The following is a 72,089-nucleotide window of genomic DNA, read 5'->3' on the forward strand; positions in this document are numbered from 1 at the left end:
ATTATCCCACTCATGACTTGGAATTGGCGGCTATAGTTTTTGCCCTGAAGATCTGGAGGCACTATCTGTATGGTGCTCAGTTTCGAGTGTTCAGCGACCACAAGAGTTTAAAGTACTTGTTTGATCAGAAGGAGCTGAACATGAGGCAGAGGAGGTGGATGGAATTCCTCAAGGACTATGACTTTGAGCTCCTATACCATCCGGGGAAGGCAAATGTAGTGGCAGATGCTCTAAGCAGGAAGACGGTACACACTGCACACCTTATGATTAAGGAGGTGGAACTACTAGAGAAATTCAGAGACATGAGGATACATGTGGTGTTGGGGTCCGAGTCCATTAGGTGTAGTACCCTTACTATATCTAGTGACTTCTTGGGCTCGATCAGAGAGAGGCAGTTGTTGGATGCTAGTCTGAACAGAGTTAGAGAACAGCTTGGATCAGATGAGGCTAGAGACTTTGCTGTGAGTGATGATGGCATACTGAGGTTTCGAGGCAGAGTATGCATACCTGATGACGCAGAGTTGAGGAAGTTGATCCTTGAGGAAGGACACAAGAGTCGCCTTAGCTTGCATCCTGGCATGACTAAGATGTACCAGGACCTCAAGGAGACTTTCTGGTGGCAGGGGATGAAGAAGGATGTGGCTCAGTTTGTGTCCGCCTGTCTGACGTGTCAGAAGGCGAAGGTGGAGCATCAGAGACCCGGTGGCATTCTACAGTCGTTAGAGGTACCAGTGTGGAAATGGGACAGCATCTCCATGGACTTTGTGACTCATCTTCCATGGACTTTCAGGGGACATGACACCATCTGGGTGATAGTGGATCGGTTGACAAAGAGTGCTCACTTTTTGGCGATGAACTTGAGAATGTCTATGGCCAAGCTGGCTCAGTTGTACATTAGAGAGATAGTAAGACTCCATGGGGTGCCCTCGAGCATAGTTTCCGACAGAGACCCGCGGTTCACGTCCCGGTTTTGGCAGACGCTACAGAGTGCTATGGGTAGCAAGCTCACCATGAGTTCAGCTTATCACCCTCAGACCGACGGTCAGTCTAAGAGGACGATCCAGTCATTAGAGGATTTGTTGAGGACTTGCATATTGGATCATCTGGGGGCTTGGGATGAGGTGTTGCCCTTGATAGAGTTCACCTACAACAACAGCTTTCATGCGAGCATTGGCATGGCGCCATACGAGGCTCTTTATGGCAGGAGGTGTAGGACTCCTCTCTGTTGGTATCAGGATGGGGAGGCAGTATTAGTTGGACCAGAGTTATTGGAGCAAACCACCGAGAAGGTGAGGATGGTGAGAGATAGGATGCTGGCGTCTCAGAGTAGGCAGAAGGCCTATGCGGATCGCAGGAGGAGGCCTTTGGAGTTTGCAGCGGGAGATCATGTGTTCTTGAGGGTGACCCGAACCACGGGAGTGGGGAGGGCTCTCCGCTCAAGGAAGCTTTCGCCTAAATTCCTTGGCCCATATCAGATCACGAGGAGGATCGGACCAGTAGCTTATGAGATAGCTTTACCCCCGCAGTTGGCGAACCTACATCCAGTGTTTCATGTCTCGCAGCTGAGAAAGTATGTGTTTGATCCGGCTCACGTGTTGGAAGCTGAGGATATACAGATCAGGGAAGATCTCACAGTGGAAGTACCACCCATCGCTCTTGAGGATAGCAAGGTTGAGGAACGCCGTGGAAAGACCGTTAGTCTTGTTAAAGTCATCTGGGTTCGGAGGACGGGTGACTCGACGTGGGAGTTAGAGGAGGACATGAGAAAATCACATCCACACCTGTTTACCTAGTGAGTCTGATTTTCGAGGTCGAAAATTTTCTTGTTGGGGAGAATGTAAGGCCCCCTTTTTATTTCTGCCCTAACGTTAGTGGGCTGTCCTTGTAAGTGGGCCTAAGGGTTTGCCCAACGTATATAAACCCTGCTATGTTGCCCTAATCCCATCTCATACTCACTCTTTCAGAAAGCAGCCGTCAACCCTCTCACCAAAAAGAGCTCTGCTAGGGTTCGTTTCTTCATCTCGAACAAGTCCACTCAAGCTCCGTTTTTTTTATTTTCTGCTCCTTGTAAGTGATCCCCCAATCTCATGCCTTTTCCACGTAAGAGTTATTTTCTGTATTCCTTCACTTAAGGTTCCATAATAATGTTGTTCTGCTACTGTTCAGTCGTTCCGCCAGTTTTTTCCAGCCGTCTCTCGAACTGCCGTGCTCCAAGGTCCCGCGTCGAAGTTCTGTTAAGCCGCTTTCCAGGTACGGGAAGTTAGGGTTTTAGTTTCGAGTCATTATTCTGAACCGTGTATGAGTTGGTTGCTGATTTTATGGTGTGATATTTCGTTCTGATATGTAAGAGTGTATTGCATGAGTTGTTTGGATGAAGAACATGGCTGTGCAGTGAAGAACAGTGGCGAGACCTGTTAAACTCGCCCAAGCGAGTCCATCTCGCCTAGGCGAGATGAAACAGGGAGCTCGCCTAAATTTTTTGCGCGAAAAGTCGCCCAGGCGGCTCGCTCAACTTTTGAGCGAGCTGGCAACTCGCCCAAGCGAGAGGGATCTCGCTTAAGCGAGATCCCGTGTTGCCCATGCCCTTGTTTTTGGCGCTCTCGCCTAGGCGAGGGGGAGGCTCGCCTGAGCGAGCACGTCTTGCCTGAGCGAGACCCCTCAGCCTGAGCGAGATGCTGGGCGAGACAGTGTTGTGATTTGGATGTTTGATGTTTCCCGAGTGATCCATGTTGGTTGAGTATGATTGTATGATGATGAACATGTATGTAATGGGGCATGAAACATATTTTTGGCATGATTCATGAATTGTGGATGAATGGGTTGGTATGAGGCTTAGCGTGAGAAAAGAATGTGTGGTTTGAAATTAAAGGAACATGATATTGACATGAGACTAGGCCCCAGACTCATTGGGGTGGTGATGATCGAAGGTATGGATTTGAGATGTGATTGATATGAGGATTAAACTTCAAGGGTTGATATGAAATTGAAAAATATAATTCAATATTCTCTTATTGCTGAATTATAAACGTTAGTCCGTGTCAGCATGTAATTCCTTGGGGTCTCTAGGTGAGACCTCCGGGGTCGCGCTTCAGTGGTCGGGACGTAATTCCATGGCCCTGCTAGTGGGTGTTCATGGTGGTGCCCCATCTGTATAACTAGGTAAGGATTCAAGGTAAGGTTACATCCTGACGCTCCGAGGAGCCAGTTAGTCTCACTTAGAGCGGACTGACTCTTGTGGTGGGAGTAGCAGGAGGCCTGAAACTCACTAAGGGCTAACCTTGTGGTGGGAGAGATTTTGATTCATTGTAACACTGGTATCACATAGCTCAGGATCGAGCAGCTCAGGGTCGAGCAGGGGTATCCACCACAAGTGCAAGCATCCGCTGAATCCGACTGAGTTATACGTATCCGGATGAGTCGAGTCGAGTCGTAGTGTATTGAATGAAGAGTCATAACATGTTTGGTTGCTATGTGGATGAGATGATGAGAATATATTTGATTGCATGTTGAATATGTTGATTGGCTCTAGCTTACCCGTTTTGTTGCATGGTTGTGATGTATGTGGCTGTTCTTTCTTGCGATGATCATCGACTTGGTTGATGGGAGTAGATGGGCGAAGTTCTCGTGGTCAGCAGGGAAACGGTGATCCAGCAGCTTAGCCATCTGGGCTAGATCTCACGCTTCTTCTTTTCATGTTTTCTTTAGGGCTATGGCCCCTGTATTCGTAGTTGTTAGATTGTAAACTCTTAAGTAATCGGTTATCCTGCTTTTAGTTGGCATCGTGGTGTGCCTGGTTTTGTAGGGGTGACGTTATGAACCCCAAGACTGCATTATTGATTTATCTCTGTGTGACGTTTCCTTTAATTTTATGTATATAAATTAAATGGGGCGTTACAGCCACCATAGTTATTATATAGGAACTTATAGAAAACCATAAAAGGAGCAAGGTTTACGAAAACAGAGTTTGGGATCTCCTTTAAATGTTTATTTAAAAAATAAATAAAATAAGAATAAAATAAGAATAAAATAAATAAATAAATAAAGATGAAAAAACTTTTTGAAAAAAACAATTTGTTCAAAGATGTTGATATCATTCTTTTTTAATATTTGAAAATTTTGTATTTTTTTAGTAATCTTATAGAAGAGTGAAGTTATTAAATACTAAGATGACGCGGGCGGTCAAATGAGCACTTATACATTTTAAAAGTTAAAAGAGTATTTAAATTATTTATTTGTTATTACTTCCTTTAAAGGAAAAAAATTTCTGAAATAAGACATGATACCCAAAAACGTGACTATTATATGTTCATAATTTATGAAAACATTAGGAAAATAAATAAATAAAAGATTAGGAAATAACATTTAGGATTAAACATATTATTTTATTATAAAAAAGTTTTAAAACACTTAATATGAAAAATATGGCACAACATATTCATATAATGTTAAAACATGATATCTCTCACATATTCATGCAACAACGTTCACAACCCAATGCAATCAACAAACATTAATTAAAAAACTAATGAACCCAAAAAATGCATGACAGTAATGCTTTTTCCATATCAAAAGGAAATAGTGAAAACATCAAATTCAACCAAGATCATAACCAAAACTCAAGAAAGACTGCATAACACAACAAAAAATAATTCTTGTGAACCTGAACAGGAGATCGGATTTACAATAGTTGCGTCGGAACACCAAGAAGCACGTGCGGCTGGCGATCGAAGGTGAGTGGAACTTTTATATGCGAGGGTTAAAAGAAATTGTGTGCTTAGGGTGAGAGAGGTCTCCAAAATTCTGAGAGAAAAAAAATTCCCCTTATTGTTTTGCTTGATAAGTTTATATACCCAACATTATAAATCTAATGTAATCTCGTAATAAAGTCAGTCTTGATTACAAAGAAATTTAAAAGGCAAGAACTAGTCTTAATATTATCACATTATGGGAACCAAATCACAAAAAAATCAGAGCACAAAATCAAATGTGAACAGCAAAATTGATTCGAATTAGTAAAAGAGATATTGCTAATATTACTACTTTCTTTATTTCGAAAAAGAGGTGTCATAAAATTAGAGCTCAAAATTAAACGTGATTCTAAATATTAGAACATATTCTGTTTCTAATTATTAGACTAACTTTTTAATCTGGAGTAGGAAACGGCAAAGCATAGAGTGGGGGTGAGAATATAAAATTTTGGGGTGCCATTAGTTGCAAGAAAAAATGGTGTGAATGTACAAAATATTTTGGGCTAAAATAGAAACAAAGTCTCAAAAGAAAATACATAAAAGATTAAAACAATCTCTCTCTTTTTTCTTTTTATTTATTTATTATTATTATTTAGACAAAGAAAAAACCAAAGAAAAAACATATTTACTCTTTTTATTATTTTTTATTATTTTTTTATTTTCTTTAAAAAAAACAAATTATTATTATTTATTTAGCCAGACGAAATTGAGTGTTGACACCATGGAAAAGAACATGGGTTTAATCTTTTACTGATTTTTTGGTGTTTTGTCTTTATTAACCCTTAAAAGATATTGATATTGATGTATTAGAAGAAAATTTTAATATATTTTCATTTTGCATCATCATTGTAAAATCTCAATCCAAATTACGAACTCCATCTACTAATTATTAAATAATTACTAATTTCTAAACTTTATGACTAGGCTTTAGATATATATTTGTAAGGTCTCTACTCCTCACACCCATTAACATAAATTAAACACTCCAGATTTTGCAGATATTCTTTTGTCTCTAGAAATTTCGCTGGTAAGATTTCCTCTTTTCTTCCCTTGATTAATATTCTTCTATCAATGTCTATATCATAAATTCAATATTTAAATTAATTCAATTGTTTCAGTATGAACCAATTTACTTTGTTAGAGGCCTTTGTGTGGTTCAATTACGTTCCTCGATAAGGTTTTTTACACTTATAATATTTTAGGGTGTGTTCGTTTGGGGATAGATTTGGGGAAGAGTGTGAAGATGAATTTATGTGAATTTGAGTAGATGAATTTGTGTGTTTTTTTGAGTGGATTTAGAGGGTAAAGTGGGTGGATTTGGAGATAAGTTTTATGAAAGTTAGTAAGAGATTTGATTGATGTAATAGATAAAATAAATGTAAAAATAGATAGAATTAGAGTTACCAAAATACCCATGATGAAAAAAGAGAATGATTGTGTAATTTGATGTTATAAAAAGAGTTACCAAAATACCACACTTCTGTTTTTGTTGTTACAGTGAATTAACACCACCACTCACTTCAAACAAATTACACACCACAGTGGGAATGTCCAGCTCCAAAGCATCCATGAACATTTACAATCACACACTTGCACAACAACCCATTTTAAATGGCAAGGCAAAGTTCAAACTTATGCACCTTCATGTATTTAAAATAAGGGCAATCTCGTAATGTTACATAAAAATACACTAAAATCACCTTTGGTAGATGGAATAAACCCTTCATCCCGCAAATCCGCACTCATAATTCGCTCCATATCGCCTGAAAAGAACACGGACAAAAGACCAAATTCGTCCTCACAAATACACTTAAACAGTGCAATCGCATGAAAAGAACGTTGCGTTAACCTTCTTTTCCAAAAACCATAAACATTTTAAACATCTTTAGTTTTGACCTACATAAGACATATGCTTTAGATCAAGATGTACTGTTGCAAGTATATAATATTTTTTTTACTCAGATAAGAATTTTTCATTTTCATAACATTAAACATCAACTTTGCCTTGCAACAAAGGCCAAAATCAAAATTTGTAAGTTGTCCAAACCATCTAATTAAAGTCTACTTATGGCCAAATGAACCGGGTTTGTAAAGAAAATCTTGATTTAAGATGCTAAAAGAACTTTCAAGAGTTCTATATTTAGGAAGTCTAACCTTTTTTTTATATATTTATTATAATTTATTGTAATTTATTATACCATAATTAAATCGTATAAACTCAACTTGTATAGTAATATAATAAAATATTCATCTATTTTATCAAATTTTATTATAAAATAATAGTTAAAAATTAAAGTATGAATTTAAATAATTTGAAAATAAATAAATTAAACATCAAAATTACTTAAAAAAATAGTAAAAAATTATAATAAAAAACTTATGAGAAATAAAAAAAAATACACTTAATTATTAATTTAGTTTCAATTCGTTTTTTGGTTATTTTTGTCTTCCTTATTATTTTTTAGTTCAATTTAATATTTTTATTATTTTTTTAAAGGATTCAATTTTATTTTTTCCAATATTTTGAAGCAAAAGTATTAACGAAACTTGATTTGTACATGTTAAAAATATTCTTTAGAATTTATACACTAAAGAAAAAAATTATTTACTTTTTTTATTATTTTTTTATTTTCTTTAAAAAAATAAATTATTATTATTTATTATATTATTTATTTAGTCGAACGAAATTGGGTGTTGACAGATGCCCCTTTTACTTAGATTTTGCTTAATAATATGAGAATTTTACATTTTCATATTCTCAAAGAAATAATAGTAAATATAAAGACACTAATTTCGTCCGGTTTCAAAAGAAACAAAGACAAAACATGAAATCAAAGATCACAAACCAACAACCTCATTTCCAAAGTATTCAATGACCATTACCACGTAGAGGGCCTTCATTTAGAAAGACATGATCTAGAAAGACATAAACCTTTTGCAAACTAAAACTTTTTGAGAAAGATTAGACAAATCCCGAGGAGAGGGTCTATCCAAAGGATCTGACGACCATTACCATGTAGACGGCCCTGATCCAAAAATATAAACATCTTGCAGAACTGAATTCTTTTTGAGAAAGATTAGACCAATCCTGAGGATAGGGTCTACATCCAAAGGATTCGACGACCATTACCATGTAGAGGGCCCCAATCTAAAAACATATATTTTTTGCAAATATGATTTTTTTTTTTGAAAAAGATTTGACCAATCCCGCGGAGAGGGTTTACATCCAAAGGATTCGACGACCATTACCATGTAGAGGGTCCCGATCCAAAAACATATACTTTTTGCAAATATGATTTCTTTTTGAAAAAGATTAGACCAATCCCGAGGAGAGGGTCTATATCCAAAGGATTCAGCGACCATTACCATGTAGAGGACCCCCGATCCAAAAACATATACTTTTTTGCAAATGATTTCTTTTCGAAAAGATTAGACCAATCACGAGGAGAGAGCCTACATCCAAAGGATTCGGCGACCATTACCATGTAGAGGGCCCCGATCCAAAAAAAATATACTTTTTTGCAAATGATTTCTTTTTGAAAATATTAGACCAATCCCGAGGAGAGGGCCTACATCCAAAGGATTCGACGACCATTACCATGTAGAGGGCCCCGATCCAAAAACATATACTTTTTGCAAATATGATTTCTTTTTGAAAAGATTAGACAAATCCCGAGGAGAGGGTCTACATCCAAAGGAGAACTTGAATATCGATTTAAGCATAAACAAACACAATGTGAATGCCATTTAAAAAAGAAGTAGAGTGAGCCCATGTGAAAACCTGCCCCTCTGGGCTCTTAAAGTCTTGATGGTAGGATGTGATGAGGGTGCATGAATGCATGCATAAAACTCTTAATTTTCCTTCCTTTCCTTTTCTTTTCTTTTTTTTTTGCATTTGGTGAATTCATCTGTGATTTTTCTTAAAATAAATATACCTTTTTACCAATATTTTTATTATTTTTAATTACCAGCTCAGTGTGACACTTTTACAACACATTTATGAAAACCCAAATGATATATTTTTTATCGAATAAAACAAAATACAAAAAACTTGAAAACAATGTCGATATTCTTAGTTGCATCCTCTATTATGGAATCATTATGCATAAAATTTTTTAACCGCATCAGAGTTGACTAGCAACGGTAACTCCTCCCCATCCATCCTTATGAGAATTAGTGCCCCACCAGAGAATGCGTTCTTCACCACATACGGGCCTTCATAATTTGGAGTTCATTTTCCTCTATGGTCCCTTTATATAGGTAAGATTATTTTCAAAACTAGATTGCCTTCATGGAACTCTCTAGGACGCACTTTTTTGTCAAACGCTTTTTTCATTCTTCTTTGGTATAATTGTCCATGACACACCACAATTAACCTTTTTTCCTCAATGAGGTTAACCTGGTCAAGTCTGGCTTGAACCCATTCTGCCTCTTCTAATTGGGTTTCCATCAATACTCGCAAGGATGTGATCTCTACTTCAAAAGGGAGTACTGCTTCCATTCCATATACCTGAGAGAAAGGTGTTGCCCCAGTTGAAGTACGTACTGACGTACTGATGAATGCGTATTTTTGCCCTCATTTCATGTTTAATTATGGGTATTTAATTGAATTTGTGTGCTTAAAGAGTGATTTAATTGATAATTCTGATAATTAGGTTGTTTGAGCTTGTGTGATAAAAATGTCTTAAAAAATGATTTTTAGCTGCATAAATTATTTTTGGATATTTTAACGTTTGTTGATATAGTTGAAGTTAAGATTAAGCTCATTCAATGTGGGAAAATAAATGGATTGAAATTACAAACCACTTTTAAATAAGGTTGAAATTAGCAACTTCTGGAAAATCACTTCTGCACCCCCAGTTTTTACATATACACTTCCCTTTTCCAAATGGGCTGCAGAAAATCTACTTCTACACCCCTTAATATGTCTATTTACAGCCCCTCTTACCACTTAAACCCAACTCACTCAGATCTTGCCATGTGGCAATCCACAACTTTCAAATTTGTCCAACCATATGTTGACATGTGTCATGATCCAATAACTCAAAATTCGGCCAATCAAATGGTGTCACATCATCATCTTCCATCTCTCTCACAAACCAGAAACCCTAGCCTCACATTCCAACGCCGGCAGCCACTGTTCCGTCACCACCTTCACGTCGCCGAACCACCATGGGCAGCCATTGCACCTCACCGTTGCTGGAGGAGATGACCACCACGAACCTGCATTCCACCGTGAAACTTGCAACCGTGAACGGAGAAGCATCTTGCGCGAAACAACTGCAATGTTCACGCTCCACCACAGTTCAGTCTTCTTCTTCCTGCACCAACAGCCGCCGTCGATCACCATTCGCGAGCACACCAAATCGGAGTAGCAGCCACGTCGCCGGTGAAGAAGAAGGCATCACCATTCTCGCATCTGTACGCGCATCAAATTCTCCATCCACGAGAGGCCAGCGTCGTTGCGGATTTCGAGCCTCCATGCGTTAGCCACCACAGTTTCTGCATCTACACCAGAACTCGTCACAGATTTGCGAAAACGCAGCCACCACCGTCATCCATTAACCTGCACCATGGCCACTGTAGAACCTGTTCGGAACAACACCTACAACTCCACCAGCGTTCTCGAGCAGATTCACGAGCCTGCACGCGTTCCATCATCATTTCGCAATAGCAGCAACGCAGCCAGCCATGGAAACCACTCACCACAGGTCTGCATCATCGCGCCACCGTGAACGACGCACCAACTGCAATAGTTCGCACCTGCATCATTCGCGTCCACCGTTCATCGTCCTCACTACAGTTTCGTCAACCTCCATTGCTCCATCCTTCCTCACGCTCACGAGAAACCAGCAGCAGCGCAGCCTCCTCCAGCCGTGTTCACCCTTCACGCATCCACCTGCAACGCACAACAGCACCACCGCGCTGGAGTAGCCACCGTTGCCGTCAGCCGCGCAGCCAAGGGAGAAACATGGAGGTAGAACCCTAATTTTGGAAAGAGACTTTCTGCGCCACGTGTCAGCCTCTGATTACACAGTCAAATTGGTCAAATCTGGTCAACTGGTCAATGGAGTAGCAAAGCTGGTCAAATCTGGTAAAAAAGTCAATGACTGGTCAAAGGAGGGGTTTAACTGAAAATATTAATATTTTTTTATGTCTCTGCAAATTTGGACTACAGGATTGAAAATGACTTATTGAAAAAATTAATGCAAATATTATTTGTTAATAATTTATTAGATATCTTTAAATAATTTATTTATTTAATTATATCATAAATTATTAACCAAACTATATTTGTCAAATAGTTTAGATCTCTCCAAATATCTTTGAATATTTATCTTTATCTTTATTTTAAAAGATATTTGAGAGGTTTTATCAACCGAAAAGCCCAGTCCAAATTCTATATAAAGAGACCAAGGGAGAAGTAGAAAAGGACAAGCTCGGGACTTCGGAGTTTTGGAACCCTTAGGGGGACCTAATTTCTTTCTCTCTCTTTTCTTCTCTCCATTCTTCTCTCTTTATTTTGCATTCATGGAGTTCTAAACTTCTTGGGTTGATTCGATTGTAATTTCTTTATGGATTTTGAGGTTAGAATGAAATAATTTCTTTGTTCTTTTTATTATTGTTGAGGTTTTCATTCATCTATGTCTTTTATATTTGAATCACGTAAAAAAGTAATGATTTTAAATCTATATGCATGGTCATATGAGTCCAAGGGTTTTTAAATTAAATTGAGACTTTACTTTGAGTTTATTTAGAAACTTTCATATGATTAAATGAGTTTTTACCAATAATTGAGACTTTACTTTGGTTAAAGATATTTACTCTAACTACAATTAATTGAGACTTTACTTTGATTAATTAAGCTTTTTATTTGGTGAGGAGAAAAAAGAATAGACATGATTAGACATAGTAAATTTGATTGAGACTGTACTTTGGTTGAATTTACTGTGGATAATCTAAAAGTTCTCACTTTTAATTGAGACTGTACTTTGGTTAAAAGTGAGAACGCCAACAAATTAATTGAGACTTTACATTGATTAATTTGTAAATCTATAACAATAATTAATTGAGCAATAATCTTTAGATAACCGATGATGAATCTATTTTGAAAAAGTAACGGAATCAATCTATTTTCTTCACTATTGTTTTTATCTCTTTTTATCTTTTCTATTTCTTTCTTGTTTATCTTAATCCTCCCATATTTTTATTATCTTATTTGACTAACTGTTTTGTATAGATTTTATAAGAACTAACTTGTTAAAAATCAATTCTGTGTTCGTTGGGAGACGACTTTGGGTTACTTTACGCTATCTATTTTGTTGACTACTATCTTAGCAATACTGACATTGCTATAGTTTAGTAGTATTAATTTGATTGCGTCAATGACGGCGTTATCATGTACGATATCCATGCAAAGCAAAAGGAAGCATGTCATTGTTGGTATCGCACAACGGAATGTTTAAGCGTGTGGATAAAAAACCAAGAGGGGGGTGAATTGGTTTTAAGTAATAAAATTAATACTTTAAAATTTTTCCAAAATTTATCGATTAAATCAAATATTAATTTCTTTAATCACAATAACAGATGAAATAAAGAGATAAAGAAGAAGATTGAACACAAGTATTTATACTGGTTCGGATCAAAAGACCCTACGTCCAGTTGTTAATCTCTCAAAAACGAGATTAACTAAATCACTAACAAATAACAGATTTACAATCAGATAGTAAAAGAGTAAGGAAAGAAAACACCTCTCTTGAACACACAAGAGATGAACACCTTTCTCTGAATCACACAAAGAACCTTGACCTTAGCTTTCCTAGCAACAGCAGCAACACTCAATCTCCTAGAACACCTCTCAGGAAAAGTTATCGCTCTACCCACACTAGGTTTTTCAAAGCTTCTATTGAGAACACTCAGAGAACTCTCTTGTAGTCACAGCACTAGCACTCTAGCTTCTCAAAAAGGTAAGTGAGAAGTAACTCTAATGTTCCTTAAATAGGGGTTCCAGAAATTAGGTCAAAAAGCTGAATAGTCGCGCCCAACTGACCAGGATAATCGATTAGTGATAATCGATTATCCCAGTATGTTTTATGAAAAACAAATTTTTGAACAGATAATCGATTATCAGAGGTGATAGTGGATTATTCCAGTGCTTTCTTGAAAAAATTGGTTCAGCTCAGGATAATCGATTATCCTAAGTGATAATCGATTATCACTTTGATTTTTGAGAAATACTAGAATTTTCTTGTGCAATATTGATTCTAACTATTCTAATTACGCTTTACAAGATAGCTTTAAACACAACAACATATGTTCTTCATATTGCAAATAATATGAAGCGATGTCCATTTGATGCTTTTGGTTCTATGGCTCCAATAACATCTATTCCCCACATTGAAAAAGGCCATGGTGATGTAAAAACATTTAGAGTTGTGGGTGCCATGTTAATATTGTCAGCATATACTTGGAATTTCTCGCACTTCCTCACATGCCTGTAACAATCATTTTCCATGGTTAACCAATAATAACCAGCCCTCAAAATCTTTCTGGCCATTGAATGCCCACTCATATGTGTGCCAAAAGTACCTTCATGAACATCTTTCAATATCACTTCGGCTTCTTTTGCATCCACACATCTGAGGAAAACCATATCGTGATTTCTTTTGTACAAGACATCCCCATTTAAAATGAAACTAGCAGCCAGCCTCCTTAGTGCTCTCTTATCATTCTCAGTTGCCCTTTTAGGATACTCTCGAGTTTCAAGATAATGTTTGATATCAAAATACCAAGTTTTACCATCTGACTCCTCCTCGATGAAATGACAATACACTAGATCCTCATAACTCTTCATTTTGATCATTGGTAGTTCTCTGTCTAGAGCAATCTCAAACATTGATGATAGGGTAGCTAAAACATCGGCTAATTGTTTATCTTCACGAGGAATGTGTTGGAATAATATAAATCAAAATACTCTATCAACCCCTTAATGTAAGCTTGATACGGATTAATTTTTTATCTCGGGTCTCCCATTCTCCTTTCAACTGATGGATAACCACAGCTGAATCGTCGTACACCTTCAAGACTTTTGCCTTTGATTCAATTGTTGCTCGAATGCCCATGGCACATGCCTCATATTTTGCGATATTATTTGCAATTAAAACATAGTCTTGTTGTCATTGGTATGTATTGACTTTCTGGAGAAATAAGCACTGCCCCTATTCCATGCCTTAATGCCTTAGATGAACCATCAAACAACAATATCCATGCCTTTTCATCCTGGCCTCCCTTATTCTCTTCAAACAAAGCCGTGATATCTTCATCGAGAAAATTAGGCTGCATTTGTTGATAATCATCAATGGGCTGTTGAGCTAGATACTCAGCCAAAACGCTACCCTTGATGGATTTCTGAGTGACATATACAATATCGTATTCTGACAAAAGCATCTGCCACTGTGTTGTCCTCCCAGAGAGAGTAGGCTTTTCAAAAATGTACTTTATTGGGTCCATCTTGGATATCAACCATGTAGTACTCAACATATATTGTCTCAAACGATGGGCTGCCCATGCTAGTGCGCAACAAGTCTGTTCTAGCATAGAATATCTTTTCTCGCAATTTGTGAACTTCTTACTCAAATAGTATATTGCATGCTCAATCTTCCCGGTTTTGTCGTGTTAGCCCAACACACAACCCATGGACTCCTCTAATATAGTTAAGTACATAATAAGGGGTCTTCCTGATTTCGATGGGCGCAGTACCGGTGGGTCTTGTAAGTACTGTTTGATCTTATCAAAAGCGGTCTAACAATCCTCATTCCATTCTAAAGCTTGATTTTTACGCAACAATTTGAAAATCGGTTCACAGGTAGCAGTTAACTAAGAGATAAATCTAGCAATGTAATTTAGCTTGCCCATGAAACGTCGCACCTCCTTCTCTGTGCTGGGAATTGGCATTTCTATTATTGCCCTCACCTTGTCAAGATCGACCTCTATCCCTTTTTGGCTAACAATGAAACCCAATAACTTTTCCGATTTCACACCGAATGTGCATTTAGCCGGATTTAATCGGAGCTTAAACTTTTGCAACCTTTCAAACAATCTTCTTAAGTTGACGAGGTGTTCTTCTTCAGATTTAGATTTAGCGATAATATCATCCACATAAACTTCAATTTCTTTGTGCATCGCCCTTTGATAAGTTGCCCCAACATTCTTGAGACCGAAATGCATCACCTTATAGCAAAAAGTTCCCCACAATGTAATAAAAGTAGTTTTTTCCATATCCTCAACTACCATCTTGATCTGATTATAACCCGAGAAACCATTCATAAATGAAAACAGTGAGAATCTGGCTGTATTGTCCACCGACGTATCGATATGCGGTAATGGAAAATTATCCTTTGGACTGGCCCGGTTCAAGTCTCGGTAACCATCGCACATTCGAACCTTCCCGTCCTTAGGCACAGGTATAATATTTGCTACCCATTGGGGATATCTCACCACAGCCAAAAATCCAGCATCAAATTGCTTTTTTACTTCTTCTTTAATTTTCAAAGACATTTCTAGTTTCATTCTCCTCAACTTCTGCAAGACGAAAGGACACTCTAGCTTGAAAGGGATTTTATGCTGCACTATGTTAGTATCTAGTCCTGGCATGTCATTATATGACCAAGCGAAAACGTCCCTGAACTCCTTTAGTAGAGCACACAATTGTTCCCGTATTTCTTTCTTTATACTAGTGCCAATTTTCACTTCTTTTATCTCTCCTACATCTCCCAAGTTAAGCACTTCAACATTATCTTGATGGGGTTTTTCTCTTTAGCTTTTTGTTCCACTAATCTCAACATTTCAGGAGAAGGTTCCCATTCATCCTCATAATCATCTTCCATATTATCAACGAGGTGCTCAAAATTAGGAAAATCGACATTAATATTTTCAAAACATCCATCATCATATCTACATCATTTGAGTTTATAAAATAGATAAATAAATCGAAAACAAACAAAAATGCCAGTTATAAATGATTTTATTGTCACATTGAGCATAAAAAAAAGATTTAAAGATAAAAAAAAAATAATAATTTAAAAACGGTCATCTCAAAAAGTCTTGAATCCTAAAACTCCGAGTAAAGCAAAAGTATAAACTAAAACTATTACATTTTTTCCAAATTAAACATCACTGGTAAATTTGTTATCTCCCAATTGTTTAACTGCACGTCTAGAGGACAAGATCACACGAAGTTTAAGCTTTCAGATCCATTTCCATCCTCGATGGTTGATATCTGATAAGTGTTAACCCATCCAACATTGTCAAAGCTTTTCTTGATATCACAGATGTGAATCTTCCCGATATTTCGTTCTCGGCCTTCTATGCGAGCCAAGATTCGCTCCTTCTTCTCTTCTAACAGCCTCCTCTTGTCTTCTTTAGTAGGCTTGTACCCCAAAACGAATCTACCTTTGTTTTCAAAGGCCTTTAAGGGGAAAGTTAGCCCTTGGTTATTTTTACCAAGCCCTTTTTCCATATTGGTAACCCTCTTTCAGCATAACCTTGGCCATCATGAGGGAAACACAGGACATGTGTGGGAACCGAGATCGCGGCGGGACGACGAACACAATTTAAAAAAAACAGAGGAGTCGCCACCATAGTTTATTATGGGAAACTATAGAAAAAAGCTTAAAAAAGAATGGTCTTCGAAACCAAATTTGGATTCGGGAGTCGGTTACGTGTGGGGAAGGTATTAGCACCCCACGACGCCCGTCTTAAGACAGTTCTCTCTTTAATTAAGTGTGCAAAATAAAAGTCGATGTTTAAAATATTTGTTGTTCCCCAAAAATCAAACAAAATAAAAACACATATAAAATAATAAAGATTAAAAACAAAATTATCTTTTTATTTTTTTTGGCCCGACGAGGATTGCACCTCGTTCCTACGTATTTCCATTTGGAAAATTAGGGATAACGTAGTTCTTTGTAAAAAAATTGTTGTTTGATATTATTATTTTGTGTTTTTTTTTTAATTTTTCTAGAGTTTTATGTATATGTATATTTTATTAATATCAAGAGAACCTGAGATTCTACATGATGAAAATTTAGTTATCAAGCAAATCTGAGATTTGACATGATACTTAAGATGATTTTATAATTTTTATTTATTATTATTATTATTATTATTTTTAAAAAAGAATTAAAAGCCTATGAAAGAGTGTTTTGATTATCAAGCAAGTCCGAGACTTGACATGACATTCAATACTTATATAAAAGAAAAATATAATTTTTTTATTTTTTTATTTATTATTATCCTTTATTTTTAGAGAGAATTAAAGCCTACGAAAGAAACCTTTTTATTTATCAAAATAAAAATAAAGGGAAAGAGAAAGTTTGAGCACATCAATGACAAACCCAAAATCCTCTAACATGAGAATCCCAAACACATTTAATCATACAACACTTCGATCATATATATGATATTATAAGAGAATCATGAAAAGCATTAGGAGCAAAGAGAATTTACCTTAAAGTGATCCCCTTTTGCGTGTGTTGTGGTAATAAATAAGGAAAGGGGTTTTTCGAATTTTTTTTCTGTGTGTATTGGAGAAATTTTGTGCTTATATAGGTCCCTTGGGGTACCATTGAAATCCAAGTCTTTTAATTATAATAAAATATATGAGGAAGGAATTGGTCCTGATGAAACATATTATAGAAATTAAATAGTCGCATAATATCAACGGTGTTGATTATAATTATTAACGAAATATTGTCTGTAATTACTAGAATCATATTTTCCGTCACATAAAGATCGTGATCAAATCATAACATATTTTTCATACAATTGATTCTAATTATTATCAGGAATATTTTCTTTTAACTATTAAAATTGTACCATTCTCTAAAAGCATTATTATCGGGAATATTTGCTTCTATTCAAAATAATACCTTTCCAGACTGACAATGCAAAGAAACACATCATATAAGTGTAAATGCAAGATATTTATTCAAATTATTATAAAACAAAATTGCTCCTAATATTATACCCTTCTCTAAAAATAGAAATTATGAAATGTCCTTTTCTAACATGTCATGTGAAGAGTGTAAATAGCAAACAGTAAGGGTGAAAATATGTACAAAACATTTAGGCTCATGAAAAGCGTGTGATAATTAAAAATAAATTAGATTCTCACTTCTCTTGGTTTTTTCTTTTTTTTCCATGGTAGAATTAAAGTTAAAAAAAACCTACCATCAATCAAAACATATTTTTTATTTTATTTTATTATTTACTATTATTGTTATTTTATATATTATTTTTTTTTAGTAAAACAAATGCATTTACCCGGACGAAATTGGGTGTTTACACATGGTCCAAACATTTCACAGATACATGCAACGCCTTATTGTGTCCTCTACCTTCAGCAAGTATCTCATCATCAGTAAAGGTGAGGTAATTATTAGTAGTGATATTGCCAACAATTCCCTCAAACTTGTCTAAAGAAATATTTTGCTCCACATGAGCTTTGTTGAGTATCTTCATTAACATCTTTCTATGGGAAATTGAATGCATAAGTAATTCCAAAAGGGAAATCCGAGCAGGCATGCGTTTTAATTGTTCTACTACTTTGTACTCACTTTGTTGTATGAACTTAAAAACTCACAAGCCTCTGCATCAGATATTTCTCGCTTTTCCTCTTTTTTAGGTCCCTCCTGCGTTTACACGTCCTTTTCCTTCAAGAGTTCTTTAATTTCTCCTGTTGATATTCCCTCGTTGCCGACTACGTCCTTCCTTAAAATGGGTGGTGTGAAGATACAACCACTTCTTGTCATTCCTCCAATGCCTGATATATTTTCCACAACTAGCTCACCATCGGCTGATTGATTCTTTGTCTATTGTCCCTCTCCTAACACATGTATACCGTATTTCCAAGGAACCGCCTTCTCACTTTTGTATGGGAAAGGTGAGGGTGACAGGTTGACAACAAATTGCCCTTTCTAAGATGTCGGTGCAAGAGTGGATCTAGCGAAATGAACTATCAATGGCTTTGGTGGCGACATGGTAGATTTCTCACCGGTTTGTGCAAATACTTCTTCCTCCTTACTCCCACGACATACTTGTACAAAGTTCTTGTCGATCAAATTTTGCAGAAAATTCTCATACTTGCTGCACAACTCGACGAAATGCTTAGCACCTGGATGAAACCTGCATGCCTCACTCAAGTTATATTCACCTTCCAACAATCCCGCTGTTAGTAGTGCCTCAAAAATGAACCTTCGTGAACTTTGAATTTGGCCCACATTCTTTACCAACTTGTGTCCATTGAGATCAATAGTATTTATCGAAGCATTACCATACCTAGAAAAGGGATTGGCCTCGATGTTGGGTTTATCCTCTTGAAATTTCAACCACCCTAAGTCGATTAGGGCTTGCACCTTGTGTTTGAAAGACAAACATCTCTCGATAGAGTGGCCAATGGCTCCTTCGTGATAATCACATTTGGCATTTATATCAAAATTCTTAGGATATGGCGGTTGCAATGGCTTCATCAGGCAAATGGCTACTAAAGCATTACGGAGTAGATCTAGCAATAACTCTGTGTAAGTCACGGGAATAGGAGTGAAATGAACAAAATTCTTTTCTTGATTCCTTCTAGGATTAACGATTTGCCCTAAACGCTGGTTGAGATTTGTGTTAGCCTCAGTTTTCCAAGTGTTATTTGAGGTGTGTAGTAGCTGATTAAATCCTTGTTGTGGAGATTGTGGTTGGTGGGTAGCTGTTGTATAAGTCACATAAGGATGTCGATTCACCTGTCGTTGATAATTTTTAGTGTGGGCTTGATTTTCCCACCTTGGTATTGTGGACGTTGTGTGCACTTCTACTTCCTTTTTCTTCCCTGGATTTAAACCAGGCTTTTTAGGAGTTATAGTTGTGACTGGGCTATATGCAACTTTTCCATTCTTCAACCCGATCTCTATCCTTTCACCTATGATGATAATATCAGCGAAAATTGAAGACACATTCCCTACCATGTGTTCATAGAATGGTGGTTGTAACGTGCTCACAAGCATTGCCACCATTTCCTTATCATGAAGAGGAGGCTTCACCTGAGCAGCAAGCTCTCTCCATTGTTGGGCATACTCTTTAAATGATTCTACATCCCTTTTGGCCATGTTTTGATATTGCAATCGATCTGGTGTGATATCCACGTTACACTTGTACTGTTTCAAAAAAGCATCTACCAAATCCATCCAAGAGCGAATACGAGACACCTCCAAGTGGGTATACTCAACTCAATGCTACCCCAACTCAATGCTACCCCAGCCAAACTATCAAATCATAACATATTTTTCATACAATTGATTCTAATTATTACCAAGAATATTTTCTTTTAACTATTAAAATCGTACCATTCTCTAAAAGCATTATTATCGAGAATATTTACTTCTATTTAAAATAATACCTTCCCAGACTGACAACGCAAAGAAACACATCACATAAGTGTAAATGCAAGATATTTATTCAAATTATTATAAAAAAAATGCTCCTAATATTATACCCTTATCTAAAAACAGAAATTATGAAACGTCCTTTTCTGACACGTCATGTGAAGAATGTAAATAGCAAACATTGGGGGTGAAAATATTTACAAAACATTTGGGCTCATGAAAAGCGTGTGATAATTAAAAATAAATTAGATTCTCCCTTCTCTTTGTTTTTTCTTCTTTTCTTTTTTTTTTCTTTTTTTTTCCCATGGTAGAATTAAAGTTCAAAAAAACCTACCATCAATCAAAACATATTTTTTATTTTATTTTATTATTTATTATTATTGTTATTTTATATATTATTTTTTTTTTATTATTATTTTAACAAAACAAGTGCATTTACCCGGACGAAATTGGGTGTTGACAACTGTCCCTCTTTACTTAGATTTGACTAGATAATATGAAAGTGAAATTTTCATAATATCATAGTAAAAGATAAGTAAAGATAAAAGCACTAATTTTGTTCGGGTTTCAAAAATGAAAAAAAGAAACTCGACCATTGCCTCGCATAGGGCTGATATAACAAAGGAAAACCTATACTCGACCAGTGTCTCGCATAGGGCCGATATAACAAAAGAAAACCTGCACTCAACCATTGCCTCGTAGAGGGCCGATATGCCAAAAGAAAACCTACACTCGATCATTGCCTCGCAGAGGGCTGATATAACAAAAGAAAACTTGCACTCGACCATTGTCTCGCAGAGGGCCGAGATACCCAAAAGAAAACCTAAACACAACCATTGCCTCGCAGAGGGCTGATATACCAAAAGAAAATCTGAACTCGACCATTGCTTCACAGAGGACCGATATAAAAAAAGAAAACCTGACCTTGACCAATGGCTCACAGAGGGCCGATACCACAAAAGAAAACCTAAACTCGACCATTGCCTCGTAAAGGGTCGATATAACAAAAGGAAACTTGCACTCGACGATTGCCTCGCAAAGGGCCGAGATACCAAAAGAAAACCTGGACACGACCATTGCCGCGCAGAGAGTTGATACAACTGGTCTTGAAGGATAGACAAAGTTACGCTTGGGGTGGACCGATGAAACTGGGCTTGAGGGGCCAGATAAAGCTGGGCTTGAGGGGCCAATAAGAAACTGAGCTAGACAAAGCTAAATTGGGCATTAGGGGGACAGATGAAGCTGCACTTAAGGGGCCAGTGCAAATTTTAGCTTAGGGGCTAGACAAAGCTAGGCTTGAGGTGGCCAGATAAAACTGGGCTTGAGGTGCTAGTGTGAAACTGGGTATGGGCCAAACTAAACTGAGCTTGAGGGGCCAGATAAAACTGGCTTGAGAAGCCAGTGTGAAACTAGACTTGGGCCAGACTAAACTAGGCTTGAGGGGAAAGATAAATCTAGGCTTGAGGGGCCAGATAAAATTGGGCTTGTGGCCTAAACAAAGCTAGGCTAAGGGGCCAGTGCGAAACTGGGCTTGGGGGCTAGACAAAGCTAGGCTTGAGGAAGCTAGATAAAGCTGGGCTTGAGGGGCCAATGTGAAACTAGGCTTGGGCCAGACTAAACTAGGCTTGAGGTACCAGATAAAATGGGGCTTGAGAAGCTAGTGCGAAACTGCGCTTGAGAAGCCATTGTGAAACTGGGCTTGGACCAAACTAAACTGGGCTTGAGGGGACAGATAAATCTGGGCTTGAGGGGCCAGATAAAATTGGGCTTGTGGCCTAAGCAAAGCTAGGCTTAGGGGCCAGTGCGAAACTAGGTTTGGGGGCTAGACAAAGCTAGGCTTGAGGTGGGCAGATAAATCTGGGCTTGAGGGGTCAGATAAAACTTGGCTTGAGGGGCTAGTGCAAAACTAGGCTTGGGCCAGACTAAACTAGGCTTAATGGGCCATATAAGTTTGCGCTTGAGGGGCCAGATAAAACTAGGCTTATTGGCTAAACAAAGCTAGGCTTAGGGGCCAGTGCGAAACTGGGCTTGGGGGTTAGACAAAGCTAGGCTTGAGGTGGCTAGATAAAACTGGGCTTGAGGGACCAGTGCGAAACTGGGCTTGGGCCAGACTAAACTGGCTTGAGGGGCTAGATAAAACTAGGCTTGAGGGGCCAGTGCGAAACTAGGCTTGGGCCAGACTAAACTAGGCTTGAGGGGATAGATAAATCTGGGCTTAAGGGGACATATAAATCTGGGCTTGAGCGCTAGACAAAGGTAGGTTTGAGGTGGCCAAATAAAACTAGCCTTAAGGGACCAATGCGAAACTGGGCTTAAGGGCTAGATAAAGCTAGGCTTGAGATGGCCAGATAAAACTGGGCTTGAGGGGCCAGTGCGAAACTGGGCTTGGGCGAGACTATACTGGCTTGAGGGGCCAGATAAAATTGGGCTTGAGGGGCCAGTGCGAAACTTGGCTTGCGCTAGACTAAATTGGGCTTGAGGGGCTAGATAAATTTGGGCTTAAGGGGCCAGATAAAACTGGGCTCGTGGGCTAGACAAAGCTAGGCTTATGGGCCAGTGCAAAATTGGGCTTGGGGCCTAAACAAAGCTAGGCTTGTGGTGGCCAAATAAAACTGGGCTTGAGGGGCTAGTGCAAAACTAGGCTTGGACTAGACTAAACTAGGTTTGAGGGGCCAGATAAATTTAGGCTTGAGGGCTAGACAAAGGTAGGCATGAGGTGGCCAGATAAAACTGGGCTTGAGGGGCCAGTGCGAAACTGGGCTTAAAGGCTAGACAAAGCTAGGCTTGAAGTGGCCAGATAAAACATGGCTTGAGGGGCCAATGCGAAATTGGGCTGGATGGGCCAGATAAAAATGGGCTTGTGGGCTAGACAAAGCTAGGCTTAAGGGCTAGTGCGAAACTGGGCTTGGGGGCTAGACAAAACTAGGCTTGAGATGGCCAAATAAAACTGGGCTCGAGGGGCCTTGGGCTTAGGCCAGACTAAATTGGGCTTGAGGGGCCAGATAAAATTGTGCTTGAGGGGCTAGATGAAACTGGGCTTAAGGGGCCAGTGCGAAACTGGGCTTATGGGCTAGACAAAGTTAGGCTTGAGGTGGCCAAATAAAACTGGACTTTAGGGGCCAGTGCAAAACTAGGCTTGGGGTGACCAGATGAAACTGCGCTTAAAGGCTAGACAAAGCTAGGCTTGATGTGGCCAGATAAAACTGCACTTGAGGGGCCAGTGCAAAACTGGGCTTGAGGTGGTTAGATAAAACTAGGCTTGAGGGGCCAGTGCGAAACTGGACTTGAGGATGTGTAGGTCATTCATATAATGAAGAGGACCATCAATTCGAGAAATATTAAAGAAGCAAAATTTGTATCTTTCTCATTTTCTTCATTTCGAAACAGAAGGATTTGACAACCGTTCATGTGAATGAAGAGGGTTTCAGTCCCAAAAGTGAGAAGAATTTTTTTCATTTCATGAAAAAGAACTATGATGCATGCACATGATGCATGATGATTAAAACATGTTATGAATTTTTCTTTTTTGAGCATTTAGATGATTTATGCATGCATGAATATGCTAACATAGTTTGATATATGCATGAATATGCTATGATATGTGCATGAATATGCTAATATGATATATGCATGAATATGTTGCCATGTATGTGTCTCTCTTTTTTTTTTTCTTTTTGAATAAAACCTAATTTTGCTAACACATGTTTGGATATTTTTTTTGTTTGATAATTGATGTCATGTGTATGAATGCATGCAAATGCTAACACCTGGTATGAATTTTCTTTTTATGAATGCATGAGTATGTTGATGCTTATTATGATTTTTTTTAACATTTACATTATATGTGCATAAAAATGCTTACACATGCTATGTATTATTTTTAACATTGATTATGATGTGTGATGATGTTGTTATGTTTATTTCGAGCATGCATGGTGAATGATAATGTTGACATGACTTATGAATTTTCTTTTTGAACACTAACAATATTAGTGTATGATGCAAATGTTATGATTTTTTTTTACATGAACTAAGTTAAAACTTTGATGTATGAATTAATGTATGAATGCATCATGAATGCATCATGAATTTTCCTTTGTTTGTTAATTTTTTCTTTTCACAAAAGTGAATGATGTATGTATGCTTAGATATGAATCTATGCATGAAGCATGCCCTCATGTATCTTTTCACCTTTTACATTGTATGAAACTTGTTTCAATTGATTCCCAATTTGTTGTTACTTTTAGATTTATGGAATCCTTCTGTTTTGATTTTTTTTTCTTTGAAAAATATTCTTTGGTCTGATTAGTTTATTGAGAAACTCTTTTTTGTATCATTGCTTTTTGACCACTATTTAAGGGACATACATGAAATTGCCAAAGGTCTGGGAAGGGAGTAAATGAGGTAATTGACTAAGGAGTTGCCCCAATTTGATAGTTAAGAGTTAACTTCAGGACATGAGGTGTGTTTGGGCTTGATGTAGGATTATCTTGTTCCTTTTAGAAGATTAATGAATATGGTGATGATTGATTAAGGAAAACAAAGGAAATCCCCACTAGACATTAAGATAGTAAGCTATCTAGATGTGAAGGTTCCTTTCCAAGGTTCTAGAGAGGAGGAGAATGGATTGATGGAGAGTAATAAACCAAAAGGAAAAACATATAATAGAAACAATATAAACCAAGAAGAGTAAAGAAACTTAAAATGAAAAGCAAGAGAAAAGGGAGGAATGGAGGATTCACGCTACTACAAGGCTAGGCTAGAAGAAGCCATGGTAACCTTTAAGATGAGTGGTGTATGCCGCCACTTGCCAAGGCAAGATAAGGCTTGAAAGAACTCCACTCCCTAAGGAGGAATACTCTCACAAAAGGTTGAAACACAAAGTGTATAAATTCTCCAAAATGTTCAACCCCTCTACAAGTGTTAGAGGTCCCCTTAAATAGACAAGTCTAGGGGCCCCTTAGCAAAACAACTAAGTTAAAGGATTACAAAAGAAACCTAGCATGTTCTAGAAAGTAGGTCATCCTAGGGTGCACATGGGTGAATTTGCGTCCAAGCCATCTAGGTGGCAAGTCTTCATGGCCAAGGCTCCCAAAGGAAGGTTCTAGAACATTCTAGAAGACTTGGTGTCCAAGGCATGTGGACCTCCCCTTTCTAGATGCTTCTAGAAAGTCTTGTTCCTTCTCTCTCTTCCTTAGGATGCCAAGTGTCTCTTATGTGGTCCTCCTCCTTTCTTATTCCTACAAAAGCAAATTAAGGAATTTATTAGCATGTTGGTTTAAGGTTAAGCTAATCTTTTGAGTCAACAAGTCAATCCAAAGTCAAGGTCAACAAGTCAACTTAAAAATAGTTAACCAAGCCAACTTAATGGAATTTTAAACTGAAGAAAATAAAAGCAAAGGAAGGGATCAAGGAACTCCCTTTCTTCTAAACATGTGTCATTGACCATCATCCTTGGTAGGGATCAATCCTCTATCATTCTCCCCTTGTTGGAGAGAATTTGACCTCAAATTCTTGAAGTCTTTGTTGATGGATCTTGACTTGAGTTGATGAGAACTTTCTTCATCTTTAATGATTCGATCCCTAGTCTTGGAGATGCCCTTTTTCTTTTTAATGCCACTCTCCCTTTCTTGCTTGTGTTTTTTTTCATCTCTCTTTGTTTGGGAAGAGAATGAAGAGTGGTGTTGCACCTCTTGCTTTGAAAAACTCTTTTTGTCGGCAAGTAACTCCTTGGTGAAAGCTTGCCCTTTTTCTTTTTCTTTTTCATCTTTTATTTAATTTTTTTCATCATTTTCTTGTGGAGGTGGGAGAGGTAGGATTGTGAACTTCTTTCCTAGGGAGGAGAAAACATAGGTGTTTGCATGGCCATCATAAATAACTTTTCTATCAAATTGCCATGGCCTACCTAGCAAAATATGGTTGGCTTCCATAGGCACAATGTCACATAATACCTCATCCTTAAAATTTCCAGTTGAAAAGTTAATGAGGACTTGTTTAGTTACTTTTATTTCTTCTTCCTTAAGCCATGATAGCTTGTAGGGTTTCAAGCCAAACTTGTCCACCACCCTTGGGCTAGCCATATTTACACAACTAACACTATCTATGATGAAGGGACATATCTTGTCATTGATAAGGCACCCTCCATGAAAAAGGTTTTGTCTTTGAGAAGGAAGTTCTTTGGGAAATTGCCCTAGTTGGCGCCTTACCATTAACGATCCACTTTCAAGGGGTTTAGTCCTTTCAATTGAAGAAGAAGTGTGGGAAGAAGTATTTTGGGGGGAAGGGAAAGCAATGTGTTTATACCCCAAACATTTAAAACATTTAATGGAACTTGATCTTTGAGAAGTGGAATGGTGAGTGTGACCACTTGGTGACTTATTTTTACTTGATGGTGCTTGGTGAGACTTAGAAGGAGATTTATCATGTTTCTCTTTAGCTTTTCCCTTCCATGAGTGACTATAGTAGTGGTTGGGTGAGTAAATCTTCCTTGCCCTATTCTTTCTTTTCAAATGAGTTTCAATCCTAAGGGCAAGTGTGAAAACATTTTGACGAGTGGAGTACTCATACAACTCTACTTGGTCTTGTATGTCTCTCCTAAGACCATTCACAAACCTTTTTATTTTTTCTTTGTTAGTTTCTTTTATTCCAACCCTAAACATTTGAGACTCTAATTCTTTAAAGTACTCACACATAGGACCTTGGTGAAGCCTTTGGAGCTTCAAAAGAAGTTCCTTCCTATAGGAGGGAGGAACAAATCTAGCGCGCATAAGAGTTTTAATGTCCATCTGAGAAGCCGCGGGTGGCCCTCGGTCATAATTTTTATAAACTTTATGCCACCAAGTTTTGGCATACTTAAAAAATCCTAACACTACTAGATCAACTTGTGTTTGATCCTTTACATGATTTTCATTGAAAATCTGTTCCATTTGAGCTTCCTAATCAAGGTAGATTTTGGGATCACATCCACCATAGAACTTAGGAATCTTTGGAGTTTCCTTCTTTTATGATGGTTGGTGCCTAGAATGCTCTCTTTTCTTAGCCTCTCTTTGGAATGATTGCAATTGTTGTTGAATTTGTTGAATTTGTTGTTGCCTTTGTTTCATGTAAAATTGAAGGGTTCTTTCTTGTTGTTCTCTATCTTCTTGTCTCTTAAGCTCCACTTCTTGTAAGATTTTACCAATGTCTACCAATGCACCTTGATTGGCCATGGGAGTCACCATCTCACTTTCCTACAACAAAACTCAAAATTCGAGAAAAGGAGGTGTTAGTGACAATTGGTAACCAAACCCGAGACCAAGTATGGTCTAAAGAAATTCACCCAAGTGTTTAGATCACTCTCCGCCAAAGCAACAAGGCAAGGCTACACTTAAATCCACCAAAAAGGAGTGAAATGCTTTCAAAGTTTTTGGAAACCTTTTCAAGACAAGTTCAAGTGGCTTGGCCACTACACTCAAAGGAAAGCAAAGGAAGAAAACTACTAAGACAAAACAAAGAAACTAAAGACAAACAATAAAAGTACTTAAATCCAAGAAAGCTAAACTTTAAGGAAAGGATATCAAGGTGACAAAACTTTAAATCAAAACAAACAAGAAAAGCACATGAAAAGACTCTATTGGAAAAATACTTGAACTATGCATCACCAAGTCTCAAATCATGCATACACCAAGAAAGATCATAAGCATGGAACTAATTAGCCAATATCACCCAACACCCAAATATGAAAACTAGTAGCATAACACTTAGTGGAAACACAATCCTGGTTCATCAAAGAGCTATATTGCTCTCGGTAAGATTGTAAAAGTGTACCAAAATTTTTCTTCTTTCAAAAACTAGTTTCACAAAATGATGAGAAATGTGTTTTGGGTGGCTTGGACAGTTAGTCCCTCAATTTTTGTTATTTTTTATTTTTAGGCCAAAATCAATTTCAAAGAAGCATACCTTAATCAAGACATATGGTTCATGCACTTACTCAAGCACTTGGAAGACAAGAAAAGGAAAACTTCAAGTAGCATATGACATATGACTCAAGCAAAATTTAGGCATATTTAAAGACTCAAACATGTAGCTATCATGCATTTAAACTTTTGGAAATGAAGGTCAATAATTAAGCACACAAAGACATGTTATCCAACAACATTTAGGAGTAAGAAGAGTAACAAAAACAGTAGCCAAAACTGTCCAACACCTGAAAAACGTTGATTCGCGGTGATCTCGGTAGCTCTGACCTTTGCTCACTATTTCAATCATAACTCTCTCCACAAAATTCCAAATGCATTGGTTCTTTTTTTGTTAGAAACTAGACTAACAAAGATTTCTTTTGACATCAAGAACGTAATTTTTGGATCATTGAGCAGGTGCAGTTTAATCTTTTAAAATCATGAACAATTTCTGCCAGCATTGTTTTTGTGTGCAATGGAAGTGGATTTGGATCATACCAAGATAGCTACAACAAAACAAAGTTAGGACATGAAAAATACCATATTCTAGACAACCTAAGCTCTAGATACCAAATGACGTAGAATTATCTTGTTCCTTTTAGAAGATTAATGAATATGGTGATGATTGATTAAGGAAAACCAAGGAAATCCCCACTGGACATTAAGATAGCAAGCTATCTAGATGTGAAGGTTCCTTTCCAAGGTTCTAGACAGGAGGAGAATAGATTGATGGAGAGTAAGAAACCAAAAGGAAAAACATATAATAGAAACAATATAAACCAAGAAGGGTAAAGAAACTTAAAATGAAAAGCAAGGGAAAGGGGAGGAATGGAGGATTCACGCCACTACAAGGCTAGGCTAGAAGAAGCCATGACAACCTTGAAGATGCGTGGTGTATGCCGCCACTTGCCAAGGCAAGATAAGGCCTTAAAGAACTTCACTCCCTAAGGAGGAATACTCTCACAAAAGGTTGAAACACAAAGTGTATAAATTCTCCAAAATGTTCAACCCCTCTACAAGTGTTAGAGGTTCCCTTAAATAGATAAGTCTAGAGGCCCCTTAGCAAAAAAACTAAGTTAAAGGATTACAAAAGAAACCTAGCATGTTCTAGAGAGTAGGTCATCCTAGGGTGCACATGGGTGAATTTTCGTTCAAGCCATCTAGGTGGCAAGTCTTCATGGCCAAGGCTCCCAAAGGAAGGTTCTAGAACATTCTAGAAGACTTGGTGTCCAAGGCATGTGGGCCTCCCCTTTCTAGATGCTTCTAGAAAGTCTTGTTCCTTCTCTCTTTTCCTTAGGACGTCAAATGTCTCATATGTGGTCCTCCTCCTTTCTTATTCCTACAAAAGCAAATTAAGGAATTTATTAGCATGTTGGTTTAAGGTTAAGCTAATCTTTTGAGTCAACAAGTCAATCCAAAGTCAAGGTCAACAAGTTAACTTAAAAATAGTCAACCAAGCCAACTTAATGGAATTTTAAACTAAAAGAAAATAAAAGCAAAGGAAGGGATCAAGGAACTCCCTTTCTTCTAAACATGTGCCATGGGCCATCATCCTGGGTAGGGATCAATCCTTTATCAGAGCTTGTCCTAGTTATTGATAACAAAAGATGAAAACTTCAAAATTTGCCCCAATTGGAGGGTATAGATTAGTCTCAGGTGCAAAATGTGTTTGAGCTTGCCCCAGTTGTTGATAGCATGAGAATGTTGAAAATAATGGGAGACTTCATACTAGTTGCCCCAATGTAAGCCTAACAATTAAAGTCAATAATTGTCCAAATTCAAGATATCCAACTATAACGTAGGAACAACAAGTGAAACGTCTCCACAATTAATTTCAAGGTGAGAATAATGAGTAATGGTAGGAGAAATGTTGATCAAAGTTTAGGCTCAAAGCAGGAAATATGATAGGAAACACATGAAGAACAAAAGAATGAGAGGGCATGACCTTGATTTAACTTGACTATTCATGCTAATTTTGATCTCTATGGAAACATGTCAACCAAAAATAAATTGCCCAGTGTTTGAAAACAAATCTTTGAACATTTTTTCAATCCCATTTTTTTTGGACAAACCTCTTAATATGACAAAATATTTTCCTCTAAATTAAAGTTTTCGAAAAACAACAACCAATCATTGATTTATGTGGACTTTATTAGGCTTGTATTGTGGCCAAGGCTAAGGCATATAAAAAAAATTGATAGTGAAGGCTCAAAATAAATGGTATAAAGGTTATTTAAAACAAGAGTCTTTATCTAACGTTGCACCTAAAATTCATTTGACTACCTTGTTCACCACTTTTTTCACTTTCCAACTCTTGTTTCTTTTTTTCTTTTTTTTTTTGCATAACTAATTTTTTTCTTTCCAAACATTTTTTTTTATTGGTGAATTACAAGTCAAATGAAATAGATGCAAACATTATGTTAACTTCAGTGGGAATGTGACCCTTGTTCAGGATAATTAGAAAGAAAATTTTATTGTTTTATAGGCTCAAAATGGGTAACAAAGGAATATCATTTTTTTTTCTTGATAAAGAAACATGGCCACACATCATTTCAACTCATGATTGTTTTAATTTCAAAAACTTTAATCCAGAGGGAAAAAAAATTCAATCACATTAGAGGTTGCCCCTTGTTTTCCCTTACTTTTTTTTGTACTATTTTCTTTTTTTTTTGTCTTAATTTTTTCCTAGATCGCCCTCTTGGGTTTTCAGTCTAGCAGACTTTTCTTTTCTTTTTTTTTTTACTTCTTTTTCTCTATGTTTAGAGACTCCCTTCAATTTAAATTCATTCTAGGGCACATCCCCTTTATGATGATCTCCATGGAATACAAAAGAAAGACTTATGAGGGAAAGGTGATAGGAAATGGGATGAGAAAGGAAATGAATTTGAGCAATTCCATGTACACATATTAGAGCAATGTTTCTAAAGCATGCCACTTTTAATAAAAAAATTTATTTATTCAACTAACTGATTTGACCAAAGAATAATTTATTTTCTTCTCTTATTTTTTTCACCTTTCGCAAGATTCCATGAATTTATTAACAAAACATGAGAAACAATTAATTTTTAATTTATTATAGTGAAACTTTTTTTCAAGATATGGTGTTGATGCATGTTATGTGCTATGCAAAGTGACATGAAAATGCAAGATGCTACAAATTTGGAAAGTACCTATACACATGCATGTGAGTGTATGTATGGTATGTACTATGCAAGGTGGCATGAAAAAACAATGGGATGAATATTATGCATTATACATTGTGACATGAATCCAAAGTGGATCCATGATACGTGTCAAGTGAATGTAAAAATGTATTTATTTTAAAACTATGTGCATGGTACCATGAATGAAAATAAGATGTGGATGTAATGCATGTATGTGCCTCGAGAGACCCTTATTTATACGTTGATGCAAATAAGACACAGTTGAAAATTAACTACTTAATTTTATAAAAAAATAATATTAAAAAAAATAATGCACGCTCCCTTTGTGTCCTAGAAGGTGTAGAGAAAGTCTATTTTCTAATCTATGGGCTTTTACATGATTATGCTCACAGACTCTCTCTTTTTTCTTTTTATTTATTTATTTATTATTATTATTTAGACAAAGAAAAAACCAAAGAAAAAACTTATTTACTTTTTTATTTTTTTTTCTTTCAAAAAACAAATTATTATTATTTATTCTATTATTTATTTAGCCGGACGAAATCGGGTGTTGACACCATAAAAAAGAACATTGGTTTAATCTTTTACTGATTTTTTGGTGTTTTGTCTTTATTAACCCTTAAAAGATATTGATATTGATGTATTAGAAGAAAATTTTAATATATTTTCAAATATCAATATCATTTTGCATCATCAATGTAAAATCTCAATCCAAATTACGAACTCCATCTACTAATTATTAAATAATTACTAATTTCTAAACTTTATGACTAGGCTTTAGATATATATTTGTAAGGTCTCTACTCCTCACACCCATTAACATAAATTAAACACTACAGATTTTGCAGATATTCTTTTGTCTCTAGAAATTTCACTGTTAGGATTTCCTCTTTTCTTCCCTTGATTAATATTCTTCTATCAATGTCTATATCATAAATTCAATATATAAACAAATTCAATTGTTGTCGGTATGAACCAATTTACTTTGTTAAAGGCCTTTGTGTGGTTCAATTACGTTCCTCGATAAGGTTTTTTACACTTATAATCCCTTAGGGTGTGTTCGTTTGGGGAAGAGTGTGAAGATGAATTTATGTGAATTTGAGTAGATGAATTTGTGTTTTTTTGAGTAGATTTAGAGGGTAAAATGAGTGAATTTGGAGATAAGTTTTATGAAAGTTAGTAAGAGATTTGATTGATGTAATAGATAAAGTAATGTAAAAATAGATAGAATTAGAGAGTTACCAAAATACCCTTGATGAAAAAAGAGAATGGTTTTGTAATTTGATGTTATAAAAAGAGAGTTGCCAAAATACCACACTTCTGTTTTTGTTGTTACAGTGAATTAACACCACCACTCACTTCGAACAAATTACACACCACAATGGGAATGTTCATCTCCAAAGCATCCATGAACATTTACAATCACACACTCGCACAACAACCCTATTTAAATGGCAGGGCAAAGTTCAAACCGATGCACCTTCATGTATTTAAAATAAGGGCAATCTCGTAATGTTACATAAAATACACTAAAATCACCTTAGTTTTTGGTAGATGGAATAAACCCTTCATCCCGCAAATCTGCACTTGTAATTCGCTCCATATCGCCTGAAAAGAACACAGACAAAAGACCAAATTTGTCCTCACAAATACACTTAAACAGGGCAATCACATGAAAAGAACGTTGCATTAACCTTCTTTTCCAAAAACCATAAACATTTTAAACATCTTTAGTTTTGACCTACATAAATTCTATCTTGTAAGATAGATAAGACATTTGCTTTTGATCAAGATGTACTGTTGCAAGTATGTAATATTTTTTTACTCATATCAGAATTTTTCATTTTCATAACACTAAACATCAACTTTGCCTTGCAACAAAGGCCAAAATCAAAATTTGTAAGTTGTCCAAACCATCTAATTTAAAGTCTACTTTTGGCCAAATGAACTGGGTTTGTAAAGAAGATCTTGATTTAAGATGCTAAAAGAATTTTCAAAAGTTCTGCATTTAGGAAGTCTAACCTTTTTTTATATATTTATTGTAATTTATTGTAATTTATTATAATATAATTAAATTGTATAAACTCAACTCAACTCAACTCAACTGTGTATAGTAATATAATCAAAATATTCATCTGTTTCATCAAATTTTATTATAAAATAATCGTTAAAAATTAAAGTGAATTTAAATAATTTGAAAATAAATAAATTAAACATCAAAATTACTAAAATATAATTAAACAATTAAAAAATTAAAATCTTAAACAACAAGATTAAAAATAGTAAAAAATTATAATAAAAAACTTATGAGAAATAATAAAAAAATACACTTAATTATTAATTTAGTTTCAATTTGATGTTTTGGTTATTTTTGTCTTCCTTATTATTTTTTAGTTCAATTTAATCTTTTTATTGTTTTTTTTAAAGGATTCAATTTTATTTTTTCCAATTTTTTTAAGCAAAATTATTAACTAAACTTAATTTGTACATGTTAAAAAAATTCTTTAGAATTTATACATCAAATCATTTAATCTAAATGTTAATCTAAATGTAAAAAGAAATTGAATATTTAGTTTTAGTGTAAAAAATTAAATAATTTGATTATTTAGATGAACAAAAATTAAACTTTTTCAAAAACATTAAAAGACTAAATTAAACAAATACAATAGTAAAGGACAAAAGTAATCGAGAAACAAATCAAACAAAATCAATAATTATAACTCAAATTAAAATACTATATACCTTCCAAAATCAGGCAGGAATGAACTTTTATTTTAATTCACTGTCAATAAAAGCTATCAAAATAAAAACACTAAATAGCAAAGCTATTGTTTGCTCCAACTTTTCAATATTCTCTCATTTTTTAAAAGACTCAAACACCTTTTCAATGCACTATCACAATTTTGCTTTTATCATTAATGTAACGTCTAATTTAAATGATAATAATTAAATGAAACATTACGAGAAATAATATAAGAGCACAGTCATGGAGTATAAATACTACTCCTTACAATATTCAAGGTACCAAAAAAAAAAATGCTAAGACATACCATGATGCCTATATAAAATAGAGTTCAAGGGTCAACAATATTTAAAATAATTGTTCAAGCGGCAGACAATACATAGGCTATAGCTAGAGATGTCAAAATGAGTTTCAACCCGTGAGCCAACTCGGCTCACCACGGGTTCGAGCCGGGTTGGGTTGAGAAAAATTCAACTCTTTCAAAAGTGGGTTGAACTCAACCCGACTCACTTAACCCACGGGTTAAACGGGTTCGAGCCGGGTTGAAGGTGGGTTGGCCCACTTAACCCACCAACATTTTTTTACAATTTTTTTTAATTTTTTTTAATAATTATTTACTATTCCTATTATATTTGTTCACAATTTCATATTTTTAAATACTAGAATGTTGCTTAATTATATTTGAATAGTTTAAATGTTTAATTAATTTGATTGTCAAGTTATATATATGTTGATACTTTAAATGTTTTAAATACTAGAAACAATTTTTTCTAAATTAGCATGAAAAAAATATATAATGTTTTTATTTATATTTTGTTGAATAGCATGACAGAAAATTTGTAATATTAACCATGCTTCCTTAGACTAATGGATACTTTCTTGGAAATAATTCTTCATATATTGGCGGTGAGCATGATCAAAATATTGGTTCTTGATTTTAGTATGATTGTCATTTCATGGGTTCCTTAAAAATTTATTTAAATATTTGAATACTAAAAAAAATAATAATTTTTTTAGGTGGGTTGGTGAGCCAACCCACTTAACCCACCAACCCGTGGTGGGTTGAGCCGGGTTATAGAATTTCTGGCTCACCAGAAAGTGAGCCGGGTTGGGTTCACTCATTTTCAACCCGGCTCGTGGTGAGCCAACCCGTGTGAGCCGGGTTGGCCCACTTTGACATGTCTAGCTATAGCCCTAAAGAAAACTCAAACAAGCAGGATCTATTCCAAGATGAACTAGGGAGTGGAATCTCCATTACCCTGTTGACCACGAGGAGTTCTCGCATCTGCTCACATCAATAAATTGATGATCATCGCAAAAAGAGAAAACCACACACAAAACATACAACAAGCAGAAAAGGTAAGCTAAAGTAGAAAATGATTTTATCACACCATTACATGCAATTTGATATCCAAATATTCATACCTCAACCAATCATGTGATGACTCATAACCAATACACTAAGACTCAAGACACGACTCATCCGAATACATATAATTAGTCGGATTCATAGGATGTTTGCACTTGTGGTGACCTTTACTGCTCTACCGAGCTAATTGTTATAGTGTTTCATCCCCCCACACATAAGGTTAGCCTTAAAGTGTTCCAGGCCTCCAACTACTCTCACCACTTGAGTTAGTACGCTCTACGTGAGACTAACTGACTCTTTAGAGTGTCAGGATGCAATCCTTAACTTGAATCCTTACTAAATTATATAAATGAGGCACCACCATGAACTCTCACTAACATGGGTCATGGAATTACATCCTGACCATGAGGCACCACCATAAGGTCTCACCTAGAGATTCATGGAATTACGCCCTGACCAATGAGACACCACCACAAAATCATCGTGGAATTACGTCCTAACCACATCAAAATCATGTTTCATCATCGAAGTCTGTACTTGTCGTGCATATCAATCTCATGCCAACATTTATAACCAACCTTCATTCATATTCCATACCGAAACCATACCAAACTCATCATTTTTAGCCCATGAACCATTCCATACATGCAACATCACTCAAAACATGCTTTAACATAGTAATCCAACTAAACATGTGACATTCACCCAAGAACAGAGAAGTAACCAGAACAAGAACTCATTCTCACCCAGCTCTCGCTCAAGCGAGAGGTTTCTCTTGCTCAAGCGAGCTCCATTAGCCTAGGCGAGAGCTCGAGGAGTGGGAATAGTGGCTTCCTGCGATTTCTCGCTTAGGCGAGCCCTCCTCGCCTGAGCAAGACCACATCTCACTCAAAACGGAGACTCATCGCTTAAGCGACATCTTAAGCAGGAAACCTGGGCGAACCTTTGTTAGTCTCGCCTAGGCTAGACAAGCTCGCTTGGGCGAGATTATCAGTTCTCGCCATTGTTCGTACCTGCATCAGTCATACTTGCATACCCAAAATACAGAACAGAGCATTTTATTTAACCACAGCAACTTACACTTCATACAAACTCGAGGCAAATCAAAAATAAGCAACCAACTAGAAAATATGAGGAACCCTAGCTTCCCTTACCTGGGAAATGCTAGCCAAGGTCTCGGACACTCAAACAATTGAGCACAGTAGCTCTAAGAGCGAATCCAAAGCTGGAAAAGAAAATAGCATAACAGATTTATGGCAAGCTCACTACGGTAAACCCTAACTGAAATCATGAAAATATAGCTAGAGGGAAGAGGATACAAGTTGAAGACCAACTTACGTGACGTAGGAACGGAGTTGAACTAGCTTGAAGATGGAGGAGATCCAAACCCTAGCAAAGCTTCTGTTGAGGGGGAAAAGGACAGTGTAAGGTATTATTTTTGCAAGAATGGCAGAAGTGAGAGGGGTTAGGCTGCCTTAGGGGCTTTGGACACCCTATGGGTCAGTCCTAGCCCAACTGATTTGGGGCAGCCCTCAAAAATTAGGGCAAAATAATTAATGGACTTTACATTCTTCCTAACAACAAAAATTTTCAATCTCGAAAATGAAAACTTACCAGAAAAACAGATGCAAATGTGACTTTCTCATATCCTCTCTAACTCCCAAGTAGAGAGTCACATGTCCTCCGATCCCAGATGACTTTAACTACACTTACTGGTTTTCCTCGACATTTCTCAACTCGGCTATCCTCCAAAGCAACGGATGGTACTTTCATAGTGAGATCTTCCCTGATCTATACATCCTTGGCTTCCAACACATGGGATGGGTCAAAGACATATTTCCTCAACTGCAAGACGTGAAATACCAAATGGAGATTTGCCAACTGAGGAGGCAAAGCGATCTTATAAGCCACATGCCCAATCCTCCTCAAGATCTGATAAGGTTTACGTAAAATTTTGGTAAAACAGCAAAGATTACTTTCTTATTTGTCAAAGAAAGATGGAATACGGTATAAAAAATTAATCAATCAGTTTAATATTCAACACTGGAAAGTTCAATGGCAACTAAAAGAAGGAGATTCATTAGCTTGTTATTAAGTTCGAATTTGTGAAATGATGAAGACAATACTAAGTAGCATAGATATTATTATGAGAGAAGTTGATTATTGAAATGATAATTGATCAAAAATACATATGTAAATTTTTTTTTCATACTTGCATTTTTGAAAGAGATATATGAAATTCTTTAAGTATTTGTGCCTATTTTTATTTTGATATTAGAAATTACTATAAGTGTACTAACAATTGTATGGTTAGAAAAAAAAAATATTTGTAAGGATACAACAACAAATTGGACCGAAATGCACCAGCCCGTTTGGAGTTCTTCAATCTATCTCAAACATATAAATTATAATAAGCTACTCAATCATTCCTATTTTTTAGGAAATAATAAATATTGATGTTTTTCTATTAGGATATGAGTCAAATAATAAATATTTTTTTGAGTGATCTAGGAACATCAAAAAGGATGAGATCAACTTACAACACCTTTTATATTTTTTATTTATCTAAAAAAATTTTAGAAAAAAGAAATTCAATGGATCTATTTCAAAACAGTCCAACAAATAAAATTTTATATATTTTAGAAATAAAATAAGATTATTATTTTTTATTTATTTCAATAGTCTTTCTAATTATTTATTATTTATAAGACACATTTATTTATTAATTGTTTTAAAATTTTATTTATTATTTATTTTCATTATATAAAATACTATTCTATATATATTTTTATTTAATTATTTTTTATTTTTTACCTCATTATCAATTATAATTTTTTTAAGCATAATTATATAAATAATTTTTATTTATTACAACATAAAAATTTAATATTATGTTTTGAAAATTTTATTCCAAAAATATTATTGAGAAAGTCTTTTCCCTGAAAATTACTATTTTAAACTATATTTTGATAACAGAAGGTGTGCGGCGAAATTGTGTGAATTTAAGAAGTAAAAGCTGATAAAAGAGGGCCGTAACATATTTTTCATGGCCCAAAACGCAAAGCCCAAAGGTGAAGAAATAGCAGGAAACCTCTAGAAAATCGAAATAACATAGGCAACGCAAATTTATAATAGGAAAACGCCATTTTCGTTCAGAACAAGTAACACAAGGTGAAGGTTCAGACAGAATTAAGTTTGAGCAATGTTCTTCTTCTTCGTGGGAGGGTTACAGCAAGAGGTACGACAGGTACTGAAATCCGCTGTGGGCAAATGCACATACTGCGGCAACAGCGTTGACCTTGTGAACTCCGACAAGGTTCTCAAGCTCTTCTTTGTTCCCGTGTGGCAGTGGCCAGCCAAGGATCCTCTCTACCATTGCTCCTATTGTAAGAACTTCTTCCCCTACAATTACTCTCTCCCGGCAACCATGGAAGAAACCTTGCTCTGCCGTATCTGCGAGCGCACGGTTGAGGCAGACTTTCGATTCTGCCCTTTCTGCGGATCGGAACTGTGAACGTGAAATTCGGAGAGGTTTTGGAAAAATTTGAAGCGTAATAAATGAAATTGAGGAATTGTTAGTTTTTATGTCAGATACTATGATTGTTTGTTTTCTTTCAGAAATTAGATAATAATTGGACAACTTCTTGTACTTGAATGCAATGTGCCTTTGTTTGTTAAGATCTAGATTTAAGATGCCAAAAGCATTTTCTAAAATTATGTATTTAGGAAGAGATAAAAAGGCTTGTTGGTATATACAAAATTGTAATTATAAAATTTGAGAGGGATTAGAGCATTGTTAATCCTGAAATTTTAGAGATAAAATTATTCACGGTGTTGAAGAGGGAGGGAAAGGAAGATAATGAAGAAAAATTTTAAGAATGTATAGTTAAGGAAGAATATAAAGAATGCAAGCATCTTCAAAAGAAAAAAACCTGCTGCATATTGGAAATTTTGAACTAACTATACAATTCTGGGTACATTAAATATAATTTCAAATCCATCTATTTAAGTTTCAATCAGTATGAAATCAGTTCAAACTCTTATAGATATAACCCCGCAGTTTCTTAAGACTCTCAATATTACACAATCCCCAAACTCTGCCACTTTTTTTTTTTGCAGAAAAAATCAAATAGAATTTTAAAAATCTTATTCAACATAAATCGATTCATAATTGACTATAATCTCGTACAATCAAAAAATTACTCCTGATCTCCAAGAAATCAAAAAACTGTCCCCAGCGAATCACTGCAAAACTACAACTAAATTTAAATCAGAGTAATTTAAGATTTTAATGTAAAAATAAAAAATTTACACCTCTAGAACATGTTAGCGTCAGCGTCAAACAGAGAACCCTAAGTAATGAATTAAGAATGAACAGGAACCATCAGAAACCAAAATTTTATCCCCAATAGCTATAAATGCTGTACGGTCCGCATCATGGCTAGGTTAAAAAACCCCATCACACGGTTCCCTTGTCCAATTTGAATTCAAATCAAACAATTAAAAATAAAAAAATGCAAAAGCCATAAACATTAATTTAAAAAAATAACTAAACATTGTCGTTATAGAGAAAATAGAGCTCAGAAGTAATGGGTTGAGAAACTTATCAGCACTGAATAATCAGAGTGGTGCATGACTTTCTCTAGAACTCATCATAGCCGGAAAATGCGTAAGAAACAAATGCACAAAAAAGAGAAAACAAGAAATTAAGAAATATGTGGGAAAAGAGATCGATGGAATAAGTGGATTGCAAGGTCGCTTTTATAAGAGAGAATACAGAAACCCTAATTCACGATTTGAAAGTCCATTGGTTTTTTGACAAATGGACCCGTCCATTTGCTCTTCTTGGGTCTTTTCTTTGTACACCTCTAAAATTACAATTTGCACTCCCTACATTTTGAAATGACGATTCTGCTCTTCATAAATTTATTTCGGTGGTGTCTTCTCCTTTTGTGAGTTGGTTTGCTTTTGGGTGTGCTTTTCTTTTAATCCCATTGCAACTTTGTACTTCATTGCTAAAGTTGGTTAGTTTTATGTAGAGTAAAAAGGTGTTAATGGGTAGCATTAATGGAGTTTTTTTTTAATGGTTGTCGCACATGTTTCTAAATTACCGGATTCAAAAATGAACTTGGTAGAAACATAATTAGTATTTAAAAAAAAAATTAAACATTTTGGATTGGATTATCCAAGAACACTAATTTTGACTTCGGAATAGAGCACTTCAGAACAGTGAGGTCATTATTCAGACCTATTTTAGAAATAGGTACTTTTTCCTTTATCTCCAAGAATTTCTTCAACATCCCAAAATTTTCAAAAGTTCTCAAAATAATTTTTGAACTTTTACTTAACTCACAAACCTGCATCTCTAAAACAGATTTTAAACATGTTTAGGAAATTATTGAATTTCAATATATATATATATATATATATATATATATATATATATATATATATATATATATATATATATATATATATATATATATATATATATATATATATATATATTCGTTATTTTGGTTTTATTTCTATAAGTATTATAAAAATAAATAAAATTAGAAAATTCATTAAAAGTAAAAATAAATAAAACTGAAAATTAATTAAATATATATATATATACTTTAGTTTTTCTTTAATTTTTTATTTGTTTTTATTAGTGTTAATTTTCATTTTTTATGTTTTTCTAATATATTGGTTAAACTCTGATGCACGGATATGATATGGGTATCAAATATAATACATAGTCGATACGCTGATACATTTATATTGAAAATAATAAGATACGATACGGATAGATACGCGGTATATGAATATTGAAAGGTGTACAATAATTCTTAGAAGAATAATAAAGAAGAATAATAAATATATGATTGTTATTGTATGAATCCAAATTAAAACTATATGTACTAAAGTTGTCAATATAAAAAATATAAATTAATGTCATCATAAAAGTATCACTATGAGAAAACTCTTAAATAATGACCAATTTTAATAAGCACAAATATGTTAGTGACCATTTTCCTAATTAGAGATAAATTTTTTTGGTAGTCAAAACCTTGGTAGCTAATGTTAGTGGTCAATTTAGAAATCAATTATTTTGGTAGTCAGAAATCTTGGTAGCTCATGTTAGTGACTAATTTAAAAACTAATTCCTAATTAAAACTATTTTAATATCAATTTAGAGACAAATTATAATTTTTTAGAACTATTTTAGTTACCAATAATTTTTAGTTTTTAAATTGGTACCTAAATTGGTTACTATATAGTGACTAATTATTTTTTGTCACTAAAATTTGTCATTATTCAAATATTTTCTTGTAGTGTACTAGGACTTTATAAATTAGATAATTAATTGGTAAATATCAATAAAGTATCTTAAAGTATCAGACACGGATATGTATCACACACGGTTACGTGATCCAAATTAAAGTATCGGTGGATCATAGGTTAAACTTACAAAGTTATAATTTTATATATATAAATATATATATATATATATATATATATATATATATATATATATATATATATATATATATATATATATATATATTAAGTTTTATTAAAGGATTAATTTTTTTAATTCTAATTACTTTTTCTTTTGTTTTATTAATTATTATTTTTTTAATGTTAATTTTTTTAATGTTAATTTTATTTTAAAATTTTATTTTAAAATTTTGTATTTTTCTTAATATATTATTTAAAAATAAAATAAAAATACATTTATATATTATTTTTTATTAATTTTGTTTTCATATAATATATTACGAAAATTAATAAAATTTAAAAATTTATAACATAAAAAATAAATAAAATAAAAAATAAATAAAGTTAAAAAATAAATTAAATTAAAAAAATAATTAACCTTCAAACAAAATAATTTTTTTAACAGAATAATAAAAAAAATATACATATATTTATATTGTTTAAAATTTTTAATTTAATTTAATTTTTAAATAATGTATTAAGAAACATACACAAAATAAGAAAATAAATAAAATTAAAATTAACATTAATTAAAAACAAAAATAATAAAGAAAATATTAGAAAGAAAAAATATAATTATATATATTAGTTTTTTTATTATTTTATATTTTTTAATTTTATTACTTTTTTAATACATTATTTAAAAACAAAATTTAATATAAAAATATAGATATATGTACCATATATATCCTACACCATTCTAGAATATTTAATTTGGAACATATGTTTTGTTTTTTAGGTTGTCCAACTGTGAAATATGTTTTCGAAAAGAGTAATCCATAATAAAAGATATGTATTCTGTAAGGCCCCTTTATATTTTCTGCCCTAAAGATTAGTGGGCTGCCCTTGTAAGTGGGCCTAAGGCCGGCCCAACGCATAATTCTCCTACTACTGTTTTATGAATGTTGGTCCGTGTCAGCGTGTAATTCCTTGGGGTCTCTAGGTGAGACCTCCGGGGGCTACGCTTCAGTGGTCGGGACGTAATCCCATGGCCCCTGTTAGTGGGTGTCCATGGTGGTGCCCCATCTGTAAAACTAGGTAAGGATTCAAGGTAAGGTTGCATCTTGACACTCTAAGGAGTCAGTTAGTCTCACCTAGAGCGGACTGACTCCTGTGGTGAGAGTAGCAGGAGGCCTGAAATCCAGTAAGGGCTAACCTTGTGGTGAGGGAGATTTGATTCATCGTAACACTTGTATTACATAGCTCAGGATCGAGCAGCTTAGGGTCGAGCAGAGGTATCCACCACAAGTGCAAGCATCCGCTGAATCCGACCAAGTTATATATATATCCGGATGAGTCGAGTCGTAGTGTATTGAATGAAGAGTCATAACATGCTTGACTGTTACATGGATATGAGATGATGATAATGTATTTGACTGTATGATGTATGTGTGTTGGCTCTAGCTTACCCATTTTGTTGCATGGCTGTGTTGTATGTGGCTGTTCTTTCTTGCGATGATCATCAATTTGATTGATGGGAGCAGATGGGCGAGATTCTCATGGTCAACAAGGGAACGGCGATTCCGCAGCTTAGCCATTTGGGCTGGATTCCATATTTCTTTCCTTCATGCTTTCTTTAGGGCTATGACCCCTATATTCGTGGTTATTACATTGTAAACTTTTAGTTAGACTGTTATCCTGCTTTTGTTGGCATCGTGGTGTGCCTAGTTTTGTAGGGGTGATGTTGAGAACCCCAGGGCTACGTTGTTATTCTATCTTATGTGTGGCGTTTCCTTTAATTGCGTTTATAAATTGAATGGGACGTTACATATTCTGAATAAGGCGTTTTAGAAAGTAAACAATATATTGTAGATGACTTAATTAGAATATATATTTCACATTCCCTGTTATTAGGTATTATGGAAAGCAAATCATTAAAATTATTATAGATGAAGACTTTTACACGGAGATATCAAATGAAATTGCATGTTTTCATTTCAGGTATAAGTAATGTTAATATGGATTATACCTTCTAATGCATTGCATAATGAATTTATGGCACTGGATTGTAGTGATGCATTCACAACAGATCAGGTAAATGTAATTATTGTAAAATTATATTCATACGGTAAACTTTTCAACATATTGTAATGTTGTACTATGTTGTTATAGGTATTTTCTACCTCAAATGACTTGTTCTAATGGGCAAAAAGGGTTGTTTTTAATTTTGGATTTATGATTGTCATATCGCCAGAGCCATAGAGGCGATGGTAGCAGCGATGGCACAGCAGAGTGCTGCGATGATGCAGCAACATGAGGCATCCATGCAGCGGCAGGCGGTGTCGCTTGAGCAGCAACAGGCTGTGATGCAGCAGATGGAGGCTGCGAGGATAGCTGCTGAGGATGCTCATCGGCAGCATATGGAGGCCCTCCGCCAACTGGAGGAGAACAGGGCGGCTGCCCCTGTGGTTGGTCCTGAACCACGACCTGCAGTTAGGGAGTGGAGTCTGGAGGACTTTCTGAAGCACCACCCGGCGAAGTTTGACGGGAAAACTAGTCCTGACGCTGCAGACCAATGGCTGAAGGACCTAGAGCGCATTTATGATGCGAAGATGTGCCCTGTGGAGAACAGGTTGGCGTTCTCCGCGTACATGCTCACGGGGGAGGCGGAGCATTGGTGGAGCAGCACCCGATCCATCCTGGAGGAGAGGGATGAGCCAATGTCTTGGGAGATTTTCAGGGAGAGATTCCTCTCCGAGTACTTTCCTGACAGCATCCGGTACGCTAAGGAGGTGGAATTCCTCCAGTTGACCCAGGGAGGGAAAACCGTCACAGAGTATGCTGAGAGGTTCAAACACCTCAGCCGTTTCTACACCCTGCCACTCGATGAGGAGTGGCGATGCCGTAAGTTCGAGAACGGTCTTCGCGGTGATATTCGCTTGATGGTGGCACCCTTGTCCATCAAGGATTTTGGTGCTCTGGTAGAGAAGGCCAGAGTAATGGAGAAGATGAAGCGTGAGGTGGAAGGTCAGCGCCCCAGCAGCCACAGCCACCCCAGAGGATCAGTGGACCATCTGGGTCCAGGCCCAGACATGAGGAGCGGAGGAGACCATATGATAGACCACACCATCAGCCTCAGGAGTCTAGGAGCTTTCCTCCTCAGCAGGGCCGAGTTCGATGTTTCACGTGTGGGGGACCCCACCCGAGGTACGCTTGTCCACGTAGGGATGGTTACCGTAGGTGTAATAACTGTGGCAAGAAAGGCCACTTTGGGAGGGATTGTCCCAACCTTGCTAGGGCAGCGACCCGCCCTCCAGTTCAGACACCCCATCAGCATCAGGGGAGAGACAGAGGCAACAAGCCTCAGGCGATGGGCAGAGTCTATGCCATGACCGGAGCTGGGGCTGCAGGTTCAGGTAACCTTGTTATGGGTTATTGTGTGATTTCTGGGATGAGATGTTGTGTGCTATATGATTCTGGAGCAACACACTCTTTTGTGTCAAATGCATGTGTGGAACGGTTGGGTCTGCCGGTGCACGAGCTACAATGTGAGCTTGCGGTGTCTACTCTAGCGTTGGGTTTGGTCAGGACGTCGTCCTTGTGTGCTAGACTTCCAGTGGAGGTAGAGGGACGCAGGTACAGGGTGAACTTAATCTGCCTACCTCTACAGGAGTTGGAGGTGATCTTAGGAATGGATTGGCTCTCTGCCAATCGCATTCTGATAGACTGTCGGGAGAAGAAGTTGTTGTTTCCCGACTTAGAGGAGCCTGGGTTGGTGTCTTCCCAGGGTGTTATGAGGGAACTACAGGACGGTGCGCAGTGCTACATGATCTTCACGCATATGGAGGTGGAGAGAGGGGAGACGACGTTTGTGATACCAGTCGTCCAGGATTTTGTGGATGTGTTTCCGGAGGAGGTACCAGGGTTGCCTCCCAGTAGAGAGGTGGAGTTCTCTATTGATCTAGTCCCAGGAACAGGCCCGGTCTCGATGGCCCCATATCGCATGGCTCCGGCAGAGTTGGTAGAGCTCAAGAAACAGATAGAAGATCTGATGGAGAAACAGTTCATACGGCCCAGCACTTCGCCTTGGGGAGCACCAGTGTTGTTGGTAAAGAAGAAGGACGGGAGTTCGCGTCTGTGTGTGGACTACAGGCAGCTGAACAAGATGATGATCAAGAATAAGTATCCGCTCCCGAGAATTGATGACTTGATGGATCAGTTGCATGGGTCATCAGTGTTCTCGAAGATAGATCTGCGATCGGGTTATCATCAGATTTTGGTAAAGGCTGATGATGTACAGAAGACAGCCTTCAGGTCGAGGTATGGCCACTATGAGTATGTGGTTATGCCGTTCGGTGTGACCAACGCTCCGGTAGTGTTCATGGACTACATGAACAGGATCTTCCGACCTTTCCTAGATAAGTTTGTCGTGGTCTTCATAGATGACATCCTTATCTACTCCAGGACTCAGGAGGAGCATGCAGAACACCTGAGGTTGGTGCTTAGTGTTTTGAGAGAGAAGCAGCTGTATGCTAAGTTATCCAAGTGTGAGTTCTGGATGTATGAAGTTCAGTTCTTAGGACATGTGATATCAGCCCAGGGGATTGCAGTGGACCCGGCAAAGGTCGAGGCAGTGGTAAAGTGGGAAAGTCCTAAATCAGCCACAGAGATCAGGAGCTTTGTGGGGTTAGCGGGCTACTATAGGAGATTCATAGAGGGATTCTCCAAGATAGTGGCGCCTCTGACTTTGCTTACCCGGAAAGACCAACCCTTCACTTGGACGGACAAGTGTGAGGAGAGCTTTCAAGAGTTAAATAGGAGATTGACGAGTGCTCCTATATTGGTAATTCCGGATGTGGGGAAACCGTTTGAAGTCTACTGCGACGCGTCTCATCTTAGACTTGGTTGTGTTTTGATGCAAGAAAAGAAGGCGGTGGCGTATGCTTCGAGGCAGTTTAAGATACATGAGCGTAACTATCCCACTCATGACTTGGAATTGGCAGCTATAGTTTTTGCCTTGAAGATCTGGAGGCACTATCTGTATGGTGCTCAGTTTTGGGTGTTCAGCGACCACAAAAGTTTAAAGTACTTGTTTGATCAGAAGGAGTTGAACATGAGGCAGATGAGGTGGATGGAATTCCTGAAGGATTATGACTTCGAACTTCTATATCATCCGGGGAAGGCAAATGTGGTGGCAGATGCTCTGAGTAGAAAGACGGTACATACGGCACATCTCATGATAAAAGAGGTAGAGCTACTAGAGAAGTTCAGAGACATGAGGATACAGGTGGAGTTGGGGTCCGAGTCCATTAGGTGTAGTACTCTTACTATATCTAGTGACTTCTTGGGCTCAATCAGAGAGAGGCAGTTATTGGATGCCAGTCTGAATAGAGTTAGAGAACAGATTGGATCAGATGAGGCTAGAGATTTTGTTTTGGGTAAGGATGGTATACTGCGGTTTCAGGGCAGGGTATGCGTACCTGATAACGCAGAGGTGAGAAAGTTGATTCTTGAGGAAGGACACAAGAGTCGTCTTAGTTTGCATCCTGGCATGACTAAGATGTACCAGGACCTCAAGGAAACTTTCTGGTGGCAGAGGATGAAGAAGGATGTGGCTCAGTTTGTATCCGCCTGTTTGACGTGTCAGAAGGCGAAGGTGGAGCATCAGAGACCCGGTGGCATTCTACAGTCATTGGAGGTACCGGTGTGGAAATGGGACAGCATCTCCATGGACTTCGTGACTCATCTTCCACAGACTTTTAGAGGATATGACACCATCTAGGTGATAGTGGATCGGTTGACCAAGAGCGCACACTTTTTGGCGATGAACTTGAGGTTGTCCATGGCCAAGCTGGCCCAGTTGTACATTAGAGAGATAGTAAGACTTCATGGGGTGCCCTCGAGCATAGTTTTCGACAGAGACCCACGGTTCACATCCCGGTTTTGGCAGACGCTGCAGGGTGCTATGGGTAGCAAGCTCACCATGAGTTCAGCTTATCACCCTCAGACCGATGGTCAGTTTGAGAGGACGATCCAGTCATTAGAAGACTTGTTGAGGACATGCATATTGGACCATCTGAGAGCTTGGGATGAAGTATTGTCTTTGATTGAGTTCACCTACAATAACAGTTTTCATGCGAGCATTGGCATGGCGCCATACGAGGCTCTTTATGGCAGGAGGTGTAGGACTCCTCTTTGTTGGTATCAGGATGGGGAGGCAGTATTAGTTGGACCAGAGTTATTAGAGCAGACCACCGAGAAGGTGAGGATGGTGAGAGATAGGATGCTGGCTTCTTAGAGTAGGTAGAAGGCCTATGCTGATCGTAGGAGGAGACCTTTGGAGTTTGTAGCAGGAGATCATGTATTCTTGAGGGTGACCCAAACCACGGGCGTGGGAAGGGCTCTCCGCTCAAGGAAGCTTTCGCCCAAATTCCTAGGCCTATATCAGATCACGAGGAGGATTGGACCGATGGCCTACGAGATAGCTTTACCCCCGCAGTTGGCGAATCTTCATCCAGTGTTTCACGTCTCACAGTTGAGAAAGTATGTATTTGATCCGGCCCACGTGTTGGAAGCTGAGGATATACAGATCAGGGAGGATCTCACAGTGGAAGTACCACCCATAGCTCTTGAGGATAACAAGGTTGAGGAACGCCGTGGAAAGACCGTTAGTCTTGTTAAAGTCATCTGGGATCGGAGGACGGGTGACTCAACTTGGGAGTTAGAGGAGAACATGAGAAAATCACATCCACATTTGTTTGACTGGTGAGTCTTTATTTTCGAGGTCGAAAATTTTCTTGTTGGGGAGAATGTAAGGCCCCTTTATATTTTCTGCCCTAAAGATTAGTGGGTTGCCCTTGTAAGTGGGCCTAAGGCCGGCCCAACGCATAAAGTCCTTAGGTCTGCCCTAATTCCACACTCACTCTCACTCTTGCAGAAACTTAGCAGCCGTCACCTCCCCCTTCCGCACTAGAGCTCTGCTAGGGTTCCTCCCCAAGTCTCTCGAGTTAGCTCCGAATCAGTTTCTACTCCACGTAAGTACCCCTCTAGACCACCGGAGTTCCCTTTTTGCTTTCCCTTGTATTTTCGCAGTTAGGGTTTAGTACTAATCTGCCTTGTTCCGTGCACTTTCTGTTTTCAGCTCCGTAGTGAGTTCTAGAGCTGCTGTGCTCCTTGGTTACGCGTCGAACGTCCTGTACGAACCTATTTCCAGGTACGGGAAGTTAGGGTTTGAGTTATATTGTTCATGTACTGTTTTCTTGAGACTGGTTGTTGTTCGATAGATGAATCATTGTTTTGGATGTGTGGAGTTCTTGGCACGATTCGTTGGTTTGGAATGATGCATCTGTTGTAGGTGAACCAGGGCGAGAACTGTTAATCTCGCCTAGGAGAGTCGGGCTCGCCTAAGCGAGTCTGACGAAGGCTCGCCCACCTCCTTTTCGCGATAAGTCGCCCAGGCGACTTGCTCAACTTTTTGAGCGAGTGAACCACTCGCCCAGGCGAGAGGGGTCTCGCCTAAGCGAGATCCCGCAGTGGTTCCTATTTCCTTGTTTCGAGCCCTCGCCTGAGCGGAGGGGGACTCGCCTGAGCGAGACTGCCTCGCCTGAGCGAGACTGCCTCGCCTGAGCGAGACCCCTCAGCCTGAGCGAGGTGCTGGGCGAGACAGTGTTGTGATTGGCTGTTTGTTTGTTCCTAAATGATCTGTATTGGTTGAGTATGATGGTATGATGAGTGATTTGTATATAATAGAGCATGAGGTATGTTTGGCATGATTCATGAATTGCGTATGACGGGTTGGGTATGTTATTGGCATGTGAAATGAATGAGAGGTTTAGAACTAAAGGAACACGTTAATGATATGAGATGAGGCCCTAGATTCATGGGGTGGTGATGATCAGATGTATGGATCCAAAATGTGATGTGTATGAGGAATAGATCTCAAGGAAGGGTATGTAATTGCAAACATGATCTTTGATGCTCTCCTACTGTTGTTTTATGAATGTTGGTCCGTGTCAGCGTGTAATTCCTTGGGGTCTCTAGGTGAGACCTCCGGGGGCTACGCTTTAGTGGTCGGGACGTAATCCCATGGCCCCTGTTAGTGGGTGTCCATGGTAGTGCCCCATCTGTATAACTAGGTAAGGATTCAAGGTAAGGTTGCATCCTGACACTCTGAGGAGTCAGTTAGTCTCACCTAGAGCGGACTGACTCCTGTGGTGAGAGTAGCAGGAGGCCTGAAATCCAGTAAGGGCTAACCTTGTGGTGAGGGAGATTTGATTCATCGTAACACTTGTATTACATAGCTTAGGATCGAGCAGCTTAGGGTCGAGTAGAGGTATCCACCACAAGTGCAAGCATCCGCTGAATCCGACCAAGTTATATATATATATCCGGATGAATCGAGTCGAGTCGTAGTGTATTGAATGAAGAGTCATAACATGCTTGACTGTTACATGGATATGAGATGATGATAATGTATTTGACTGTATGATGTATGTGTGTTGGCTCTAGCTTACCCGTTTTGTTGCATGGCTGTGTTGTATGTGGCTGTTCTTTCTTGCGATGATCATCAATTTGATTGATGGGAGCAGATGGGCGAGATTCTCATGGTCAACAAGGGAACGGCGATTCCGCAGCTTAGCCATTTGGGCTGGATTCCATATTTCTTTCCTTCATGCTTTCTTTAGGGCTATGACCCCTGTATTCGTGGTTATTACATTGTAAACTTTTAGTTAGACCGTTATCCTGCTTTTGTTGGCATCGTGGTGTGCCTAGTTTTGTAGGGGTGATGTTGAGAACCCCAAGGCTACGTTGTTATTCTATCTTATGTGTGGCGTTTCCTTTAATTGCGTTTATAAATTAAATGGGACGTTACATATTCTGAATAAGGCGTTTTAGAAAGTAAACAATATATTTTAGATGACTTAATTAGAATATATATTTCACATTCCCTGTTATTAGGTATTATGGAAAGCAAATCATTAAAATTATTATAGATGAAGACTTTTACACGGAGATATCAAATGAAATTGCATGTTTTCATTTCAGGTATAAGTTGTAACATCCCTAAGGAATATTACTTTAAAAAAAATATTTAAATGAATAATTGTATTAATAGCCATCTCGATAAAAATCCCAACGCGGGAAAATTTCAATTTATTACGATAGCGCGCCAAAACTCATAACTGAATTCATAAAATGTTACAAGTTCCCAAAATTGGCATTTAAAATATAAAATACATATGAGTAAAACTCTAGCTCTAATCCCATGCTAGCCCTCACTCCGCCATCTGAACATCCTCAGCATCACCTGTATCAACATCTGCTCCCGTGTAACGAATCACACGATCATCGCCAAACACAAACAGAAAGGGTGAGCTGAGAAAATAAAATAACAAGCATGTAAACACAAGATAGATCATTTACCCATCTTATTCGTTATCTATAATTCTTGGCCAAGACCCTAACCCCAAGACTTATCAGTCTCCAAACCATACAATTTGTTAGCCTTGAACTTGGGAATCTGATGCTCACACGAACCTGCCCGCTCGTGGTCCTGCCTCTACGAACCTCCCCGCTCGTAGTCCTGCTCTACGGACCTACCCGCCCGTAGTCCAACACATGTGATCCACCAGCCCCCGTACCTCCCCGCACGTGGCATCTCTCAACGTGAGCACGGAACATACGAACCTACCTCGCTCGTATCCCCACGTGAGAGTAACTTGATATGAACCTCCCCGCTCATATCATCACATGTCACACCATCCATGAACCTACCCGCTCATGGCACAGCATCTCCCGATCCAAGCAAAGCGTCATTGTCAGTTAAAACAACACACCAGGAAGTAGAGAACAACAACGTTTCCGCCTGGCCCGGCCCACACGCCGCCAGGCGAAACTGTTCCAGACCGCCTGGCGATATTCACTCACCGCCAGGCGTCAGCGCCCTCCCAGACCCACTGTTTTCTCGTCACCGCCTGGCGGACCTCACCGTGCCGCCAGGCGCCTCTCAGTGCAGGGTTCCCTCACGCTGCGTCTATCGCCTGTCGGGGATCAACAAGCCGCCAGGCGCCATATCAGAGGCATTCTGCAGCTGATATTTGGCACTCCATTTTGGTTAATTCTACAGCCTAAGTTACTCGAAGGGCAACTCACCTTCTGGACTCAATACTCCATTCTGATTTATTGCCAATCCTATTTTAATGTCGTTATCGCCCAACCTCACCCTTCCCTCATTCCAACTAGAGGATTATTTATTCTTAAGTCATGCCACCAGGCCTTAATTCACAATTTAACAAATCCGATTCCCATATCTCCCTTTTTCACAATCATACTCACTCGTACACCTCGTATACTCAATTGACAGTCCATACATGAAATCATCCTTCACTCTATTTCCCACTCCTCTTCATCCTTGACTAACATTCCAATACCTAACATTTCCTAATCCCCACCCTTGCTCACGTTTTCCCCTATTCGATCACCAACCTATCCTACATTTCCTTTATACTTCTCTCACGTTTTATTTTCCACCCAACACACTCCAGATTTCTCACACCACTCTGATAAGACACTGTCGCCTGGCGGCCAATCATCCACCGCCAGGCGGTGCATCAGATCATGGGTATCATACCCAGATTTCTGCACACGCGCTCAACACCAAAATTCCAGAATCTGATTTCTGCTTTTGCTTCTAGCAATGATCATCAGTTTTGCATAATTTTATTACACCCGCTCTCCCTCACATCACTCATCACATCCCATTAGGTTTCAAATCACAGCATTACACTCCCAATTCAATAATCAGCGAATTCCCTCCTTTATCCCACGATTCCTACACCAATGACAATTTAACGCGTGCCAATTTCAGAAACATCAGGGTCTTTTACAACCTCGAAACTATAGCCATTAATTGCAATCCACACAAAACAACATACAACACAGTTCAATCAAACAGTATCAATACAGCGTACATCGCCTGGTGGCTCAATCCCACCGCCAGGCAGTTCATAGCCGAAACAACACATTTAGGTCAAACTGATGTGCCGCCTGGCGGCACCTTTATACCCGCCAGGCGGTTTCTGGGCGAGAACCCAGAATTTTTGTGAAAACAGCGTCAGACAGAGAGGAAATTCATACGTTTACACATGGCAGCACAAAACTAATCGATCACAATTATAAACACACAAAGCAACTCCCCTTACCTGGATTCCTTGCTAAATTCGAGTTGGTGTGCTTATCCCTTCACCAAAACCTCTCTAGCTTTGACTTCCCACTCCAACCTTTTTTATTTCAGCCTCACTGCCTTACTCTATCAGCCCCAATCCTCTGAAAAAGACTTCTCTTATGATAACCACGACCCTAAATGCTATTTCCCCCCTCTTTTAACCTTCTCTCCCACTATCACTCTCACTTAATTGTCCCTTTAGTGACTTGCACGAATTTTAAATAAAAAAATGGATACAAAAAAAACTAACCAAATGCTTATTTAACCCTCTGTTTACCAGCCCTTAAATTACTCCTCCCTTGGCTGCTAGGTTTCTAACCCTTCCACATTCATGCACAAGAAAAATTTGGCAAAAAGGAATTATTTAGTTCTCAACAAGGTTTGAACCCACTCTCATGCACATACCAAGCCAAGGCCAAACCACTCAACCAACACATGTTTCATGATGACTCCCACAATTTTAAGGATTTATCATCATCCATACGAGTTCAATATATAAGCACACAAAAACACATAATTTAAATAACATCCAAGTGACACACATAGGACTCGAACCCAAGTCCTCACACACAATAAAGTACTCTCAACCACTTGAGCTAGTACTCTTCCATGTCATAGCTCCTCGCATTTATTGCTTTAAATATTCTCGCTACCCGTCCTAATTAAATAATTAATTAAATAACTATTTAATTTTCCCGGGTCTTACATAAGTAATGTTAATATGGATTATACCTTCTAATGCATTGCATAATGAATTTATGGCACTGGATTGTAGTGATGCATTCACAACAGATCAGGTAAATGTAATTATTGTAAAATTATATTCATACGGTAAACTTTTCAACATATTGTAATGTTGTACTATGTTGTACTATAGGTATTTTCTACCTCAAATGACTTGTTCTAATGGGCAAAAAGGGTTGTTTTTAATTTTGGATTTATGATTGTCATATTAAAGTCACGTCTAACAAATGGACAACGAGGAGAGAGAATATGCATGTGTTATCAGGTTGCGAAGAAGTGATAAGAACAAGCGATACATAAAGAACTCAGAAGTAACTATTTTTGAAAATAAGAAATATGAGCATCTTTTAAGCTTCAAAGAAAGTCACTATAAGGTAGGGAAGGATATGTTGTAAAATTAGTTTGTGCCTTTCATAATCACAACTTGACGCATATGTTGGTAACTTAACACATAATGAGAAGTCGATACTCGTTGATATGGCAAAGCATTCAGTCAAGCCTTGAAATATTCCATTAACATTGACGGACCATAATGAAAAAAAATGTGACAACTATAAAACAAATGTACAATGCAAGGTATACATATTATAGAACAGGTTGAGGTCATAAAACTTAAATGCCACAACTAATGATGTTACTTGAACAAGACATGCATATTCATTCGTGTAGATTTAGTGAGAGTACAAATGTGGAGACAAATATATTTTGGACAAACCCTGTTACAGTGAAACTATTGAATTCCTTTAACATAATATCATGATGAATAGTACATACAAAATTGGCAAGTTTAGGATACCCTTACTTGAGATTGTTGGTGTAACCTCTATTAGGATGACTTTTTTTGCTGCATTTTTTTATTGGCGTCTAAGCATGAAAAGAACTTTGTGTGGGCTCTTGAAAGATTTTAAGATTTGTTTTCATATTACCTTCCCAAGGTTTTCATTAGTGATAGAGATATTGCTTTAATGAAAGAAAAATGTAAAAATGTAAAATGTTAGTGTATCCAAGAGAGACATAGGATCAAGTCATGTATAATTGGGGAAATGCTATAAATTTTGATAATGTATAAGGTTTTGAACATTGTGTTGTTGCATTTAAAGTTGTTTGCTCATTATAGCCTATATATTTTTTTTTATTGTGAGTGATGTATGTTGGCACAAGCAAGCTTGAAGTAAATATTTGATAAAGTCAAGTGCATAAAGATCACATGTGCTTGATGAAGATTAATGAAGATCCACTTGAAGATTGTGTTTCTATTGTATTAAATTTGGAAATAATGTGTTAAATGTAATGATTAGGTGTTATATCATGTTGATAGGCTATATGACATAGGTTAGATGTCTTGTTAGTCTTAGTGTGTCCTTTTTAATCTATTAAAATGGGTTTTAGCAGGTTAAAAGGCTTGTTGTATATAGTTTCTTATATGAATGTTTCAATTAATTGAATTATTTTTCAATCGACTGATTTCACTTAAGTCAAGTGAAATTAACAAATTGTATAGAAAATTCAACCGACTGATTTCACTTAAACTAGACTATATAAGTTGTCATTCATCACTTAAAAACTCTCTCTTTGGAATACACAACTGCAACGTGTTGATTGAAGATATTGGTTGATCTTGGAGGCATTTTTGCTTAGGATTAGCTTGAAGAACACATGTATGGTTGGCTAGGGAGAGTCACCATAAGGTTTTGTTGTTCTTGTGCCTCTAGTTGTTTGCCTTATGTGATTTCAAGTTTGTAAGTGTGATTCTTGCAGAGTGTTAGTCAAGATTTTTGTGTGAGTCAAAAATCTTGTGAGTTTCTTTATTCAAAATTGTAATCTTGGCGTGTGATTTGTAAAACTATTGAATATAGTGGAAACCAGGCTCAGGTTGTCCTGGTAAACTGGATGTAGCTCTATGATTGAGTGAACTAGTATAAAAACAACCATGCAATTCTCTTTTCTTCATCTCACTCACTTTGAATCACTATAAAAACTCAAGAAGACCAAGTAATTCACTCTTTGTTGTGCTTTAATGCGTTCTTGGGTAATATCAGATTGTATACTTGTTAGAAATATTGATTGGAACAAGTCTTGTATGTAAAAGTTTGTTGTTTGAGCTAAATCTGCAACTGCACCAAAAATTTGTGACCTAGTGCAGTTTTAGTCAACTAACTTTGTATTTTTATGTGTTGATTTCACTTATACTGATGTGGATGTGCTCCAATTGATTTTAATTGTATGACCCAGTCAAAGTATCCATCACGGGACATTATTTGGACTGTAGTAATAACATATAATATCTATTACATCAGCTAAAAACAACTTTTCAAATTGCATTAACCATAAAGTACTTTAATTGCATGATTTCCAATGTGCATGCATTTGGTGTGAACTGTTTCTTAGTGGATAACACATAGAACGCATGGGAAACACATCATTGAATGCTCTGATACATATTCCATTACATTTAGTTGGTTTGATTTCCTGTACTACATTGAAACCAGAATATCTGTACAAATTAATTGATTGATTTTAAAAATCAACACGCTAATTCTATAAATACATGCATAAGCATCATGCATTGACATTCATATATGCTAGTAAGAGCCAAACCTAAATTCACCATTAGGGATGGCAACGGGGCGGGGCGGGGACGGGTTTCGCTATCCCATACCCATCCCCGCATAAAAAATTCATCCCCATCCCCATACCCAAACCCAATGGATATCAGACTTTTGTCCCATCCCCATCCCCACTGGGTAACGGGTATAATCTTGTACCCATACCCGTACCCATGTTCTAACTACTTCAATATTAATTTTTATAAAAGAAAAAAAATTACGGTAAAGAAAACATAATATTATCAAATATTCAATATTAGGAGGATGATTGTTTCTTCCATATCAAATACTTTGAAATAAATTATAATTATCTACATTTTAGATTAGAATACCAAATAAAATTTTATGAGAACCAAAACATTTATTAAATTTGCAAACTACAATATTGATGAACTTAGTTGATAAAATTAAAAAATATTTCAAAAAAATATAAAAGGAAAACAAATATTCAAATTAAAATATATTTTAAATGTTTGTTTACTTCAATTTTTTAAATTCTAATGAATCTCTTTTTTATACACTAATAAAAGTTATAATACATCACTTGATCAAAATGACACAAAGAACAAATAATAAACATCATAATAAAGTTTTGACATAAATTTTGTATCTTTTGAACTTCAATATATGTTGGATAGTGACAAAAAAATATTCATAGCAATTACATTAAATTTTTATATTGTAGTAAATAAAAGTTATTTATACAATTAAAGTGAAAAAATTACAGTATGATTAATAATGAGTTATAAAATAACAAATAATTAGATAGAATATATCGAAATATTATTCTACATGATGAAAATAAACAATAAATAAAAATATTAAAAAACTAACAAATGTGTGTTTTAGAAATAATTTGAGAGACGGTTAAAAGAAATCGCACAAGGAAAATCAAATGTATAATTAAGGTATGATAAGATGAAAAATATCTTAGAAAACTAATTATTAAATTATGTTTGAAGTGGTTAAAATTAAATAGAAATATCATTAGTGACAAAAAAATTTGTCATTAAATTACAAATAAATTAGTAATTAAATTGGTCACTAAATCAAATACCGATTCGATCATTGAATCAATTACTAATTTAATCATTGATTCAGACAATAAATCAACTACTACCATCAATGACAAAAAATAGTGACTGATATGGGTTATTGACTAAATCAGTTACTATTTCATGTTTTTCTTGTAGTGAATTATCATATACTATTCCTAAATATCATTATATATATATATATATATATATATATATATATATATATATATATATATAATTTTAACCACTTCAAACATAATTTAAAGTGAAAAAATTACAGTATGATTAATAATGAGTTATAAAATAAAAAATAATTAGATAGAATATATCGAAATATTATTCTACATGATGAAAATAAAAATATTAAAAAACTAACAAATGTGTGTTTTAGAAATAATTTGAGAGACTATCGAAAGAAATCGCACAAAGGAAATCAAATGTATAATTAAGGTATGATAAGATGAAAAATATCGTAGAGAACTAAGAAAACTTTTCAAAAATCAACATATATACTCAATGGTTGAAAAAAAAATCATTTTAATGAAACAAAAGAGTTCTTCAAATTAAACAAAAATTAATAATAATAATAATAATAATAAGTAAAGAATTTTTTTTTTATATTACCTTAAATCGAGAGTATAAATATTCTCATGTGAAAGGAAAATATATAATAAATAAAAATATTAAAAAATAATAGAAATATTCAAACGTGAGGCATAAATTTTTTTAATTAACATACATCATTTTAACATAATTACATAAAGGTTATGATAAGATAAAAAATTATATTGGAGATGCGAATGAGTTTCATGACAAACCAAATAATTAAAAGAAATAAAAAATAGAATATCTTATAACACCCCTCTTATCAAGAGGGCCGTGTCAGGTCTGCAGCCCAATACACCCTAACCCCTCGCCCTAAGTGTCCCCCCACTTCGCAAGGCAGGTTGTTGTCAGTGGGTATCGAACTCCTAACTTGACCTTTTAACACCCTCTCAACAAGAGAGATGTCACTAGTATGGTTACTTAATTAATTGTGAATATTTTAATAATTTAAACGAGAATGAAGATATGGCGGGGACGGGTATTATGGCGGGGATATGTACATCCCCATACCCATCCCCATACCCAACTGAAAAAATCGGGGATTCCCCATACCCATACCCATACCCAGTTAATGCGGGGATTCCCCATCAAAACGGGAACGGGTTCGGGCAATACCCACGGGGATGAGTTTATTTGCCATCTCTATTCACCATGCTTAGAAGACAAAGAACAACCCCCTCAGATGAAGAAAACTCTAACGCACCTACTCCATCCTTTCCCATTGCCTTGAATCATGGAAGGCTTGAAGCATGGTTTGAAGGGCATAAAGATAGGATCCAAACCTTTTTGATTGAGATCACTAGGAAGCCAATCATACTTCCTAAGGTGTTCCGCATGTCATGGTTGAGGGTAGAGAACTTTGGGACTCTAGAGCAACATCTCAAGTCTAAAAAATTGAAGACTTTCCTTGAACTTTCGGGCTAGATCTATCCAGACTTGGTGAAGGTCTTCTATGCCAACCTCAAGTTCAGCAATGACATCCTTAAACAAGTGTCAAAGGTGTTGAGATGGATATTTCTAGGCAAACATGGAAGGATGTGGCTGGCCTAAGGCAAATGGGTGTGCAAGTTCGCAAGGGTGAAACAACCGCAATGGATGAATTCAACAAACTCCAATATTTCAACGAATGTGTGCGTAATCAAGGTAAGCAAACTCGAAATTTCCCTGTGGAAAGGCTTCGTGTGGAGGAAAGGTTGCTAGCCATGGTGGTGACCAAAATTATCATGCCTAGACGGAGCAATCATGCAACCTTGAATGAAGATGACTTGGTGGTGATGTATTGCATCCAAAATGGTATGGTAGTTGACTGGATATACACTATTCGTGACCATATGATGAAGGCAAAAAGGCTCACTGAGGAGAGCTTGAGGAGTCTACTAGCCTGTTGAACCATGTTTCCACATTCAATATGCACAAGATGAGATTCACCAAGGTAGGAAACACATGACTGGTTGAAGGAGAGCAAGCTACAAACATTGAAGTTGGAGCAAATGACCATAAAGTGGGCACAAGTGGAGCAAACCAAGGAAAAGATTATCCAACACCCATGGCCATTGAGATTTATCAACCTCTTGAGAACATTGGACCTACATACACTGGTGGATCTTAAGTATTACAAGGGGGAGTTGGCTCCCCCAACATTTTTTTCTTATATATATATATATATTTTTTTTTTTTTTCTTTTTTTTAAAATGGGTTAAATATGTTTTTGGTCCCTCAAGTTTAAGTGAAATTTGGAATTAGTCCCTCTTCAAAACTTTTGACCAATTTAGTCATTCAACTTTAAAAATGTGTGAATTTAGTCATTTTAATCAAATTTTGTTAAGTTTATCTGATGTTTCAAGCGCATTTCATGATAGTATTTGAATTATTTACACAGTTTGACACATTTTCGCTTCAATGTTAACTCAAATATTATCATAAAATGCGTTTAAAATGTCAAATAAACTTAATAAAATTTGGTAAGAAGGACTAAATCCACGCATTTCTAAAGATGAATGACTAAATTAGTATAAAGTTTCAAAGAGGGACTAATTCCAAAATTTACTGAAACTTAAGGGACTAAAAACATATTTAACCCTTTAAAAATATATTATTATATTATTGTATTATTAATATAATTTAGTTTTAAAAAGTTTTATTTAAATTTAAAAATCACGTTTCCTCTCTTTGTTGTAATTTATTTTGTTTCTTTATTTGATTTCTTTCTCTTCGGTACTTCCATCTCTTTCTCCATTATTCTTTCTATTCCAATTTTTATCATCAATCTCTTATCATTTTCAAAATCAAATGACACCACAACAAAATTGAGGAGTTAAGGAATATTTTGGATCAAACAATTCTTTCTTTTGAGTAAGTTCATTTTTTACTGTTTTTTTTTCGAAACAATATGTTTTCCTCTTTTTTATGGTTTTTCTACGCTTTAGGCATATCTTTATGATCATAAAATCATGCTCTAATTGTTGATCAAACTTTTTTTGTGTAGATAGAGTTATTTTAGCCTTTGAAATTGTATAAGGGGAGAACAATATTTGGAATCTACTTTAAGATAAGGGAAACTAATCATTTAGAAGGTGTAAATTTTCTTAAAATATTGAGTCTTGTTTTTGAGGTTTAATTTAAGGTATTCATAATATTATCTTTTCTGAAATAGTTGAGAGGTAGCACATTTATATTAGAAAAATTATGATAAAGATTATAAGAATTGATTCTTTTTTCAAGAGGAATGCTCGTGATGAAGATAAAAAAAATGCATCTACGTCATCTAAACTTGAGAAACTTCACAATAATCCAAAAATTGAAGAAAATGAAAAACAACTATCTAAAGTTTCTAGAGTTACATACAATGAATTTGAAAATGCTTTAGAACGTGGTCCGGGGAAACCTCCTCAAATTTGGCAATACTCATCAAATCAAATTAATGAGGTACGAAGGGCATATCTAAAATGAGGTCCATCTCAAATGCATCTAGAAAATTATTCGTTGTCTAGTAAAGATGGTTATCCAAGAAGATTTCAATACACATGGTTTAGCTTATTTCCTTCATGGTTAGAGTATTCGGTATTCGCCATTAAAAAATGTTGCATATTGCTTACCATGTTATCTTTATAGTAAAAGACCAAGCGGACGACCTGACTCAAATGTTTTCATTGTTACATGTAATTCAGTTGATTTTCATTGAATTTTAATTGGCATTGAGTTGATTGTCATCAACATGTTTTAAATTTTGTGTGTGTTTTTTATAGGTTTTAAAAGTTTTTATAGCAAGCAATATGATAATCTAAATTGAAAGGGATATTGCAACAAACTTCAGTTTTGATTCAATTGTTCAAGAATTAAAGTTATTGAAAGAGCATTGAGAAACACTATGACTAAATGTCAACACCCAATTTCATTCGGGTAAATGCATTTGTTTTGTTAAAAAAAATAATATATAAAATAATAATAATAATAAATAATAAAATAAAATAAAAAATATGTTTTGATTGATGGTAGGTTTTTTAACTTTAACTACCATGGAAGAAAAAGAAAAAAAGAAAAAAAAAGATAGAGAAGGGAGAATCTAATTTATTTTTAATTATCACACCTTTTTATGAGCCCAAATGTTTTGTATATATTTTCACCCCATTGTTTGCTATTTACACTCTTCACATGACATGTCAAAAAAGAACATTTTATGATTTCTGTTTTTAGAGAAGGATATAATATTAAGAGCAATATTTTGAATAAATATCTTGCATTTACGCTTATGTGATGTGCCTCATTGATTTGTCAGTCATAAAAGATATTATTTTAAAAAAATAGAAGTAAATATTTCCGATACTTTTAGAGAATGGTACGATTTTAATAGTTAAAAGAAAACATTTATGGTAATAATTAGAATAAATTATATGAATAATATGTTATGATTTGATCACGATCTTTATGTGACGGAAAACATGATTTTAGTAATTACAGACAATATTTCGTTAATAATTATAATCAATATCGTGGATATTATGCGACTATTTAATTTCAATAATGTGTTTCATTAGGACCAATTACTTCCTCATATATTTTATTATAATTAAAGACTACGATTTCAGGGTACCCCAAAGGGCCTATATAAGCACAAAACTTATCCAATGCAAGACAAATTTTTTTTTTGAAAACCCCCTCTTTTTTTATTATAGAGCACACACAAAAAGGGAGTCACCTTAAGGTAAATTTTCTTTGCTCCTAATGCTTTTCATGATTCTCTTATAACACCAAATATATGATCATTTGAATGGTTGTATATGATTAAAGAAAAAAAAGCGATTCTAGTTGTAAGATATCTAATGAAACCATCGCTGGAATTGAGATCTCATTCAAAGAGAAAGATATCAAATATCTGGAGTTCCTTTTTGTATATTATATGGATGATCCGATCAGTAAGGACCATGATTGGGAATTTTTTGATCGTCTTTCCCCGAGAAAGAGGCGAAACATAATCAACTTGAATTCGGGACAACTATTCGAAATCTTAGTGAAAGACTGGATTTATTATCTCATGTTTGCTTTTCGTGAAAAAAATACCAAAGGAAGTGGAGGGTTTCTTCAAACAACAAGGGACTGGGTCAATTATTCAATCAGATGATATTGAGCATGTTTCGCATTTCGGGGTTCTCATGTTAGATGATTTTGGGTTTGTCATTGATGTGCTCAACCTTTCTCTTTCCCTTTATTTAAAAAGGTGTTTTTTTCGTAGACTTTAATTCTCTAAAATAAATAAATAAATAAATAAATAAAATAAAAAATATTTATTTTCTTTTCTATAAGCTATGAATGTCATGTCAAGTATCGAACTTGCTTGATAATCAAAACACTCTTTTATAGGCTTTTAATTATTTTTTTTGAAAGAAAATTAGTAATAATAAAAAGAAAAAATTATAAAATCATCTTAAATATCATGTCAAATCTCGGATTTGCTTGATAACTAAATATTTATCATGTAGAATCTCGGGTTCTCTTGATATTAATAAAATATACATATACATAAAAATCTAGAAAATTAAAAAACAAAATAATAATATCAAACAACAAATTTTTTACAAAGAACTACGTTATCCCTGATTTTCCAAATGGAAATACGTAGGACCGAGGTACAATCCTCGCCGGGCCCAAAAAATAAAAAATAATTTTATTTTAATCTTTAATATTTTTGTATGTGTTTTTTTATTTTGTTTGATTTTTTAGGGAATAACAAATATTTTAAGCATCAAATTCTACTTTGCACGCTTAATTAAATAGGGAACCGTCTTAAGACAGACGTTGTGGGGTGCTAATACCTTCTCCACACGTAACTGACTCCCGAATCCAAATTTGGTTTCGAAGACCATTCTTTTTAAGGTTTTTTCCATAGTTTCCCATAACAAACTATGGTGGCGACTCCTCTGTTTTGATTTTTAAATTATTTTCGTCGTCCCATCGCGATCTTGGTTGCGACACTACAGATAACTTTTGCTTTGTTTAATATGTGATTGTTGATAATAAACTTTATGTTACACTTTCATATATATTATTATCATATCTTTTTGGATTCTATTATCATATGTGCTTGTTTTGAATAAAGAAAATGATGTGAGGAAGTGATTTTATTTTAATGTAGAAAAAAAAAATTATATATATAAAAAATAATTGACCCCCATAAAATTTTGGTCCAAGTTCTGCCACTGTCTGTATATTCCCAGTTTGAGAGGATGGTTCTCAACCAACTTCAAGATTTGAACATGGCACAAAATGCACACCATGCATATTGCATAACAAGGTTCCAAGACTTGGATGATCAGCTGCATAATGTTCATGACCTCCTCTCCAATGTCTACAACAGAGACAACCACAATGATGAGTGAAGGGGATGAATCATAAGTCATGCATTGCATTTTAGTACTACATTTTGTGTGTTTGTTTTTCTATTCCAGTATTTTAATCGGTTGTTTTCATTTTTAATGGACTAATTTATTAGTCTCAACTTCATGTTTTGTTTTCCATTTCTGTTTTGATTATGTGGTGTTTGTATTCCCTATCAGTTGCCCTAATAGTCCCATGTGTTACCGCTTTAATGAAAAATTTACTCTTTCCAAAATGATATGTGCATTATCTTTAATTTGATGAATCCAAAAGGGGAGAAAAATGAGTAAAGTTGAGTTAAAAATGAGTAAAATTGGGTTAAGTTGGAAAACCTAAAATTAAATATGCTGGAACCATGTAGTATAGCAAATTGGATCTGAAATATGAATTTAAATCACATTATTATTGAAATGGGGAGCATATGCACATGTGATATGTATGTATGCTTGTGTGCTTTTGCTTGGATATGTATTTATATATTGGTATCTTGTGTGCAAAATCTTTTTCAGGTTTCTCAATGGATCTTAGCTTATCAATTCAACTCGAGGGTGCTGGCTTCATCAAATCAAGGGGAGATTGTTGGCACAAGCAAACTTGAAACAAAGATTTGATAAAGCCAAGTGCATGAAGATCACATGTGTTTAATGAAGATTGATGAAGATCCACTTGAAGATTGTGTTTCTAGTGTACTAAATATGGAAATAATGTGTTAAATGTAATGATTAGGTGTTATATCATGTTGGTAGGCTATATAACATAAGTTAGATGTCATATTAGTCTTAGTATGTCCTTTTTAATCTGAAAAAATAGGTTTTAACATGTTAAAAGGCTTGTTGTATATAGTTTCTAGTATGAATGTATTCAATCAGTTGAATTATTTTTCAATCGTCTGATTTCACTTATGTCAAGTGAAATCAACAGATTGTACAAAAAATTCAACTGACTGATTTCACTTAAACTAGACTACATAAGTTGTGTGAGAGCAAAGGAGCAATTCTAAGTTTTTTAGCGCAAAATCTTGTCATTCATCACTGGAAAACTCGCTCTCTGCAATACAAAAATGTAGTTGATTGAAGATCTTGGTTGATCTTTGAGGCATTTTGGCTTGGGATTAGCTTGAAGAACACATGTATGGTTGGGTAGGGAGAGTCACCATCATGTTTTGTTGTTCTTGTGCCTCTTGTTGTTTGCCTAATGTGATTTCAGGTTTATAAGTGTGATTTGTGCAGGGTATTAGTCTAGATTTTTGTGAGTCGAAAATCTTGTGAGTTTCTTTGTTCAAAAGTGTAATCTTGGTGTGTGATTTGTAAACCTTTTTAATATAGTGGAAACTAGGCTCAGGTTGTCCTAGTAAATAGGATGTATCTTTGTGATTGAGTGAACCAATATAAAAACAATTGTGCAATTCTCTTTCCTTCATCTCACTCACTTTGAATCACTCTAAAAACTCAAGAAAACCAAGTAATGCACTTTTTGTTGTGCTTTAATGTGTTCTTGGGTAATTTGAAGTTGTATACTTGTTAGAAATATGGATTGTAACAAGTCTTGTATGTAAAGTTTGTTGTTTGAGCTAAATCTGTGAATTCTGCATAAACTCCCAGGATTTTAGCCGATTGATTTGAAATTTTAATCTACTTTTTCATAGCTCAACAACAAATTAGTCTGCTATTTTATTTTTTGACCGATTGAAAGTGTACTGTTCTACAGCTTTTGCTTTCGAATTTCATAGTCTATTTGATTCAATTGAAAGAGGTTTTATGCTTTCGAAAAAGTTTTAAATAACCAATTCAACCCCCTTTCTTGGTTTAAATCACCATTTCAAACTTACAATATATGCTTAATTCCACCTAAAGAAAATAATATGGACTGATAGGTGATGCACTTAAGGAACACAACAAGTAGCATGTATTACTATTTTCACCATATAATTTGTGTGCAGTGTAAAGCTTATAAAGTACTTATAATTGTTTTGATATGTAGGGTTGAACATGCACACTAGAGCTTAAATAGGTACTTCATACCACCATGGGAGGCTTATGTTTATGTTGGGATTCAATTAACAACATGATAACTTTGTAACATAATGTAATTAAAGATTCATTTCATAATAGTATTCATGGGGTTGGACATGTTCTTAACATCACAACATACAAAAAAGTTGTAGGGTTTTGTGTCAAAACTTGCATTGCAACATTTTGACAAAGATAATGATCAGGTGAGGTTTGTCGGGTTTGATAAAGTATTGTATAGTTAGATTTGTTCACGGTATTCCTTGTGCTTGTCAATTTGCTACATATGGTTTTGGTAGCATACCTAAACATGTCAAAGTGAGCCAACTTGACTCACACGGGTTGACCCATCATAGGTCGGGTAAAAAAAATGAGTGAGCCCAACCTTGCGCACTTTAAGGTGAGCCGAACCCACCATGATTGGTGGGTTAAATGGGTTGACTCATCAACCCGCGTAAAAAATTAATTTTTTCCATGTATTCATATATTTATCAACATTTTGAACAAAACATTTCCTACAAGTGAAATAAAAACTTGATTAAGATGATTCAAAAATAAACATATCCATAACATAAGTGAGTGAGATTAATTAAGTACCAACAATAGTATCACAATTAAAGTAAGATCAACAATTTTCAACAATTTGTTTCTTTCTCTAGAGATCATGACAACATTCCAACTTCAAATTTAATGAAAGCAAAGATGTCATTTCTTGAGTCCCATAACATTCATAGCTTGGACTGTCATATACACACAAACAAGTAGTTTAAACTAACAAGCATTTTCAAAAGTTGAGAGTTCATTTGGCCTACAAAAATTTCTTAGCCTACATACAACACCATAACATAATGAACCCAATGCTACAATGACCTGCATAGGTAATGAAGGGGTTGACTTAGATCACTTATACACACTCACAAAATTCAAATGGACAAGTATATACACATGGCTAGAAATGAATGTTAAATGAAAAACATTCGAGAGAATCTTAATGAATACAGAGATGAGAAACTGTCATTTAGTGGAATCCAGTAAGTTGTGCATGCATCCTCATGCAATTACCAAAAACAAAAGCAACATAATGTTACATAAAAATAACTTAGTGGATTAAAGTTAAACTTCTCCTTTACCAAAACACTATTTGTCCACTTTAGGAATTACATGGGGTGCATTTAGTAGTTAACTTGAACATTTTAACTCACTTTTTCTTAGTTTTACACAAAATAGAACCTAAGCAAATAAGAAAAACTGAGCTACATTGACAAGTCATATAATTATGAAAATCATTATAAAACAATTAAATCATATTTTAATGATATGTTAAAATCACAAACCAGAAACATATGCTAACCAACGTGATTTGTGTTGAAAAAATCACCAACCAGAAACATATGCTAACCAACGTTATGCTTACCTCGAATTAAGGCACATGAGGTACATTGGAGTCATGGATTGAAAAGCCTAGAATAATTTCCTCTTCTTTTTTAGCACCTTTATTATCTTCATCTTCAAAATTATGAACAAATTATTAACAAATGATATAATATAGAATAAGAAGTATAATGTAAAAAAAAAGATTGAAAAGTAATAAAAATTAAATTACTAATATTTTCAAAGCCATGTGACCAATTTTGAGTTAAAATTAGAGCTTGAACATTTTCAGGAAGAAGTTTAGATCGATACTTGCTAAGCATTTTACCACCAATGATAAATGCTGACTCACTGGCAATAATTGTTATTAGAATACTTAACACCTCACATGCTAGTCTACATAGATTTAGAAAACGTTATTGTCAATCCTTCCAATAGCTCAAAACATCTAACTTAGGAAAATACTTTGGCTCAAGTGGTGTTTCAGTTAAATACAGATCTAATTCAAACTTGCTAGTTACATTCACATTTTGGCTTACATAATTGATATATTCCTATAACAATATAATGAAAACATAAAAATTGATTAAAATATTAAGATAATAATAAATAAAGAAATTAGTTGGAATAATGACTATCTTACATTATATGGATCAATCTCTTAGTCTTCTTCTATGTTCAAATTTCTTCTGTTGACCTTACACTCACATATTCTTCAAAAGGTTTGTACATCTTTCCTTTTATATGATTAAGCTTTTCATCACAAATGGAAGGATCAAGCTTGGAATAATAGAAAAAATGGTACTATATTCACTCCAATACTTGTTAAATTTATCCATCATCATTTTTCCTTGTCTTTCATTAAGGGGTCATCACTTCTTAGAATCTCTTAACAACCACTCAAATTTCCATACTTGCATAAAATATTCATTAGAGGTTGGATAAGATGTGCCTAAAATCAAATTGGGTATCTTATAAAATGGCCTTAAAAATTCACACATCGTTTCAACTTTTTTCCACTCTTCAGTTGTTAGGCAATGTTTAAAGTTTCTATTTGAAACTTCCAAAAGCTCGACGATACTTATGACCACTTTCAAGCAATAAAAAGGTGGAATTCCATCTAGTAGGTATATCTAACCTTAAGCCCACTTTAGTATTAATACCCCTCACTTGAACAACACATTTTGTAAATGCTATTTTTCATTTCTTTAACCCTTTCACATATTTAATGTTTTCTCTAATTTTATGCATAACAACTTCAACCACTTTTAAACCCTCTTGAACTATCAAATTCAAGATATGAGCTCAACACCTCACATGAAAAATTTATCCCTCACACAATAAGTTATTTTGTAAGCTTAATTGTTCACCCAAAATTTGTTGCATTTGATCATTAGCAGTAGCATTGTCTAAAGTTATAAAAAATATTTTCCTATCAATTTCCCAGTTAGTCAAACATTCAAACACTTTATTTGCTAAACCATGACCTGTATGTGGAGGTTCCATTTTACAGAAGGCAATAATTTTACTATTCAATTTCCAGTTGTTATCAACAAAATGGGTTGTTAAACAAATATATCCCTCTTCAGTACAAGCAGTCCAACAATCTGAAGTCAAAAAAATTCGATTATGACATTGATGCATTTCATGTTTCAATTTCTCCTTCATCTCAAGATGGAATTTCCACAAATCAGAAACAACTGTATTCTTACTCACATGTTTCACATCAAGATTCAAATATGAAAGCAATTCTCTAATCCATTTGTACTCAACAAACTTAAATGGCAAACCATGTTTGATAATAGCCATTGTCATAACCTCTCGAACATGCTTATGATCAATTTCCTTACCCCTTAACTTTCCCATATTATCAATTATTATCCCCCCTACGTCTTTATATTTTGAGGTAACATTGCACTTTTTCAAATGACGCAACAATGTTGAAGTACCTATTTCAGTGCCACCAATTACATGTTCTTGCCTACATGTATTACATTTGCGCTTCTCTTTACCATCTTTCACACCAAATTTAGTAAAATATTTCCAAATTTTAGAGGTAGAAGTCTTAGCTTTCTTACTCTCTTCTTGAACCTAATTATCTTCATTGTTAACAGAAGGTGGCTCTAGCTCATTATCTTTTTCATTATTTAATTTACCATCAACATTAAAATTCACATTAACACTTTGCTGAATAGTTTTAGATTTCATGTTGCACATTACTTTGTAAAAAAAATATAAATAATAACTCCTCAAAGTGAGAATAAAAGTTGCATTCACAAAGTATGGAATTAGGCATAAAAAACAAACAAAATAATACATAATAGATCCATGAAATTATCATAATACTAAATACTCCAATGGTTTGGTTTTAAGCTATAGATAAAAGAGGGCAAGTGTAGCTTCAAAACAATTTCTATATAGCTAGCTACTTTTAATATAAGCATGTAAGAATTCAAAATTGCTTAAAAACTCTTCAACAAAGTAAATATTCTGAAATATAGCATGGTGTAATAATATATATTAATAATATTTTTCTTCACTGTTACCCATTTAAAACCCCAAGAGAGATAATAAAAAGTGAAATAGAGAGATAATACAAAGTGAAATGTTTGTTTTAACCATTTAAGACACATGAGCTAAAACTTGAAACATTTTAAAGCAAAATGTAACATCCCGTTCGGATATTACAAATTTTCAATAAAATAAAATAGAAATAATATATCAAGATCATTTATTATATTGCCTTTCCCAAAAACGCGGGAAAATTTAAACTTCATTACATCATAAAACAACTCAAATCCATAATTTATAAAAAACTCAAAATACAAAAGTTAAGTTCAATAATCCAATGATTACAAGTCTTTAAATTCATAAAATCATAAAACTCTCAAGAATAATTTCCCAAGCTAGCCCACGTTCCAGCTCTATGCCTCACCAGATCCACCTGCAACATCCTCTGCTCACGTATAATGCAATACACGATCATCACCAAACACAAGCAAATAAGGTGAGCTACAAAATAAAATGCACATATATAATCCAAATATATAAGCATTTACACACATAAAAGGATTTCTATCCTTTGATTCAATACCACATGGCCACCACCATCTCATCTATAAGAACCGTGAAAATTAATTAATTAAATAAATAATTAATAATTGTGGGTAGTGGGAACCTTTATGGCATTAAATATTGATTGATATGACGTGGAAAAGTACTAGCTCAAACAGTTAAGAGTACTTGATTGTGTGAGAGGACTTGGGTTCAAGTCCTATATATGCCATTTCTGTGTCATTGATTTATTATTATTTTAATATTATGCTTGAATCATGCGAATGATGATATAATTATATAATTGTATTAATCATCATGAAATATGAGATGGTTGCATGGTTATGCATTGTTTGACATTGGCATGGTATGAGTTCGAACCTTGGTGAACTCAAGTTTAACTTTCTTTTTGCTAGAACTTGGTTGTGACTTGAATATGAAAGGGTATAGAAAACCCTAGCAGATTGGCTGAAAAACAACTAATAATGGTCTTGAATAACAATTAATTTCACCATAAAACACCAGTTACATTTTTTTTGCATTAACCTAGCATTAAGGCCTTTAAAAGGCAAATTTTGAGAGAGAAAAAGGGTTCTCTTTTGATGTGTTTTGTTATATGTATATTTGATATATATGTGTTTATTATATTAACTCACCCTATTTGCCTATGTTTGGCAATGATCGTGTGTGCGGTACACGTGAGCAGAGGATATTGCAGGTGGAGCTGTGAGACTTAGAGCCGGAGTGGGGCTAGTTTGGGATGAAAAGATTTATATGCAATTTTTAAGTTTTTGGTTTTCAGTGATTTGTAAATTTTCACTTTATCAGATTTTGGTTATGTATTGAGGTTATAATTATAATTATGAATTGAGGTATTTCATTAAATGCGTATTAAAGTTTTAAATTTCCCATGATTTTGGAAAAATTAGGTTTTATTAAATGAGGTTATTTATATTTTCTTTATAACATTATTTAAATCCATAATATCCGAGTAGAGATGTTATATTTGGTATCAGAGCAAAGGATTTTCAAAATGATTTTTGGGGTCTGTGGGGAGTGAGCTTATCATGTTACGCTTGCATGATTGTTTGATATATTTTGTGTTCATTTTTGTCTTGTATAGTCATAACTTAAGCTGTGTGATTTAAATAGCTAAAAATGTGGCGTGCGCAGGGTATGACAAATAGGAGGAGGAGGAATGCTGCTAGGGCGGATGACATTGCTCAGGCGATTCATCGTATGGTGGATGCGATGCAGCCCATCACAGCGTAACCTAGGGCCATAGTCGCACCTGCTCATCTGATCCCAATACGAACATAGTTCGTAATGTCCCAAGATTACCAAATTCGTCAGCTATTACCGAGGAGGACAATCTATTTGGACCCATCCGTAAGAGCCACAACACGCACACTCACACCGGCAACACTCGCTAACCCGAGCCACAACTCAAGGGTTCCTCGTGTTCATCCGCAATCCCGAGGCACAACTCAAGAGATGTCATTCCGAGCCACAACTTAAGGAATGCAACGTGTTTAACCCCTATCCTGAGCCACAACTCAATGGATACGTTCTGAGCCACAACTCAAGGAACACTCTAACAAGCCGACCTTTAAGGTATCACCAAATCATTATAGATCATGCACATTCAAAGCAAACAAAGCTTTTGCCTCTACGTTATCGCATGACACTGCTCTAGAGCTCCTAGGCAAAACTCGCTTCCAGATTGCCTAGCGGGGGACATGTGCTGCCAGG

At 35.7% G+C, this 72,089-nt stretch overlaps 2 protein-coding genes, 1 long non-coding RNA gene and 1 other non-coding gene across 4 annotated transcripts; 1 reads left to right on the forward strand and 3 right to left on the reverse strand.

The window, feature by feature from the left end:
- Nucleotides 1–18,724: 18,724 nt before the first annotated feature.
- Nucleotides 18,725–19,900, reverse strand: LOC146884176 (uncharacterized). Its single transcript, XM_085665882.1, has one exon. It carries the CDS (start codon nucleotides 19,898–19,900, stop codon nucleotides 18,725–18,727), a length of 1,176 nt encoding a protein of 391 aa, XP_085522008.1.
- Nucleotides 19,901–32,585: 12,685 nt separating this feature from the next.
- On the reverse strand, nucleotides 32,586–37,524 carry LOC146884177 (uncharacterized). Its single transcript, XR_014984033.1, has 4 exons — nucleotides 37,004–37,524; nucleotides 36,728–36,790; nucleotides 36,544–36,614; nucleotides 32,586–32,885 (listed from the first exon to the last, which is right to left on the reverse strand). It is a non-coding gene; the product is annotated as an uncharacterized LOC146884177 (long non-coding RNA).
- Nucleotides 37,525–38,470: 946 nt separating this feature from the next.
- On the forward strand, nucleotides 38,471–39,786 carry LOC114193120 (zinc-ribbon domain protein). The gene has a single exon (XM_028082820.2). The coding sequence runs from the start codon at nucleotides 38,592–38,594 to the stop codon at nucleotides 38,901–38,903; it is 312 nt and encodes a 103-aa protein (XP_027938621.1). The 5' UTR covers nucleotides 38,471–38,591; the 3' UTR covers nucleotides 38,904–39,786.
- A 179-nt stretch (nucleotides 39,787–39,965) lies between these two features.
- LOC114195732 (small nucleolar RNA Z221/R21b) lies at nucleotides 39,966–40,050 on the reverse strand. The gene has a single exon (XR_003606565.1). It is a non-coding gene; the product is annotated as a small nucleolar RNA Z221/R21b (small nucleolar RNA).
- Nucleotides 40,051–72,089: the final 32,039 nt, after the last annotated feature.

This window comes from Vigna unguiculata, chromosome 8, assembly GCF_037176805.1.
Source record: "Vigna unguiculata cultivar grain cowpea cultivar isolate G323 ecotype 2 chromosome 8, ASM3717680v1, whole genome shotgun sequence".
NCBI lineage: Eukaryota > Viridiplantae > Streptophyta > Magnoliopsida > Fabales > Fabaceae > Vigna > Vigna unguiculata.

Bases quoted from the DNA above. Each gene is read 5' to 3' on its own strand.
- LOC114193120 (XM_028082820.2), top strand. From the start codon at position 38,592: ATGTTCTTCTTCTTCGTGGGAGGGTTACAGCAAGAGGTACGACAGGTA.
- LOC146884176 (XM_085665882.1), bottom strand. From the start codon at position 19,900: ATGGCCAAAAGGGATGTAGAATCATTTAAAGAGTATGCCCAACAATGG.